General features: G+C 44.2%; 2 protein-coding genes and 2 pseudogenes across 8 annotated transcripts; 3 read left to right on the top strand and 1 right to left on the bottom strand.

Annotated features, from left to right (window-relative positions):
- Positions 1 to 6,385: 6,385 nt before the first annotated feature.
- LOC136477645 (protein phosphatase inhibitor 2-like) lies at positions 6,386 to 9,163 on the top strand. 4 transcript variants are annotated; one of them, XM_066475876.1, is made up of 5 exons: positions 6,386 to 6,735; positions 7,509 to 7,608; positions 7,684 to 7,799; positions 7,908 to 8,069; positions 8,726 to 9,163. In XM_066475876.1, the coding sequence occupies exons 2-5, from the start codon at positions 7,580 to 7,582 to the stop codon at positions 8,848 to 8,850; spliced, it is 432 nt and encodes a 143-aa protein (XP_066331973.1). In that variant the 5' UTR covers positions 6,386 to 6,735; positions 7,509 to 7,579; the 3' UTR covers positions 8,851 to 9,163. The 4 variants fall into 4 exon arrangements, with proteins under 4 accessions (XP_066331973.1, XP_066331974.1, XP_066331971.1 ...); XM_066475877.1 differs by having other exon boundaries at positions 7,534 to 7,608; XM_066475878.1 differs by lacking the exon at positions 6,386 to 6,735 and adding an exon at positions 6,859 to 6,877 and having other exon boundaries at positions 7,534 to 7,608.
- Positions 9,164 to 9,979: 816 nt separating this feature from the next.
- Positions 9,980 to 12,979, top strand: LOC136474175 (transcription termination factor MTERF5, chloroplastic-like). 4 transcript variants are annotated; one of them, XM_066471768.1, is made up of 4 exons: positions 9,980 to 10,565; positions 10,997 to 11,087; positions 11,173 to 11,419; positions 11,503 to 12,979. In XM_066471768.1, exons 1-4 carry the CDS (start codon positions 10,450 to 10,452, stop codon positions 12,573 to 12,575), a joined length of 1,527 nt encoding a protein of 508 aa, XP_066327865.1. In that variant the 5' UTR covers positions 9,980 to 10,449; the 3' UTR covers positions 12,576 to 12,979. The 4 variants fall into 4 exon arrangements, with proteins under 4 accessions (XP_066327865.1, XP_066327866.1, XP_066327867.1 ...); XM_066471769.1 differs by having other exon boundaries at positions 9,981 to 10,565; positions 10,997 to 11,100; positions 11,198 to 11,419; XM_066471770.1 differs by having other exon boundaries at positions 9,983 to 10,565; positions 10,997 to 11,046; positions 11,198 to 11,419.
- A 1,489-nt stretch (positions 12,980 to 14,468) lies between these two features.
- On the bottom strand, positions 14,469 to 16,619 carry LOC136474176 (uncharacterized; annotated as a pseudogene).
- A 13,383-nt stretch (positions 16,620 to 30,002) lies between these two features.
- Positions 30,003 to 32,668, top strand: LOC136470258 (probable inactive receptor kinase RLK902; annotated as a pseudogene).
- Positions 32,669 to 72,089: the final 39,421 nt, after the last annotated feature.

Raw genomic sequence — 72,089 nt, forward strand, 5'->3', positions numbered from 1 at the left:
GAAAATTAAATGAAGTCCAAGTGCTACAACATACAAGTGTCATATTTAAGTTGTGGTGATTTATTGAAATATTTGATGACTTGTAAATAATTGAGTTGAAGCTTGCTAGTTGGATGATCATGAGCTAACCAAGGTATATCTCTTGTTGATCATTTCATTTGGGTACATATGAGTTGATTGAATTGGATAAATATGCAATGTTGCTTGCTATGAGATGTTTGAATGGATAATTGCTTAGTAATTAAGTTTGGATTGATTTGTGTTGGATAAATTCATGAGATAACTTTTAGTAAGTGGTTTAAATGGATATATGTCTTATGGAAGTATTCAAATAAGTTAGTATTAAGTTTGCTTCATATTTGATGAAGTATAGCTTAATTGTTGAAATCTATCCTATATTGCAAAATCTGAGCTAGCTGTGAACTTAGCCATGTTTGAGAAATCAAAACTTATTGGATTGGCATGAAAATTGGTGTACATGCTCTGACTTATGGTATAAGATGCTATAAAATTTTCATGAGAATTAGATAAGAAATGCTTCAGTTTTAGAGTGGATCTTGTCAGCTATAGTGCAGCAGTTTTCAGCATATAGCAGTGGTGGAAGAATTAAAATATGGCAGCAATATAGAAGTCAAATGGAGCTCAAATTTTTATAGCTGCTAAGATAACTTAGTATTGCACACCTCCACCAAATTTCGTGGTATTTGGATTTGTACTTTGGGAGATATGCTTATTTCTTTGAAGGGTACAAAATTTGTCAGAAAAGTGACAAATATTGGATTGATCAAGAGTCATCTTGATTGAAAGGTCCTCAAGTTGGAAATATGTTTACAAGTGTTTGAGGTACCTAAGTTTGGTTTTGAGATGATCTAGAAGCATGACAAGATATGAGTACAAGGCCATTTGATTGTGAAGTGTACTTTGCACACATTCGATACTCAAATTGAAAGATCAAGATCAAACTCAAGATGAAGTTGAAAGGTTAAGTTCTAATAACTATTGGAAATCATTTGGTAGAAAGAAAAGGACTTAAAGAAGGAATCAAGTTCACTCATCAAGTTAAGTCCATCACTTGGATCAATCAATCAAGTTATTTCAAGTGAGTATCAACAATGGTTCTTGGAAAGAGGTCACTTCTCCCTAGTGTAGGGGCTTGTCGCCTATGTGTAGGTAAACCAAGTGTGGTACTTGGAAGGCTAACATGGAAGTGGTGATCCGAGGAACATTTAAGATGTTTAGTTGAAGCAATCAAAAGGGTTGATCAAGAAAAGCAAGCAATACCCAAAAGAAAGCTAATCATGATATTTCAAGTGGTATTCTTAAATTGATACTCTCATGCAAGCAAAGATCAAAAGATAAAGCAAGTCAACCACAACAAGAAAGTGCACTTGATCATAAGTGGTATTCATTTCATATGGGTGAAGAATGAAATTCAACATGGTATCAATTGGTCTTCACCAAGCTTATAATTGAACTTCATATTGCTATTGGAGTAATGAATTGGAATTTATGTGACTATCCTCTACTCCAACATAGCAAAGGTATCATTGTAATGTGCATGATCATTTCATCCCTTACTAGTATACGGTTAGTGCATATAGTACATGCTTCATAGTATCATGCATAACAAATGAAATGTTTAAATTCATAGCCTACCACTATTGTTTAAATGATTACTTGATCTAGTAGTTAGTACATGAATTTATTCATGAGCTAGTGAACCCAAGTACTTGACTTAATTTGGATTGCTAACAAGTGACAAGTACAACATTGGCAAGATAACCCTTGCAAGAGGTGTGAAGAAGCTTATCATTGGTTCAAACCAAACTTGGAAGCTTAGGCAAATCATTTTAGTTTAAGTCAATCATAGAAGCTCATGACAGTGATAAGAGTACAAGCACAAGACAACAATGCAAATGGATATCTAGTTTGTTTTAAATAGTATTTAGACTCAAGTATTTTATCAAGAATCTACAAATAATGTCTAGATCAACTCACAAGTGATATCCTATAAGTGGTACTCATGAAGATAGCAAATGTTTAAGAAATGGTCTTTATTGATAAATCAAACAAGTGGTTCCATACTAGAAGATTCTTTCAAATAGTATTCACTTCCTACAAGTGATATCTATACATAGTATCAACCATGAAAGACAATGGTTCCACAAGTGATCCTCAACTTTAAGTGATCATCAAATGAAGAATACATCCCTCACCTACAAGAGCTCAAGTGTATCAAATAGATGACCCATGCTATCACATAGGGGGAGGTGTCCCATAAATTGATCACAAGATCAAAAATCTTATGTGTGGTATCTCAAAAAGCCCTACATAAGATACAAGTGGTACAAGCTACAAGTGGTATTTACAAATGGTGTCATTCCAACAATCAAGTGATGTCCATCAAAAATGCAAGATTCAAGCCTCAACCATCTACCCCAAATGCATACCTTTGCATCAATGAGAAGCACACCTTTTATGGAAATTGATGACAAAGGGGGAGAGATTGTACAAAGATATGAAAGCTTAATTGAATGGGGGAGAGATTGTACAAAGATATGAAAGCTTGATTGAATGGGGGAAAGATTGTACAATGGGAGAGATGAGATATAAAAGAAATAGAGGTTGGACATGGACAAAGAGGGAGCAACATTGAAGAAAAGAGATGGATCAAAATTCTTGGACAAGAGAAGTACACAAGTAGGGGGAGCAAGCTCATGAACTTTGATTGATTGCATTTGATATGTGCATATTCATGTGCTTGCTTGCATTGCATAAGTTTTCAAATTCAAATATGCATGCATGTGTGGTGTATGCTAGTTGTAGAACTTGAACGATGATTTGATAACTAGCATGTATAGGATGATAGCTAGACACTTGGTATGCTTTACAAGTAATGCTAGTACCTTGTTTTTAATGTTGATCTCACGAGGTATCTAGTGATTTAATTTCCAAGTGACATCTAGCTAACCATGGTGCTAAGGATGAAGTTAAAGGTGCAACTCCGATTGGTATCACACTTTAAAGGTTTATTCTATACACCTTAGCATCATTCGGTAGTAATTACTCTCCCACAATTTCAATCTATGCATATGTGCAAGCTTCAAATTAAATACTCTAGCACATATGTAGGGGGAGCTAATACTACCATTTCGAGTTTGTGGTACTTGTCCAAAATCATTTTCACATAGTAAAATTGCTTGGGCAAGCAACATGAATCCAAAAGAGCTTAATTTCTATATCTTTGTAGAGTTGTCATCAATTATCAAAAAGGGGAGATTGAAAGGTCCTTGTTTGGTTTTGATAATTGAGTGACAACCCTAGGTGGACTAATTGTGTTTATGTGAGATACACAGGTGATTAGTCCACAGGTACATATGTGTGAGCAACATATGCCATAAAGGTGAAAATGGCTTGGAGATGTTGCAAAGCTCACACATGTGATGATGAAGGAGCTTAAATGCACATGAGACATGACATTGAGTCATGTGATCAAGGTGGAGAAGATCAAGACAAGACTTGGCTTGATGGACCGGTTGCAAGCGTGAAGGGCAAGTCAAAGGCTTTGGAGTGATGGACCGTGTGGCGGTGAAGCTTGAACAAGACTTGGCGCCGATGGACGATGGCAATGGTGAAGAGCAAGTGAAGTCAAGATCGATGAACTAATATGATCACATGATGATATGAAGTGGATCATATCATTGTTGATTGTGTTGGTGCATGTATTGCATCGACATTGAAGGAGATGGAATGGAATGCGCAAGGCAAAGGTATAACCTAGGGCATTTCATTTCACTGGTCATAGGTGTGTAGAGAAGTTTATGATCGGGTTTAGGATAGATGGCCGTACTATCAAGAGGGGCAAACTTATTTGTATATCGGTCATCTAGTGCCACTCGAGTAATCTAACTTTGCATCGTCGCTAGGATCGAGTGGCGTGGCAAGTTGAGTGGCTAATCCTTTGGAAAATGATTGTGAAAATACTAACACACATACACATGGTGGTGTACATTTGGTGGTGTTGGCACATTTGCAAAGGAGAAGAAGTTAGAGTTGTTGTGAATCAACTTAGAGAAGAGAAAAAAGGTTTTTTGGTGTATTCCAAACTATAGGATGGTCCTTGGATTAGAATACTGCTTTGATCCATTGTGATTTGGATCAAGTATGCATGTGGGATGTGTAGCCCTCTGAGTAATCTTTCCAAAATATCCAAGATCATCGAAATCGGAGTTCGGAGCTAAGAGTTATAGCCGTTTTAGCGCTATAAGGTCTGTGACCGGACGCTGGCGCGAAAACGACCAGACGCTGGGTTCCAGCGTCCGGTCCCAGCGTCCGGTCAGTGTTTTTAGCGTGTCTAGAAGCGATCGGATGCTGAGAGAGTTCGGTCAGTGATGACCGGACGCGTCCGGTCACTGAAAAACATCGCTGGAACCTCTCTGTAAGTGACCGGACGCTGGGTTTCAGCGTCCGGTCGTTATGACCTGCGCGTCCGGTCGTCCTGAATCTTGCCCAGTGAAAGGGTAACGGCTAGTTTAGCCCATGGGGCTATATATAGAAGTGGTGGCCGGCCTTGGGCTATTTGCTTAGCACCCTCACGCCTATGTGGCTTGTGTAGGAGTGCTTGGATGCCCTCTAACTCACTTGTGCTTGCAAGAGTGTGAATCGATTGCGAGTGAGTGTGATTCTAGTGCGTTGCATTATGAGATTACATCGAGTGGTACTAGGTGATCGAGTTGGAAGCCGGTGGTGCTTGTTACTCTTGGAGGTTGCCACCTCCTAGGCGGCTTGGTGGTGGTCTCCATCGAAGCCCGCGAGAAGCTTGTGCGGCACTCTGGAGAAGTGCTTGTAAGGGGCACTGTGCTCGCCCCGTGGGAGTCGCGAAGAGCAACTTTAGTAAAGCGTGTCATTGAGCTACCCTCACTTCCGGGGTAGGTTCTTGTGGCGCCCGACGTGTGGACTTAGCGGGTGATGCTAATTAGCCGTCGAACCACCAAGTGAGCGGTCGACACAACGGGGACTAGCGTGTTGGCAAACACGTGAACCTCGGGAGAAAAATCATCGTGTCAACATTGTTCTTCCTGTTGGTTTGCATCCCCGTTACATAAGCTTGCTATTACTTTCATATACATTAAGCTTGTGTTGTTGCTCTTATAATTAGTTAGCTTGTGTAGCTTACTAGTTACCTTCTTGCTTGTGTAGCATAGAAGTAGCTCCCTTGCGTGGCTAATTTGGTTTGTGTAACCTTGTTAGTCACATTGCTTAGTTTGTGTAGCTAAGTAATTGTGCTCTCTAATTTAGCATTGGTTGCCTTGTTATTGAGCATTGCTAGTGAGCTTAGGTGGCTTTGTGCTTTTGCTTACTAGCATATGTAGGAGCTCTCTTGTAGCTTAAAGTACTAGTGGTATAGGTTTGTGTGACCTTGCTTCTAGAATTGGTTAGGTAAGCTCTAGCTAGCCGGGCACCTTTGTTGATTAATTAGTATCTTTGAAAGGTGCTAGTGAACATAGATAGAAGGGTGTAGTCTTGGCTAGACCGATCATCTTAATTCCGCACTTGTTTCGGTTAGTCGACGTGATTAATTTTAGAAAAGACTATTCACCCCCCTCTAGTCGCCATCTCGACCTTACACCGTGGCGCTGTCCGCGGTCAACAGGGAGGCTAAGCAGGTCAAGGCGTGGCTCTGCGATGCGCGGGACGAGCTGGAGGCGGCCCACGCCGAGCGCGACCGGCTCCGAGGCCTCCTCCAGGGCACCGAGGCGGAGCTGTGGTCGGCGACCGAGCGCGTCGACGCGTTCACCGCCGACTGGAAGGACACCACGGACGGGTGGCGCGCTAGGGAGAACGCGCTGCTGGAGCGCACGCGTGGCGCGGAGGAGGAGGCCGCCGCCGCGCGGGCAGAGAGCGCCGCCGAGATCGACGTGGCGCGACGGGCGCTCGCCGACGACAACGCCGCGGGCTGGAGTAGGCGGTCGAGGAGGCTAACGTGGCCGTCGAGGAGCTCGAGGCTGCGACCGGCGACAACGTCGGACTGCAAGAGGCCGTCGCGGAGAAAGAGCGCGCCCTGGAGGCTCTGTGGCGGGAGAACGAGGGACTTAGGGCCAGCGAGACCGTGGCCAGGGAGCGTGCCGAGGAGCTCCAGGGCCAGCTCGTGCGCAGCAAGGAAAGAGCGGGAGATCCTGCTGGTGGAGAAGTGGAAGCAGGAAGACGCGCAGGGCAAGCTGGGCGTTGGAATGTTCCTGGACTTTGGGAGGAAGAGGAGAGGGAGGGAGGAAGAGGAAGGAAGGGACGTGCTGCTTATACGGGCGCGGACAGGAGGGAGAAAGGGAGGAGAGGAGGGAGAAGGGTGGTGGGGCTTACAGGGGCAAAATTGTCTTTTCACGTGGCAGTTAATGGTTCACGGATGGAGAATCCAACCGAATGTCATATAAGGAATAAAAAATGAAGTCGGTGTCAAATAGAGAACAGAAATTGTCTTTTCACGTGGTAGTTAACAGTTTACGGATGAAGAATCCAACGGAATGTCATATAAGGAATGAAAGATGAAGTCGATGTTAAATAGAGAATAGAAATTTTTTAAGGACCCAGAACGGAACGGCTCATTTAATCGGTGTGAAATTCTCTCTTTTACGTTTCCTGAAACAGCCCGGCGACCGTCCTCTCCAGGCCAGGTTCCGCGCTTCCTCTCGCTCTCGCTCCTCCGCTCATTCCTCCACAGACCACCGGGGGGCTCACAAGGTAATCTTCCGCCTCCTTCGCTCTCTTCCCCTCACGGCCGTGCCTCTCCCCAGTTGTCTCAATCAGGAAGCGCGCACATATCTTTCGCCTGTGCGGCCCAATCCCTAGGTTCTGCGGTCGTCGTCGTCTGCCGAACGAATTTGTGAGCGTTTCGTATCGTTGTTGATGCTCGTCTGCTTGGCATCGGGCACGACCATGTGTGTCATGTGGCAGTGTTCTGTTTCCCAGTCCGTCTCGGCATTGATCCCCATCCGCGTTTCAGTGGGTTCAGGGTTGGTCTGGTTTGATTAGTCATTTCTGCAAGCGGGGCGAATGGGGTGCGATTCTGGTGGGCGTCCTTTATTTATCTGTGGTGTGTTGAAAGATTAGTGACATTTTTCTTCCTTCGTGCTGTTTTCTCTTATTATTATTGTTATATTCTTTTAGTTTGTGTTGGTTCTACCCATAGTTTGATTGATTGGTGAGTAATTGTTGATTTCATGTTTTATCGGTGGTGCTAATTCCTATGGAATCGGATGCGCCCTTGGCTGTACTGTGTTTTACACGTTTAATGTTTTGTTCCGATTGAATAGTGACTGCTTCAGCTAAGAGTTCACAGTTCCACCCTCATATTCTGTTCTATTTTGTGATTTTATTATCTGTTGGTAGATGTGGACTTGTGGAGTTATGTAGGTTTCAGTAAATACTAAATAGTGATGTTCAGGATGATGTCTTATTAGATCCTTGATCATCCCAAGGTGCCTGGGATACATTATATTGACTTCCCTTTGCAGATGTTTACCTGGTAACCTATTGCAGATTCTGAGGTTGTTTTCTTGAACTGCCGTGCATTTGTCAGAACACAATGAAAGCTAGAGAACCCAAGAAGGCAAGGTTAGTGGTGCTGTCTCGACTTCTTTTCTGACATAATGGTTTGCCCAGCAAAATACCACAATTGATGTGTTCCAGGGGTCGTGTCAAATGGGATGAGGAGAACTTGAATGACATTGAGTCAAACAAACCAGAAAGAGAGAAGATCACCGAGCCTAAGACACCTTACCACCCTATGATCGATGAAGATGAAGGTACTGAATCTGGGGTTTGCAAACTGAATCCAGATTGCTGCTTTTCCATAATGCATCCACTATCCATTCTCAAAGCGCATGAATATGATGACCCACTCTGATGAGCAGGGCCTGTTTCACCGTTACGTCTCAGTGAAGATTCAGTGGATAAATCTGCTCATGCTGATGCCATAAAGACTGCTTTAGCTGAAGCTGTTTCAAGTGGGAAGATTTTTGACGGAAGTGGTTGGGATAGGTGTGACAGTGAAGAAGACATAAAACAAGGGAAAGGTTATCAATTTGACATCTTTCTTCAATTATATCCTATTATGCATTTCAATGCTCAAGTTGGAGTACTAATAGCTCTTCTTGCCAGCATCGGTTGCTTGTGCAAATTCTTTATCATCCTGTTGCCATGTCACAATTTTTCTTCTACCCTCCTTTTATTTTTGCCATAAATCCAATGAAGCGACATATGAAAGGAGATAGCATAAGTTTTTAAGTCTCAAATGATCTGATTTTATGATATGCTAATGTAAATTTTACAGATACCTTTAGCACACTCTTCAACTGATTTACATTTCTGGATTCAGAAGATATTAGGACATAGAAACAACACCTCAATAATATAATGATCTACTCCTGTGTACAGTAATATCAAGTTCCTTTCAGCTCAGCCTGCTCGGTTTTGTCTTCACTTTAGTCAGGACTTTTTCTAATGCACCGTTTTAACTATTAACCGCATGGTGATAATAGACCAGAATTTCTCTACTGCAATGAAAAGATGTGAAAGCAACTTGGTTTAATACAGTAATTAGCTGCTTTTATAGTTAATAAACAATGCTTCATATGAGATCATATATGGAGAAAGTTTGCCCCGTGTCTTTTTTTCCTATCAACTGTTTCGTGATCGGAGCAAGGAAAAACTAACACATTCCCTTGTGTAGCTTTTGAAGAGCACCGGAAGGTTCACTATGATGAATACCATAAGATGAAGGAACTGCTTCAGAAGGGAACCAGGAATGATGACTCAGATGAAGATGAGAGGGAAGTAGGCAACAGGAAGGCTTGAAGGTTCTGTCCCGGTCTGAACTCGGGATTATGACTTAGAAAATCCACGGTATCATGAGAAGTGTGTTGAGTACTTAAGGACTACTAGACGTACTTGCTATGCATAACTGCTTGTCATTTTCTGCATAAAACTTGCCAGTTCCCTCCCTTAGCGTAGTACGGAAGTTTATGGCTTGAGTAAGGCATCTTTGTAAATTGCAACGGAGAGTGTTCCTGTACCCAGTCTTGCCCAACCAGAATGCAAGCTCGAAATTGTAAGTACGTACGAACTATGCTATCCATGAATGGACCGTATCCTTGCTGGACGAGCATCAGGGCCTTCATTGAGCCGTATGATCTCTTGGCGTGTGCGTGTATACTTGAGCAGGTTGGTTACCTGGGTGTAAATTTGGCGTACACACTCGCTGACCGTTCATGGATCTGCTATACTCCCTCCATCCTAAAATAGACATTCTCAGAGTAACTTCACAAGCTTGGCTATTCTTGTTTTGGAGGCTATTTTAGAATTTGTATAGTAAAAAGTAGACTCCAACATATGCTATGTGGCTTTGTAAACTAGAAAGTTAGCTATCTCTTGGTTTTCGGTTGCCATATAAAACCAACCATGAGCGCTAGCTATCTGAAGATGAGAAATAACAAGGTAGTCTGTTGTAAATCTCTTCTTTTTTTAAGAAGCCTTTTATTTTATAAAATGACTAAACTATATAATTTAGCTACTAATAATTTTAGCCAAGCTGTTAGAGTGGCTCTCACTTCTCGAGAAATTAAATGCTTTTAACTTTGACTAAAGGTATACAAAAAAATATTAATATTTATGATGTATAATTAATATCATTAGATAAGTCACTGAATATATTTTTATAATAAAAGTGTTTAAAGATATAAATGCTCTTAGTATTTTCTACAAATCTAATCAAAGTTGAGAAATGTTACCAGCATGTATCCCATAGTGACTACTATTTTGAGATAGAAGGAGTATGTAACATTTGCAAGGCACCTTTGGAGTGTGCGAACTTTGTAGGGACTAGGATTTCTATGGGATTTGTGAGGATTCAAGCGGGAATTCTACAAGTCGGTCTTATACTCTTACTCCCTCTGATTTTCTAAAGGATATCGTTTTGGACAGCGACACGGTCTCTAAAAAACAACATTGACCGTTACTTTTTGCTAAAAATATTTATAAAATATAGTCAATATATACTTTTTTAAAAATAAAAGGCAGAAGCTCTGCCGCTCAATTAACGGTCAATATATACTTTTATGAAACTACATTTCAAGATGAATATACTTATATTATTTTTATATTTTCAAACTCAACTAAAAAAATATTTATAGTTAAAGTTAAAAATGTTTGAACATCCTCGAAACGACGTCCTTTATGAAATCGGTGGGAGTATTAAAAATTCAGCCGCATTAATGAACCGCCCAGAGGGGGGCCAAATATTGAATTGGCAGTAGCTGAGGGGTCTATCTGGGAAAACAACAAGATAGAACAGAGGCGGAAGCACAGACATTACCCTCGCCTCGCCTCAGCCTCATCGACTGTCGCTTCGCTCCCCGGCTCCCCGCTGTTGCGGTGCTTCGTCGTCCCCTCCCGGCAATGACCTGCTCGGAGGTGCCCCCGCGCCTCGAACTCCTCCTGGTCACATGCCAGCCCCGCGGCCTGCAGCTGCCTCCATGGAGGCTCAGCCTGTCGAGGTCCTCCTCTTCATGCAGGTAATCCCGTTTCCTTCCCCTTCGAAGTGTGTCCTCTCTCCTCTGTAGAGCGAGGGTGAGAGGTAGGGCGGTTGCCCCGGGTGGGTCTCCTTCAGTCCTTCCTCTAGGATAAGCTAGGTACCCGTCGGCGTACGTGTCTCTCCTGAATTCCTAGCTATACTCCACTGTGGTACTGTGCATTCTAGTTTTGCTGTTTTGGGGACTGGGTTTGTTGGAGCTGTGGTAACCAGCTTAAATTACCTCAAGAAAGCTTCAGTGAAATCAAAATTAGCTGGGACAAACCCCTTGGCATAGTTTGCTTAGTTGATTGTAAACGTACTACCTGTTTGCTGGCCCTGTTCTCCTCAATGATTTTCGTAAACTTTATCCACACACCACACTCACTAATTGTTGGTTCCTGTGCACTAATTTGTTGTCCTCTGTTCATGCAGATCTTGCACTCTTGTGTCCCGCCAGCTTCCAATTTGCAATGCACAGTCATGTGAGATCACCTGTTCATCCCAATGTTTTTTCTCCATAAAAGTACGCCGGACAGGCAATTTATCTTCCTAGACCCCAATGTTTTTTCTCCATAAAAGTACGCCGGACAGGCAATTTATCTTCCTAGCGTACGGAATTCCTCTATGATGCAGATGCTGATGATTTATGGGTGCCTGCGCCTCAGAGCCCTGCATCTGTTCGGTCAAGATTGCTTGCAGCAGAAAGAGAGGAAGCAAAAGCTGTTCTGTCCCTGTTTTTGAGACAGAAAGGTTTGCGAAGCACGCTAGCTGCACGGATTGTGAATAAATCAGATGGATTCATTGAGCACCTGGTCTCAAAGCTCCAGATTGCTTACAGATCTCGATATGCTGAAGGTTTTGTGGCTTTTACTATGGTTTTCTGTATATGTATGCCTTCTTATTGGTTCTGGACTTTTGACAACCTATTTATTTTTCAGGAAGGGAGCTGAGCACACCTGAGATCAGAGATGCTCTCATTCCCTATCTAGAAGCTCTTTCTAAAGAACATGGCGATAGTTTGGTCGAGGTGGTGGAAAATTTCCCTGATCCTTTCTCTATGGAAAGGGAAGCCTTGTCTTCATCAATGCCATTTACACCCACAAGCTCAAATAAGCAAAAGGCAATTGCTCGAATAACCACGGCAACCTCAGGGGGTGCCCTCCCTGAGCTAGTCCGCTACCTACTAGACCTCGGCATGGATCATGAGGAGATCAAGACCATCGTGCGCAAGTTCCCAGCATTTGCATACTACAGTGTGGATCGTAAGATCAAACCCCTGGTGGAGCTACTACTTGAGCTTGGGGTGTCAAAGTCCAGCATACCAGGAATCATAAAGAAAAGGCCTCAGCTGTGTGGCATCAGCATGTCAGATAATCTTAAACCGATGATGGCTTATTTGGAGAACATTGGTGTCAACAAAGCTCAGTGGAGCAAGGTGATTACCCGGTTCCCTGCACTTCTCACGTATAGTAGGAACAAGGTGGAGACGACTGTGAGCTTCCTTACTGAGCTAGGAGTTTCCAAGAAAAACATTGGCAAGATCCTGACGAGATGCCCTCATCTCATGAGCTACAGCGTCGATGACAATCTCAGGCCAACAGCTGAGTACTTCTGGTCGATCGGTGCAGATGCTGCATCTCTTATTCAGAAGAGCCCACAGGCCTTTGGTCTGAATGTCGAGGCAAAGCTGAAGCCGATCACAGAATTCTTCCTGGCAAGGGAATTTAGCATCGAGGAAATTGGCCTTATGACAAACAGATTTGGAATTATTCACACACTAAGCTTGGAAGAAAACTTACTTCCGAAATACGAGTTCTTCCTGACGATGGAGTACCCAAGGTGCGAGCTCGTAAAATTTCCACAGTACTTTGGGTACAGCTTGTATCAGCGGATAAAACCACGGTATGCTCGGATGACTGGCTGTGGGGTGAGGTTGATTTTGAATCAGATGCTTTCAGTCTCAGATGACAGGTTTGAGAAAATTTTAGAAAAGAAGAAGACTGGGCTTTGAAAAGACAATAATTTCAGATTAGCACAACGTTGGACTTCATTTGAGAAGAATCACTAAAACCATCAAATTTTCAGAGCACGTAGCTTCTTATTGTGGGCTTGATGGATCTGCAAAATTCAGAGGCGATTTGATGTACAAGTGTAGTCTGTAGTTAACTTTTGTGAGGTATTAAAATGCAACTTTGGCAAGTACCCCAACCAGAACTGCCAGTTGCAGTGGGCGAGATTGCTTGGTTCTCATTTAGAGCAACCACAATGTGGTTTAGAAGTGGTCCATAGGCATTTAAATATTCACTACAGTCTGGCTGAAACATTGCGTGAGTAATCCATAGAGTAGTCTATAGCTAAAGCTACCCATATACTTATGGACTGCCCATAATACAATAGAAAAATAATTCTTTCTTCCTCTCTCTTCTCTTTCCCTGTCATCTTGCTGGCTTGCTGCCCCCTAGGAAGGGATGATTGATTTCTTTAACATTCTTTTATACCAAGTGGGACCCACCTCTATGGACTCCACGTTGTAGCAAAATACATAACTATGGTCAGCTGACACCGGACCCATCTTTATGGACCATGTACGTTGCCCTTGCTCGTACTACCAGTTAGTTAGAGTACTCATCATGGTTCATGACAGTAATACCCATCATGGCTCATGGTATTTGTAGCCTGTTCAGTTAACATATAAATTTGTTGAACAAAACAGCATAAATTGGTCCTGATTTTTTTTCGTATGGCCCGTTAGGCCAGTCTCAATGGGGTTTCATGGGGGATTCATGCACAATTAATAAGGTGTCACGTCAGTTTTTTTGCATGAAACTGGGAGGAGAGAGAAGGGATTCGTTTCATGGCCACGAAACTTACCCGCACTGTTTCCAAAACTTTGAAAACGCCGTGAAACCTACACTGAGGCCCTTCCTTCGTTTCATCGCGACTTTTCTTCTCCGGGACCGTGCGTTCTTCATCGTGACTCCGCAGGGCGCGGTCGCCAGACCGTCGCGGGCGAGGCCGCCCGACGCGCTCGCTCGTCCGCCGGTCGCGGGAGATCCGCCTGCGTGGGCGGGAGCTCCGCAGGGCGCGGCCGCCGGACCACCGCGGGCGAGGTCGCCGGCCGCGGGCGCTCGTCCGCTAGTCGCAGGAGATCCACCGGCGCCGTTCGTCGTGAGCCGTCCGTCGCGAGCTGCCCCGTCGCGACTCCGCCCGCCACACGTCCTCTGCCGGTCGCGGGCGCCGCGAGCGTGAGGGCTCCGCCCGCCCGCCGCCATGCTCGGCCTCCACTCCATGCTCGACCTCCAGGCGGTGACGAGAAGGATGCGGGGAAGAGAGGGAAGATAGGGATAGGTGGGACCCGTGAATAGTAAAATAAGGGACGAAATCATGCCATGAAACTTTGCACCGTGGGAGAGACCCGTTTCATATCAAAGTTTCACGTGTTGGAAACTGAGAGATGAAACTCTCCATTGAGACTGCCCTTAGCATTCAAGCTCATCTCCCATAATACAGTTTCACGAGCTGTACTAGCACATAATGGGCTATGCGTGGAAGTTTGAGCTGATACACCAGAGACGAGGCCGGGATTTATGAGAGTGTTTGGTTCAGTTAGTGGTAACGCAAAGGGAAATGGATAACACTGTCATCAGAGCTGGGATGCTTGATTGCAATCTTTGTTTGAAAATGAAAATGGAATCAGATAACACTGATTACAAACGGTAGTAAGCAAGCTGATGTAACGGTAACTGCATACCATATGCAATGGGGTTGCGATACATTTTAGTGAACCAAACAGTATGTATACAGTTAACATCAGATTCTCCAGAATAAATGACATTCTATGTAGGTCCCACAGAAAGCATATGCATATGGCGAACAACTGTACATAACAGGGCAAAGTCATCACTGAAATCATAAGATTCGCTATATCACTGAAATTATAAGGGATCAATAATCAGTGCACTGCAGCCAATGGTTGTACATGATACGAGTTACAGTGCACACAGGCACACTAATACCACAAGTTTAGCCTTCGTCAATTTGTCAACAGGTACCGGTATCACTCGCCAAGGTTGATTAAACACAGAAACACAATTTCAGACAAACCTGTTTCCTTTTACATCAATAATGTCTTCAGTTCCCCCGATGCCAGCACTTCAAAAGATGTTCCTTCCTGTACCTCGGTGCTCGTCTTCAGATCACAACGAAAGCATCAATGCATCAATTGGCCAGCCTGATCCAAAGGAAGCAGGTTAACAAGGAAGCAGGTTAACATATACATACTTATGTTGAAGTTCAGACCTTAATTGCTTAATTAGTCAACAGTATATGATATGACTAAAGGGTTCGACTTTGTTACAGAAAAAACTTCAGTTTGTGTATATTTTATGCTAAAGTAATAGTAGCTCCAAGGAGACCTGATACCAAATTTCAACAGGTCTCAGTTTTGTGAACACAACTAATTAGGTGCAGCTTCACAGACTGAGCAGCACAGACAGCAATGACTAAAACAGTACATCGATTCTACTCTAAAGCAGTAAAGGTTGAGGGTTCCCCATATCTATATTTCATCAATGTTGCACACAGCTTTTAACATCCAGAACCACAATATTACTAATGCAACACAAACAATGGATTAAGAATTGTAAAAGGAGGCATTGCATTGTCATCTGAATTCTAGAAGACGGCACTGACAGTAATGGCAGAAATAATTTCGAATGCAACAAAAACAAGAACTGTGCTTAACTCTACAGTACTTTAAGTCAGGGGCACTACATCAGTTAATAACCTTCATTTGAGACATGGAAATTGAGAAGAGACCGTCTTCTAGCGTCGGACATTGAGCATCTCCTTGGCCTCCTCCTGCTCAACCAGCAGGGAATCGCTGGCATACTTGCTAAGCAGCTCCTTCTTCTTCCTCTCTAAGACCATGCGCTCAATTTCCTTTTCATCAGGTAGCGGCACATGTGCAACAAATTCCCTCCCAGCCTCCTCGCCTTTCTCCCTCTCCCTCTTCTCTTCTTCACGCTTCCTCTCCTCTTCGACCTCCTCCTCCACCCCCTCAAACAGCACCTCTCTGGCAGCCTCCCCGCTGCGCCCTCCAGCCGCAGCCACCTCACCGCTCACCACCCCCTTCATGGCCTCCCGCCGCACCCGCTCCACGCGGTGCCACTCTGAAACGATCTCCTCCCGCATGCGCTTCTCGGCAGGGGCCTCAAGGCGCTCTAGCACGCCGTCCTCGTCGTCGTAGTATCCGTAGTACCCGGCGTTGATGCGCTTGTGGATCTCGTAGCGGGTGCGGCGCTTCCTCATCTCGGGCGGCTTATCGAAGAGCTCCCGCACGCCAGGGAGCTTCCTGGCCGCGCCAAAGTATCGGTACCCCGGTCCGCGGCCCGAGGGGTTGGGGACGGCGACTATGTTGCCGTCGAGGTCGGTCATAAGCGGCGCGTTGGAGCTGCGGGAGTAGTCGCGGCCGCCGAGCTCGACAATGCGGCGCTCCCAGTGGCCGCGCTCGCGGAGGAGCTTGTTGATCTCGTCGTTGAGGTCGCGGAGGCGGTGCTCGCCGAGGCCCTCGTTCTGGATCTCGGCGACCTTGGCGCCGATCTCGCGGAGGATCTCAGAGCGCCAGCGCTCGGCGTCGGTGAGGTCGCGGCACTCGGAGGCGAGGTAGGGCCGGCGCTCCCGGGGCTTGCGCTTCTCCTCCTGCTTCATCGTGATGAAGCGGTTCAGCATTGACTGCGCCTTCTCCTCGTTGCGAGCCATGGCGGCGGTCGGGCGGAGACGGCGGCCGGCGACCGGCGGCGGCGGCGAGGTCCTCGAGCTGGGCGAGGGTTTGGGGCGAGAGGCGGGCGGGTTCAATTGGGGATTTTGGGGATTGGATTTGAGTTGGGTCCGGACTCCGGAACCGTCTTCCTCCCTAGTCGGTTAGCGGCGTCTTTTATCCAACGGTCCAGATTGATGGAGACACAGATATGCAGCGGAGCTCATAAATTTCAGCTCTCCACGAAACCACGATCGTGTGTGGTAAACTAGTAATCGTGTGCCTATGGCAGCAACAAATGTTTCAGAATCACTAATTATTAATTATTGGTTCCGTTTGACTTACCTATATTCGACTTGTTCGACTTATTTTTTTAGTCGGAACAGTATTTTTCTCTCACAACAATTCAGCCAGAACAGTGTTTTCAGCCAGTTTCAGTCAAAATTTTGCCAGCCGAACAGGGCCATTACGACCGAATTGTCATAAGGAGAAATGTTTCTCATTTTTTCTGTTAGTCTAGAAAACAACTAAAAACATGTTTTCTTCTAATTTTAGTTTTAGTTTTAGTTAAAGAATTCAGAGAGCTAGCCAACTAATTTCACAAAGCGGTTATATTCATGAGAGACGTTTTCAAAGGAAATATAAACCTGAAACGTTCATATAAAAATCTAGAACGCCACCAAACACGCTCATGTGATTTCTTAACTCTTGTCGACTTCTTCATCCTTAGGCAACATCGAGCTAATAAATTTGAGTATCGTACACCTAAACCATACTCAAACTTTGTTAAACCCACTGGATATTTGATTGTGCCAATGACTACAGCACACTCATGATGAATAAATGTATTTAGATGCCACCAACACTGACTATGCATCACCCATTTGTTACCATTGAACCTCATCCTCACTCATAAGATTCTCTGCTTACCTACGTTGAAGTTAGGGTTTATAGTCAAGCTCGAAAAAAGGTTGTTGGTGCCAAATTGACGCATTGGTAGTAACAGGTGTGGGAGCGAGTAACGAGGTAGCATAAGATAGTTTGGGGCAAAAACAAGGTGTCAACTATAGCAATGTAGCGTTGCGGCTATAAGAACCTGCCACCAACACTACATGGGAAAACCGGATCTATCTCCTACAACTAAAAAAAACAAAGTGTAGATATTTTTTAGTGTGATATTTATTTTGGTTCATCCGTCTGTCCACGCCTGCGATCCCACGATAATTATGCATGGAAGAAAACAATAATTATGCATGGAAGGAAACAAAAATCATGCATGAAACAATAATTATGCATGGAAGGAAACAATAATCATGCATGGAAGGAAACATCAGTGGTGCCAAATAAAAGATGTGCAGGTTATACATGGTGAGACTGGTGAACCTTCAATTTCCTAAACGAATATTCCCACCATTAGTATATAGGTCCATTCCCCTACGTTTCTTCGTGCTCCCATTAGCATATAATATGAAAGTATTGCTGTGTTCATCACCACTTTCAGTTGACTACTCCCATTAGCATATACTTCCTCTACCCAAAAATATAAGTCGCTATGGGATGCGTGCAGGTCAAACTTTCTCAACTTTGACTAGGTTTATAAAAAATACGTGCAACATTTATATCTCCAAATAAGTTTATTATGAAAATATATTCAATGTTTTATGTAATGATACTAATTATGTATTATAAATATTAATATTATTTTATATATAATTGGTCGAAATTAAAAAAAAGTTAACTTCTCGGGAAGCGAGAATGGATTCTATTTTGGGACAGAAGGAGTATATGAAAGCAGTGTTGAAAATATTTTAACAATCAAGTTCGTCTCTGTCTGATTGGTAAGCTTAGACATCATAATGGTATCAAAATTTTTGACTCTCATGGATACCCTCATGGATCAGTGCAAAGCATCCCAATCCTACAGCATACACAAATGACAACCTTAAAGTTATGATATTTTCAAAGGGTGGACAATAAAGATCATCTTAGACGTTCTGGTATTAGAGTATATACATACAGACACATAGGCATCGTGGTGTTTGGATCCAGGACTAAACTTTAGTCCCTGCCACATTGAATTTTTAGATATTAATTAGGAGGACTAAATATGAGCTATTATAAAACTAATTACATAAGTTGTGGCTAATTTGCTTACCAGCGCCGTGTAAAGGATGGTATGAAGATGTGGTGGAACTTATTCGTGAATTTATTGGCGCACGAAAAAAATGGATATCAGAAATCTCTTCCTGTCGGTATAAAAATGATCTTAGCTGCATCACGGAAAGATCTACACAGTAGAGTTTGTGAGCCATGACGCCACGCTCTCTGTGACTGTGTAAATTTTATGAACTTAGCTTTTTGGATTAAATATCACTTTAACGTCGGTCATATACTTTTACAATATTATTATCTTATCGTGCGATCCGTGTGTTTTTAGTACAAAAGCTTAGTTGTCCTGTAGCAACGCACGGGCACGAACATATTTACATATATACTCAAACCTGTGTGTACATGATTATATGAAGATGCAACAGAACTTATTCATAGATTTATTGGCGCATGAAATAAATGGATATCATAGAATTCTTTTTGCTGATATAAAATATTATCTTAGCCGTATCACGAAAAAGTCTATACAGTAGAGTTTGTGAGCCTGCGACGTCGCGCTCTCTGTGACTGTGTTAATTTCACGAACTTTGCTTTTTGAATTAAATGTCACTTTGACATCGGTATTTAATTTAACCGTATTGTTATCTTATCGTGCGATCCGTATGTTTTTAGTACAAAATATTTAGTTGTCCCGTAGCAATGCACGGGCACGATCTAGTACAATTAAAAGACTCGAAGTTTAATTTCGATGCTATTTTTTTAAAACTTTGGATCCTTTAATGATATAGATCCAATTTTCTCACACTATAGTATGCCATCATCGATTTGTTGAGATTGAACTTCATGCTCGCTCATAAACTTCTCTACTTACCTCTGGCAAAGTTAAGGTTCATTGTCAAGCTTGAAAAAGATTACCGATAGCAAATTGACCAACTGGTGATAACGGGTACGAGGGTAGCAAAAGATGGTTTTAGGGCAGAAACAAGGTTCCAACTGCCAACCATGAGAATAGAGCGTTGCATCTATAAGAACCTGCCACATTCACGAGAGAAATGACTCCTCATCTAGATGGCACCAACGACTCACTTTCTCCGTCCTTAAATATAGTGCATTCTGGCCATTTTCAGACAAAATAAGAGAAAGTGCAATAGACGCATGTACCCTTCACTTACACCTAATGTATTGAAATTTGATTCTTTTTTGCATGATTAAAGGTGGACTCTTAGTCTCCTTTATACAAGATATGGCAAGTACATGAATTACTTTCCTTATACAAAATAACCACGCATTTTATTTAAGTAGTATCTTCTTGTTCCCCGAATACACTATGTTTGAGGACAAATTTCAAATGCCAGAATGCACTAAATTTCAGGACGGGGGAGTAGAACGCCATTTCACTGCGGAAACAAGTTTTAACAACATGAGGAAAGAAGAGGACCTCCAGACCATTTCAAGGCCCACATAATTACTTCAAAACTACCCATGATTCATGTAAACTTTCTTTAATTCAAGAATAACTAAAATTACTATCAAGAATTTATTGTGAAATTTATTGTTATTGATCCTGATATAGTTTGCACTCCCCGTTTTAAATTATACTCAACTTTTGTTTTAACCTAAGTCAAATTATCTCAACTTTGATTGACCAAGCGCGTGGACGGCCCTGAAAATGCAGCTAATCCTGTCGTAGGTTTTGGTGAATTAATAACAATTATACAAATGTGGAGCTCAAAATCCCCCAAAAGCATGAAGAAAATGTGAAAGGAGGGTGAGGTGCTACGCTCACATGTACCTTTCTAGCAGCACGAACCCGTTTCGAGGTTACTAAACTGATGGCAAGTCCACGACGATTGGACTTGGAGACCATGTCAGTCCATGATTGGATTTGGCGTTGCCTCCGCTCACTCCGTAGTAAGACTGTCTCCGATAACACAACCCATCCCCAAAAATGCGTTGTGCACAGTGGATAAGTGGAAAAAAATAGCCTCCAACTGAGTATGCAAACACAGCACGCATTTTAGGTCGGAGGCGACGCGGAAGGCAAATAAGCGTCATCGAGGAAAGACGACGCAAAAATCTTGCGCCCGTAGTGGTGGGCCCGCGGACGAGATGATGGCGAGGACCGCGGCGGGGCGCTTGCCTAGGGCCGCCGCCAGGGGGCGCACTCGCCGTAGCGCCGCCGGCCGAGGAAGGGGCTCCCGCGCCTGTGCAGGGGGGCGGGCACCGCGGAGGCCCGGTCACGGCTGCGGACACCGCCGAGGCCTGGCCGCATCGGAGCGCCGGCGGGCGAGCACCGCGGGGGGGGGGGGGGGGGGGGGGGGGGGGGGGGGAGGGAGAGAGAGAGAGAGGCGCACGACTAGAGGAGGAGAGGGAGCGCCTCCTACTGGTCGGATCCGAGCGCGGCGGCCGTCCTCCTCGCTAGATCTGGGCGCCAGGAGATGGAGAGGAGCTGGTGGTGGTGCGCGGACGGAGAGGTGCTGGTGGTGGCACCAGGAGACGGAGTGGTGCCGGTGGTGGCGGGCAGCCGGCCTCCTCGCCGGATCTGGGAGCCGGGAGAGGGAGCGGTGGCGAGCGCAGGTGGAGAGAGGGAGAGGGAGAGAGTGCGCGCGCACGAGAGAGGGGGGGGGGGAGAGGGGGAGATATTTTGTTCCTGTAGACGAGGCTGTTGGAGAAAGAATTTTTTGGGTGGGTGGCCCAGTAACTATTCGTGACCCAATTCTTAGAATAGGTCTTGTATTTAGGTTTGTGCTGTTGGAGATAGTCTAAGTATGCAAGAGGTCAGTGGAATAGGGCTTGGATGGAGCCAAACCATAGCGGACCAGGTGGCAGTGGCGACATAGGAGGAATTGAGTGGAGCTGAGAGATGAGCCGGGTGTAACGACGATCTTACTCCCATCCTTTGTGACCTTGCTAGCTCTCCCTGTTGCATGGCTGCACCGGTGCAAATTCCATTATGAACAATTTTCACTTCTAACCCATGTGAATTGTGATGGATTAATTGGTGTGCAGTCAAACTAGTCCTTATGCAATGTTTGAATCTTGCATATAGAAATACAGAATAGGTAAGTTAGTCACACGTTCATTTATTGAACATTTTGCATGAGCATGTGGCACGTGTTGTGGCCAGGGTTAGTTTGTGTATCAGTGCGTGAATGTGTGAGTCACATGCACGTACAGTTTGCTTATTTAGTTGGTGTTAGTGCTACTCGTCAGGAATAAGTGGAGTACAACGAAAAGAGCTAGTAGGTAGGAATTGCATGGGCACAACGTAGAGGTGGCGTGGCTTGTGTTCAGGCTGGCCCTGGTGGGAGTGCACGCAAGTCTCTAAGCGCGGATCGTACGTGTGAGTGCACGCAAGTCTCTAAGCGCGGATCGTACGTGTGAGTTCACGCAAGTCTCTAAGCGCATGAGTCTGCAACCAGAGGTATGTGCTGAGTCTGCAACCAGAGGTATGTGCGTGCAACCTTGGTTACTTCAGTGCATCTCATGATTTTTCAATTAGCCTGATTCAGTGTTTAATACCATGGTCCATAGGATAGGCGATTGTGATACACCTCCTACGAGTAGTTAGGAAGGAAATGCAATGCTGTAAATAGTTTAGGATGCAAAGCAAACTCATGATCTGTAAGAACGTTAACTGAATGCATCCTTGCTGAAACAGGGAAGAACCACCTTGACTAGTTTATCACTATATCTCGCATCCTAGAATTACTCTGGTTCTATTATCTCTACCTGAAAGTTGTTCTGAATACAAGAGGACTAATGATTCATAATGTTGTAATCCCTCAAAAGCAAAACTCAAGGTTTAATTGTGATCTGTGGATGCTTGGCCTGAGAGGCTGGGAACGATCATGAGCGGCGTGTAGGAGCTGTCGGAGTAGTCTGGTGTCGCCGAGCTCGACGATGCTATCCAGTTTATTGATCTAGCTGTTGAGGTCGCGGAGGCCTCCTTCGTTGATCTAGCTGCTGAGGTCGCGGAGGCGGAGGCCCGATGCTCGCCGAGGTCCTCCTCGATCTGGAAACCGGCGATTTGCCGAGTGCCGAGGCTTTGCCGAGTGTATTTTATCGGGCACTCGGCAAATACCGTGTTTGCCGAGTGCCAAATAAAATACACTCGGCAAACAAAAACACACGGCAAAATACGTCTTTGCCGAGTGTTTTTTTCTGGCACTCGGCAAAGAAGCTTTTTGCCGTGTGCATTTTTTTTGCCCTCGGCAAATCATTTTTTCGAAGCAATTTTTGAGGCCCTAAATGAATTCAAATGAAAAACTTTTCAACTACAAAGTTGTATAACTTCTCAAGATCTACAAAGTTTATTTTGGTCATTTCTTCATTTGACAAAGCGACAATAACGTTGTTCATAAAATCTACATATCTCATATCTCTCATATTAATTTCATGAAAGTAGAAGATACATATATAAGATCTGTGAACAATGTTACTACCACTACGTCGGATGAACAAATGACCAAAATAAACTTTATAGATCTTGATAAGTTATGAAATTTTGTAGTTGGCAACATTTTGATTTGAAATCATCTGGTCATGCAAAAACGACGTTTGAATTTGAAAATTTTAAAATTTGAATTTTTCAAACGACCTCGGATGAAAAAACTTCCTAAATGAAAATTGTAGATCTCCAAAAGTTATGAAACTATGTAGTTGACAACTTTTTGATTTGAAATCATCTTATCATGCAAAACTATGTTTGAATCTCTCAAATTTAAAATTCAAATTTTTCAAACGACCTCGGATGGAAAAACTTACTAAATGAAAATTGTAGATCTCAAAAAGTTATGAAACTTTGTAGTTGACCACTTTTTGATTTGAATTCATTTAGGGCCTCAAACAAGCAATTTACTCTCAGTTTGCCGAGTGCCTTTTTTCTAGCACTCGGCAAAGCCGTATTTTGCCGAGTGCCTATGTTTTGGCACTCGGCAAAGAGGTATTTTGCCGTGTGCATTTTTTTGGCCCTCGGCAAATCAGTTTTTCGAATCAATTTTTGAGGCCCTAAATGAATTCAAATGAAAAACTTTTCAACTACAAAGTTGTATAACTTCTCAAGATCTACAAAGTTTATTTTGGTCATTTCTTCATTTGACAAAGCGACAATAACGTTGTTCATAAAATATACATCTCTCATTAATTTCATGAAAATAGAAGAGAGATATATATGATTTGTGAACAATGTTACTACCACTATGTCGGATGAACAAATGACCAAAATAAACTTTGTAGATCTTGAGAAGTTATGAAATTTTGTAGTTGGCAACATTTTGATTTGAAATCATTTTTCATGCAAAAACGACGTTTGAATTTGAAAATTTTAAAATTTGAATTTTTCAAACGACCTCGGATGAAAAAACTTCCTAAATGAAAATTGTAGATCTCCAAAAGTTATGAAACTATGTAGTTGACAACTTTTTGATTTGAAATCATCTTATCATGCAAAACTACGTTTGAATCTCTCAAATTTAAAATTCAAATTTTTCAAACGACCTCGGATGGAAAAACTTACTAAATGAAAATTGTAGATCTCAAAAAGTTATGAAACTTTGTAGTTGACCACTTTTTGATTTGAATTCATTTAGGGTCTCAAATAAGCAATTTACACTCGGTTTAGTATAATATATTGGGAACTAAAACGGAATCTAGACACAAGTGATAGTGTGGTGTAGTGGTAGAGGAGGTTTGTGCGCAGCGGGAGGTCTTGGGTTCGAATCCCGTCGGCCGCGTAGCCGTGAAATTTACGCGAAAAAAGCCGGAGATGGATGGGCGCTGGCCGGTGGGGGCCTCCCCCAATTAAAAAAAAAATTTCATTTTTTTTGGGTAAAAATTCCCATTTTTTTCGGCTTTTTTTTCGGTTCCAACTTTGCCGAGTGTCGGCACTCGGCAAAGGCTTTGCCGAGTGCCCGACAAAAGACACTCGGCAAAGACGTCTTTGCCGACTCTTTTTTTGCCGAGTGCTCTTTGCCGAGTGCAGCACTCGGCAAAGCCTTTGCCGAGTGCAAATTGGGCTTTGCCGAGTGCCCCTGGCACTCGGCAAATTCACTGAGTCCAGTAGTGCTGACGCCGATCTCGCGGAGGGCCTGCTCCTCCCGCTTCATCCTGATGAAGTGGTTCAGCATCCACTGCGCCTTCGCCTCGTTGCGAGCCATGGCAGCTGGTCGGGTGTTGACGGCAGCCAGCGACGGCGACGGCGGCGGCGAGGTCCTCGAGCTGAGCGGGTTTGGGAAGAGAGGTGTCTAGTTTCAATTGGGATCGGGTGGATTCGCTCATTGGCTTGACGGCAAGTTTAATATAAACCAGGTTCGTGCCCGCACATGGCTATGGGACAGTTAAACTTTTATACTAAAAATACATGGATCACACGATAAAATAATAATACTGTAAAATTAAATACCGACATTAAAGTTATATTTAATCAAAAAGCAAAGTTCATAAAATTAACACAGTCATGAAGAGCGCGACGTCCTTGACGGTACCGTCCTTCAACTGTAAGCCCATTGCATCCTTCCATTCGTTCTTGGCGGTATCTTTCACCATGCTCTCATCTTCCTTATACTCTGCATGGAGCATTGTATATTGCAAAAACAATTGTGTCACGTGTAATACAATTCTTTATGATTGTAACCTCCAAACGCAAGGACTTGAAAAAAAAATCCCTATTTTACCTATATAGACAAGAGCTTCTTCTCATAGTGTGTCTGATCGTCCCGGTCGCCACACTCTTTGTGCTCCATATTTGTTGTACATAGTAGAAGTTGTAATAAGGTTGCACATTTGTTAGCTCGTCAGGTTTCTAGTTCACATTGCTCGGAGGTGTGGCGTGTTACTCCAGCATGTGTGTATGACTTGATCATGGTTGAGGCTTCGGCCGGCTGATATATGAAAGGCAAGCAATTCACACAAAAAAAGCCTCTATCACCATTTGGATGGCAGAGATATATGTGGCATGTTTTCAAATATACTGGAGGCAAAATAGCCAGCCTGTTTTAGACTCCTCTTCTTTTTAGGACTTTTCTATTTTACATAATGACTAAAATAAGGAATTTAGCTAGTAGTTTTACACAAACTCTTAGAGTTGCTCTAACATCTCCATATCATAGTTTGGCTCCTTACCAGGTGACTCATCCCTATCATTACTTTGTCCGGTGGGGACATGTTCTTCCATGGTTTCCTGCACACAGTAAATGGAGATAACATAAAGTCATCAACCTAGATCCTAGCTGATAACATAAATTACCAGTTCTTGAGTAGCAGATCACATAAATTACCAGTTCTTGAGTAGCAAATTTGTTATGTCAGTGAATAAAAAAACTATGCCTATTCGTTCTCGAGTTGCCAAAATCAGTTTATCTGATCACACAAACGCAAGATAGGACAAGTAGTACATATACGTGCCTAAATCATTTTCTCTGATCCACACTACAAGCTGATGTTCACTGCCAGGTATTGGATAAGCTGAAAATTTCTAAGGACACAAAAGGATCACGTTACAGAGAGTCTATTGGGAATAATTAAAGTGACCTTGTTGAAAAACCATTGCAGAGACCATTGAAACTATATTTGGTATTTTTTTTTTAAAAAAGGATGGATGTTCTCAATGACCTGGACAGACAACTCACTGAGGATGTTCTCAATGAGTTGGCAGCAGAAGATGCACTGCATGAGGAATTTTGTCAGCTATCCTTGAATGCAATTTCAACAAGCGATAAGACTGATTGCATCAAACTCAAAACTACAGTCAAAGATAAGACACTGTTGATCCTAGTTGATAGTGGCAGTACACATAGCTTCATAAGTTCTCAGTTTGTCTTGATGGCCAATCTGCAAACCATCCCTATAGCACCCAGGCAAGTGCAACTACCAAATGGTGCTAACATAGTTACTAATCAGCTAGTTTCCAATTTGCAATGCTATTGTCAAGGACAAAGCTTCAGAACAGATATGGTGGTCTTGGATATGCAGTCATATGATGCTATACTAGGGTGTGACTGGCTCAAGTCACATAGCCCTCTGGAATTCGATTGGCAGCTCAAAACAATGAATTTTGCTGAACAAGGCAAGTCTATCACTCTGCAAGGCATCAGGAAACCTGACTTGCAGTTGTCATCGATGTTAGCTACTCAACTGTACAATGCATCCAAAGGCAATGACATCTGGACTTTTGCTTTGGTTCATCAAGAGGCCCACAAAGCTGACCACATCACTCAGAAACAGCAAGCCCACCCAGAGGCTTTACAACACCTATTGGCACTGTACAAGGATATCTTCACTGATCCACAGTGCCTCCCACCTAGAAGGGCCTATGATCATGCCATCTCATTACTGCCTGGCTCCACACCAATCAATGCCAAACCCTATCATTACTCTCCACTACACAAGATAGAGATTGAAAACCAAGTGCAGCAACTATTACAAGCTGGCCTGATTACACAAAGTCATAGTCCTTTTGCTTCCCCTGTTCTCCTAGTTAAGAAAAAGGATGGTACTTGGAGATTCTGTATCGACTATAGAAGACTTAATGACATGACAATCAAAAACAGATTTCCAATGCCAATCATTGAAGAAATCTTGGATGAGCTTGCAGGAGCCAAAGTATTCACTAAACTAGATATGAAGGCTGGCTATCATCAGATCAGGATGCTGCCAGAGGATGAATTCAAAACAGCATTTAAAACCCATCAAGGGCACTACCAATTCAAAGTTATGACTTTTGGATTAACAAATGCACCAGCAACATTTCAGTGCATCATGAATGAAATCCTTAAACCATTCTTGAGAAAATTTGTTCTAGTTTTCCTAGATGACATCCTCATCTTCAGTCCCTCCATGGAAGCTCATGTGGACCATCTTGAGCAAGTCTTTGCAACTTTGAGAAAGCACCAGTTGTATCTCAAGGAATCTAAATGCACTTTTGCCAAGGATAGTCTAGAATATTTAGGGCATATTATAGGAGCCCAAGGAGTCTCAACTGATCCCAGCAAGATTAAGGATATGCTCAAATGGCCATGTCCCATAGACAATGACTGAACTCAGGGCATTCTTAGGCCTCACAGGATATTACAGAAAATTTGTCAAAGATTATGGCAGACTGTCCAAACCTCTTACATAAATACTCAGACTCAAGGACATTTGTTTGGAACCAGCATACTCAGGCAGCATTTGAGGCACTGAAAATAGCAATGACTCACACACCAGTATTGGCTCTGCCAAATTTCAATGAGACCTTTACAGTAGAAACTGATGCTTGTGCTGATGGTATTGGTGCAGTACTGATGCAAAAAGGGCAACCTGTTGCTTATTTGAGTAAAGCACTTGGAGAAAAACACAAAGGACTGTCCATTTATGAAAAAGAATTTCTAGCATTGATCATGGCAGTAGACAAGTGGAGGCATTACCTAGAAAGGGGTGAATTCTGCATACAAACTGATCATAGATCCTTAGCTTACTTGAGTCAACAAAACCTTCACTCTGACATGCAGAGAAAGGCTATGACCAGGATGATGGGCCTCCATTTCACAATCAAGTACAAGAAGGGCAAAGAGAACATGGCAGCTGATGCCCTATCAAGGGTAGGTCATTTGATGGCACTACAAGCAGTATCCACAGTTCAGCCTGCCTTGGGTCCAGGAAGTCAAAAACTCCTATGTTACTGACTCTCAAGCACAGGAGATGCTCAGAACTCTAGCCATAACCAGTCCTGACCACCAGGGATACACTTTAGACAAGGGCATCATTTGGTTTCAAGGCAAAGTCTGGATTGGCAGTAATTCAGCACTTCAAACTAAACTCATTGCAGTCTGCCACTCCAGTGCATTAGGGGGCCACTCAGGGGTACAACAACAACCTATCACAGACTCAAAAGGCACTTTGCTTGGAAAGGAATGAAAAATGATATTGATAATTTCATCAAGCAATGCAACACTTGCCAGCAAGCCAAGCACTCACTTCAGCATCCCATGGGCCTCCTGCAACCCCTCCCTATTCCCTACAGGTATATGGCAAGATATCACTATGGACTTCATAGAAGGATTACCAAAGTCTGAAGGATACAGTGTCATCCTAGTGGTAGTCGATAGACTGACTAAATATGCCCACTTTATAGCTATCAAACATCCATACACAGCTGCCACCATAGCTAAAACATTCATGGAAAATGTGGTCAAATTGCATGGCATGCCTAAATCCATAGTGACAGATAGAGATACCATATTTGTCAGTCAATTTTGGAAAGAATTCTTCAAAGCATACAAGGTAAACCTCAAATTTAGCACTGCTTACCATCCACAAATAGATGGCCAGTCAGAAAGGGTGAACCGGTGTTTAGAAATGTATCTTAGATGTGCTGTTCATGATGCCCCTCACACCTGGAAATCATGGTTGTCACTTGCTGAACTCTGGTACAATACATCCCTCCACTCTTCCTTGGGATCTACTCCATTCAAGGTCCTCTTTGGTTATGAACCTGACCTGGGTCTGTCACCTATTGTCCCTCCGACAGCCTCAGCTTCAGTGAATGAACAGATTGAGCATAGAGAACAGCACATCTAGGCTCTCAGGGAACATCTTGCAAGGGCACAAAACAAATTCAAAGTACAGGCAGATAAGCACAGGAGAGATCATCAGTTTGCTATTGGTGACAAAGTGCTCTTGAAGCTGCAACCATATACACAATCCACAGTGGCCAATAGACCATACCCAAAATTATCATACAAATATTATGGACCCTTCACTATACTACAGAGGATTGGTCAAGTGGCATACAAGCTGGAACTACCTCCAGACACTCAAATACACCCAGTTTTCCACATATCACAGTTGAAACCATACACACCAGATTACACACCTGTATATGATACACTACCAATTTTGACAGATCTTGAAGCTGCAGATACTGTACCGAAGGCCATCGTCGAGCATCGCATGGTGAAGAAGGGCAATGCGGCAATCCCTCAAGTGAAGCTCCAGTGGGTTGGCTTACCAGAATCGGCCACCACCTGGGAGGATTACTACGTCGTCAAGAAACGCTTCCCTACAGCGCTAGCTTGGGGGCAAGCGGCAAGTCAAGGTGGGGGAGGTGTCAGCCTGGGAGCACTGGCTGCCACGGAGTGAGCGCCGAAGGCGTCTGCTGTAGTAGAATACATATTGGTCCAGTTATGTTTCCCATTTGTGTATGATGACGTGGGCCCACGAGCCAGAACCTGTAAGGCACATAAGTGCCCGCGACTCTGTAAGAGAGGGGGATATGATATGAGATAAGTAACAGTATGCCAAGGCTGAGGGGCAACCTCGCCGGCGTCAGGGTTTCTCTGGCCGAATCCCCTTTGTCGTGCTCACGTTGCGGTGACCCGCCGCTATCAAGGGCTGACAATTTACCACTAAAATCTATAGTAAAGAACATCCTACATAGAGCACCTAGAACGCTGAAAAGAAAACTACAATCAGAAAGGCAGATCAATGTACACAATGCCAATCACATGAGAGTCGTGGAAGCGCACGCCGGAGAACACCGCCGTGGCCAACGACAGGCCCCGCCCACGCCGCTGCATCGCTGCACTAGGGAGCATGCTCGCTCCACAGTCGTGCCGACCGCCAGGACCTGCCCACGCCGGGCGCGTCTCAAACGCCGGCGACCCGTGCCCGCCCAGGCCGCGCCTGATGGAGAAGGGAGAAAAGCGCAACGGAGGAGAGGAAGAGAGAGAAAGAGAGCATGAGAGGAGAGGTAGGCATGACAGAGAAGAAGCCTAGCATAGCCGTAATCCGATAAACAACGCAACGACGTGGGTGTGCGAGGAGCATACCGGCGCATATCAAAACAGTAGCACGGCGGAGCGTGGAGGAGGAGCTCGGTGTAGGCCCATCAAAGCTGGAGCGCCCATCTTCCCGCGCCACCCATGACTCTGGCATAGATCCAACGCAGGTTGGAGTTCGGCACAGCACCACCATAGGCCGCTGTAGGTCCATCGCCAGCCAGCCGGTCTCGCCCGCGATTCCGCCGTAGATCCAGCATAGGTACCCCAAAACCCTAAATCCTGTGATCCCCTCGAGCACCTAGAGAACACAACCTCCATAAAAAATCCACCACGCACAGGCAAAGAAAGGAAGACGAAGCGAGGAAACCACCTAGCGCAGCCGACGAAGAGAGCGAAGCGAACCAAGAAGCTCTCCCCCACCCTTTTTTATCGACGCTTTTACTCGTGAGCCATAAAAAAAGTTTACGATTGCGCACGAGTTATTAACTTCCGCCAGGGCTTCTCCACCGGCTCGTTAAGGTCTCATTTGGTAGGGTTTCTCCATCAGTTTTGGAAGTCGTTTGGAGCCGTTTTCTACCAAACGGGATAAAGTAAAATAGCTTCACTTGTGAAACCCCTAAAAACATGCTATCACAGTAATTTAGGGTGGGATGAAGCCAAAAAAAAGTGGTTTCTCCCGGCTCCTCCTCTAGACCCCTAAAAACATGCTCTCACATGAAAGCCATTTTGCCAAATGGTTTACCAAAACCGCTTCAGCTCCACCGGTGGAACTGTTCATAGAGCTGAAGCAAAAAAATGGCTTCACTGGTGAAGTGAAGCCCTGCCAAACGGGACCTAAAATAGCTTCACTTGTGAAGCCCCTAAAAACATACTCTCATAGTGATTTGGGGTGGGATAGAGCCAAAAAAGTGGTTTCTCCCGGCTCCTCCTTCAGGCCCCTAAAAACATGTTCTCACAGGGAAGCCATTTTACCAAACGGTTTACCAAAACCGCTTCAGCTCCACCGGTGGAACTGTTCGTGGAGCTGAAGCAAAAAAATGGCTTCATTGGTGAAGTGAAGCCCTGCCAAACGAGGCCTAAAAAGGTTGAGCTTCTCAACTTCTTTGCTCTAAGTTATTCCATTTGTTTTTCTATTTAATGGTGTCTAATAAATATGTGAAATGACTATTTTATTTACAGTGGGATCCGTTTGTCAGCCACCCAAACTTTCTCTTGCTCTCTCTTGCGCCTATATTTCATGCTCCCTGTGCTCCTGCTCGTCGTCGCGGCGCTGGCGGCATAGGTGGGGGCCGACGACCTCGCGAGCGATGTGTGGGCGCTCCTAGCGTTTCGTGACGCCGTGGGGCAACGACTAGCGTGGAACACCTTGGACGCCACGGGCGAGTGCTTGTGGATGGGGTCTCTTGCAAGAACGGCCGCATGGCGGTGCTGTGGCTCCTCAGGGCGATGCTCTCGGGTGCGGTCCCTGTGGGGACGCTAGGGAACTTGTGTGCGCTCCACACGCTCAGCCTCCGCCTCAACGGGCTCTCCGGCGTGCTCAAGGTCGACCTCACCTCCATCGTCATGCTTTGGAGCGTCTTCCTCAATGGGAACAGGCTGTCGGGCAGGTTCGTGTAGGCGATTCTCATGCTCCCGAGGCTTGTCAGGCTCTCGCTCAGCGAGGAACGACCTGTCGGGGCCCATCCGGTGAGATTTCAGATGTGAAGCTACCACAACTGTAGCAGTTTAATGTTTCATTCAACCAGCTAAACGAGTCCATCCTGATCTCACTTCAGTCACAACCGTGCTCTGCGTTCCTAGGGATGGGCTTGTGCGGTGGGCCCTTGGGGCCTTGCCCCAATGAGGTTTCCCCTTCCCCTGCTCCAGTGGGGCAGACGCCGTCGCCGATGCCTGTTCCTAGTGGCGGTGGCAGTGGCAATGGCGATAGTAGTAGCGGTGGCACCAATGGTGGAAGTGGGGGGAGAAAGTGGCCATAAGAGGAAGAAGCTCTCCGGTGGCGCCATTGCTGGAATCGCTGTAGGCTCCACCTTGGGCACCGCACTTCTCTTCCTCCTTGTCTGCCTCTATCGTTGGTCGGGGGGCACCAGGACACGGTCTCTGGAGATGCCCTCACCTGCTCCAGCTCCTGTTGCTGCTGCTAGTGATAGGAAAGCTCCTGAGATGACCAGCGGCGCTGCTGTAGCGCCGTTGACCACAATAGGCCACTCCAGTGACCTATCGACCAGTCAACTTCTGATAAGAAGCTGGTCTTCTTTGGGTCAGAGGCCGATGTGGCACCTTTCGACCTGGAGGATCCACTACGCGCGTCGGCTAAGGTGCTCAGAAAAAGGAGCGTTCGGGATGACATATGTGGCACCTTTTGCCGGTGTGGGCGCGGGGGCGGGCGAGCGAGCTCCACCCCGGCATCGGCGCAACGTGAGGCTAGCACGTGGCAAGGAGGTAGGTGGAGCCGGGTCGCTGACAGTTTGGCCCCACTAGATAGAGAGAGAGAAGCAAGAGGATAGGACAAGATAAGGATATTTTGGATGTTTATACTGACCGGGCCCATATGTAAAGGCTGCCAAATGGTAAAAAACAAACAGAACACAGACGAAATGGCTTCGAGAGCAAAAAAGTTTAGAACGATGGCACTCATGGGAGCTCAACTTTTTAATGGCTTGTGCGTAATTGCAAACTTTTTTAATGGCACATAGGTAAAAGCCTCTTTTTATCTCCCTTTTTTCCTCTCTATTAGCCGAGCGACTGGGAACAGGGTGGGGAGTGGAGACGAAGCAACGTGGTCACCCCAATCCAGCACAGGTGCGTGTTCACAGCTAGGATGGAGACGCTTGACGCACTCAACCCATCTCACCACGAGCTGTCGACGCGTGGACCCAAGAGCACTGACCCAGCGGGACTCGTGCTCAAAGGAAAACGGGCTAGCAGCGCGGCGCGCGCGTATAGCCCCGGTCCATGGGGGCACCTCTCGTTGGCACCCCTATTCTAGCCCATAGTAAAGCCATTTGTCCTAGAGCTTGAGGCCTTTGCCCAGGCCCACCACGATCGATCCCGCCAACCAACAATCGATAATGGCTCGCCAGAGCTAGCACGGTTTGTCGGTGTTTTGGATCACCGGCTAGTAAATTTGTATCTACATGTCTGGGCCAGATGGTGTGCTTGGAGGACACAAGGATTTATACTATTTCGAGCAGAATATCCTTATGTCTAGTGTGCTACTATGGACCCGTAGTGGTTGGAGACAGCATGGGTCCCTGCTGAACAAGACGGGGCTTATGTCCTCAGGGTTGGGTGAGACAGCTCCCATACCCTTAGGGTCAGGTGACACAGGGCCTATGCCCATGGGGTCAGGCAAGATGAAGCCCGTACCCTCAGGGTCGAGCAAGATGGCTCCCGTACCCTTGGGGTCGAGCAACACAGGGCTCGTGCCCTTAGGGTCGAGCGACACGGGGCTCGTGCCCTCAGGGTCGAGCGAGATGGCTCCCATACCCTCGGGGTCGGTCGAGACTAAAATACGTCCTTGATTATCTAGGTGAGTTATCATCCATGGTCCTTAGATCCCTTCTTCGGGTATCCCTAATACTGATACTCGACAGTAGCCCTGAGCCTATGGAGGAGTAGGATACTCCTTCGTAGGTTTTTTTCGAATGGAGGGACTTCGAGGGCTTCAATCTTCTACTGCCCATGGGACACCTTGGTGGGCTGCGATTCCCTTCTATCATGATCGGACTCCTTGGGAACGTGTAGGTACGGATTTGGGGGCGAAAAAGATTTCTCTTGATTCTGATCCCTCCATAGGACCCGATCGATCTACCATCGTCATATGACCATGTATTCAGTCTCCTTGTGTCGGGTTCATAAACCCAGGGTCCCTCGGGGACTAGCTTCTATGCCAAGGCTCGGCCCAAGAGTCTAAAAATAACAAGACAAAGGAACGGTCTAGCAACCGATCGGAAGGCCAGGCCCAAAAAGAGCAACGCCCGCTCATCAGCTACTTCAACCACCTCTCCGACCGGAGCACCCAATTCGGACTTCAGCCGCCTCCGGACGACCTCTCCGATCGGAGGGCCTGCCCTGAGCCCTACTTCTAACTTCGACCCTATGTCCCTCCGACTGGGGCTTATAGGAACCCTGCTCACCACTCTTCTCTGACCGGCGCACTCAGAGCCGACTAGAGCCATCTGACCGAGGACACCCGCTCAGAAGGAACTAGAAGGCATGAGGGGAAAGGCAAGGCAAGGCTCACAAGTCAAAACTACTATACCAGGGACCATACCCTACATGAAATAGCACTCTACGGCCACCCTAACACAAACAATATTGTAGGCGCCAACGTCTCCCACTACAGTATTGTAGGGGCCGCTAAAACTCCCATACGGTAAAAAACCGCCGCGTGTCCTTAGACATCGATAGCGGTATGGGCACCTGGATTTACCGTACCGGGTGAACATAGCGAGGCTCCTCACATACCTCTAGGCATCAAATAGTTTTTTATAGGCACTGACATCAACCCTTCCTAAAGAAGACAGCGCCATCTCCCACGTGCACCTGACATCCTACAGTGACATCAACAGCGTTGTGGGGGCCTACCACTATCCGATCCTCATCAGCGTGGGCAACAAGGCTTAAAACATCCGTACCCTCTCTCTCTCTCTCACCTGTAAAACCATCCCCTTCATCTATAGGCTAGAGTTCCTCAGATCGATAGCTCATAACCACAGAACCACCAAGTTCCGATCGCAAGTACTCGCTTGAACACCTAGCTCATAGCAAAGTTCTTGTCACTCTTGGCCCTTCTGGTCGAAACCGACCGGACCTCTTGTACACCCCATCTTCCTCCTTCTCGTTTGTAACCCCACTATAAACTTTGAGCACCTGGGCTTAGGAATAAAGTCATCGACCGACCCCGACTGGACATAGGAAACATTGCCTGAACCAGTATAAATCCTGTGTCATTGAGTGTTAGGCCACCTTCGATCACAACGTACAACAAAACTACAAATATTCACTAGTTGGTCACATTCTACACCGACAGTTGGCGCCGTCCATGGGGAAGACGTTGTACGTTCAACACCTTTTTGGTCATCGGATGGCCCATACTTCTGCCACCCCCGTCATGGTGGGCTCGGGCGATATGATTCGCTTTGGCTCGTTGGAGTTCCCCGCACTCTCGCCCACCGAGATGTGGGTTACACCCATCTTCGAGCCATCCTAGACCTTCCTCTCCGGAAGCCTAAACTTCGTCGTCGACCGGCTCGGCGTACTACACCTCGACGAGGAGGCTCGTGTCTCGGCACCCATCGGAGGGACGTCCCCCATCAACTCTAGGACGCGCGACTTCGATGACATGGCATCTGCGCTTCATTCCGAGCAAACTCTCTACTCAAACCTCATTGTAAGTAATATGAGTACTACTACTCGCTCTTTTTTTACCATCTCTCACCAATCACCCAGAGGGAATGTACCGCCCATGCCACAAACACCGTACAATCAGTTCCCCTGCAGCCTCGCATCCTCTGTGGACGCATACGCTCGGGGGCTCCGAAGGATGCTGGCACTATCCCCCCCTCACGTCTGAGTTTGTGGGAATGGCAGGCTACGTTCCTACCATTTCCCACAAACTTCCGGATGGTGAGGGCAAGAGCAATGGTTCCAGTATCAGTGACGTGGCACCCCACCACTGTCTATCCTGGGAGTGCACTATGGTGGACGCTCTAGGACAACCGTTGATGGTCACGGGGTCTGCGCAAACTCACACCCCTCCAGACTTGTGTGTGGGGGTCCTCGTGTCTATGCAAGCACACACTGAGGAATTACGACAACGATGGCAGAACCAGCCGCTGCCTGCACTGGCACCGTTAGTATAGCCCGTTGTGCCCCATGCGTATGGCCCAGCGGGCAGCGCCTAGGGTCACGCCCATTAGGTCCAACACAACATCATGAATGAGGGGAACGATCTCCCTCAATTCGCCTGGGCTGGCCAGAACATCGCCGCTGCGGCGATGCTTCTGCACAGTGTTCCCAAGCCCACCGACCCCCAGGAGCGGGCAGTCTACTAAAATCTCCGGGTTCTAGTAGAAGCCGTCGCCATCCAACAGGTGGAAAGCTCAAGGTCACAACTCTGACCCGCACCCTCTCTCCCCACTAGGGGGACAAGGACACACCAGATGGATCGCTCCATCCACTCGCCGCCACAGCCATTAGGCCCGGCTCGGGGTACGGCAATAGTGCCATGCTCCGACCTAGCGCCTGCTCCACGCCAACCACTGGTATACGAGTGGCCTGATCCACACCAGGATGCCCGCAACATCATCGACAACTGGCATCAGGCTCGACGTGATAGCGACATCCACCATGCGGTAGCAGGCGACACGGACCCCGGCCAAACCATCGAGGGAAGTGGTGAAACGTGCCCTAGGCATGGCCGCCGGCCAGACGACCGGAGCCCCAGCCTTGAGGGCTCAGGGCCACGGGCCTTTAGCTGGCGTATCCGGAGAGCACCGTTCCCATAGCATTTCTGGCCGCCCACCAACATCACCAAATACACTGGGGAGACCAACCTAGGCATTTGGCTCGAAGACTTCCGGCTCACCTGTCGGGCTGGAGGAGTGGATGATGACTATTTCATCATCCAATACCTTCCCATTTGCGTGGGGGAACATGTTCGGGCATGGCTCGAATTCCTTCCGCACGACAGCATCCACAACTAGATGGACCTCAAGAGGGTCTTCGTCGGGAATTTCTAGGGGACGTACGTCTGCCCAGGAAACTCCTAGGACCTCAAGAGCTGTCACCAGGAGCCCAACAAGTCCCTACGGGATTACATCCATAGGTTCTCCCAATGATGCAACTCCCTTCCTAATGTCATCGATGCAGACGTCATCAGCGTGTTCCTCTCTGGGACAAACTGCGAGTCCCTAATCTACAAGCTTGGCTGCTTGAAACCCCGTACCACCCACGACCTGCTCGATGTCGCCACCAACCATGCCTCTAGTGAGGAGGCGGTCGGAGCGGTCTTCGGCGAAGGCCAGGACAAGCTCAAAGCCAAGCGCACAGACCTAGACGAAGGCCCCTCTATGTAGAGGGGCAAGAAAAACAAAAAAGATCAACGCCGGTCAGACAGCCCCACGCTGGTCGCCGCGGCTGATTGCGTGGCCAAGCAGCCCTAGCAGGGACTGCCTGACCACTTCCACAAGCTCATGGATGGCCCGTACCCCAACCATGCCTACCCCATCAAACATCTCTACAAGGAGTGCTAGCTCCTCAAACGTTTCCTCCGATAGGCCGGCGGGTCAAAGGAGGGAGACGGCAAGGAGCCAGCAGCCAAGAGGGGAGGCACGGCAAGCAAGGATGGAGATGGCTTCCCTAAACCTGAAGAGTGCATCATGATCTTCGGTGGGTCCGACGCCATCTGGACTAAATGCCAGCATAAGGTACACTACAGGGAGGCATGCGCTGCCAAGACGGCCGTCCCCTCCTTCCTCAGCTGGTTGGAATCCTCGATCACTTTTGATCAGAGGGACCATCCCTCTTATGTCGCAAGACCAGGACACTACCCGCCCGTTGTCGACCCCATCGTCCATAAGAAGCGCCTCACCAAGGTGCTGATAGACGGGGATAGCGGCCTCAACATCCTGTACATCGACACCCTCGATGCCATGTGCATCCCCCGATCGGAGCTCCACCTGATAGGCTCCCCCTTCCATGGGGTAATCCTAAGAGCACAGGCATACCTGCTCATACAAATCGATCTGCCCGTCACGTTCGGCAGCCAGGCCAACTTCCACTCAGAGGTCCTCACCTTCGAAGTGGTGGACTTTCTAGGGTCCTACCATGCCATCTTGGGGCGGCCATGCTACGCAAGATTCATGGCAATCCCCAACTACACCTACCTCAAGCTGAAGATGCCAGGACCAAACGACGTCATCACCATGAGTAGCGCCTTCTCGCACGCTTATAAATAGACCCCCCAACTGGCCATTTAAGAGGGTGGAGCTAAGGAAACATACCAAGGGTGTTGATACACCATTTTAGTGATCTCCACTTGCATAGTGTTTAGTGATTCATTAGGTGATTAGCGTAGGTGCTTTGCGAAGTGCTTAGGTTGACTAGACCAGCGCTTATGCACTTACTCTGGGTTTAGGCCTAGTGTTTAGTGAGATTTGCATACCTCTTACCACTCAGTGCTTGCGCGCACCATTGTTGTATATCGAAGGGCTTGTAGTCTTGTGAGATCACACCAATCGCGTTTGTGGTGTGGCCGCCACCATGTACCAGGAGGGAATAAGGCCCGCGATGTTTTGGCTAGGAAGCTTAATAGTGAAGACGACGGGAGAGCAGTCCAAGAGAGGCTTGTCGGAAGGCACACCAGAGATCCCACTTGCGCAGTGGGAAAGGCTCAGGGGCTATCCATGGAGTTATCCGACCGAGAGCTTGGCCCTTGCGAGGGGCTCCAATGAGGACTAGGGGAAAGCTTGCTCGCTTCTCGATACCTCGGTAAAAATATCGAAGTCGTTGACAGGAGTTTCATATCTCTACCTTACTCTTTAGCTTCCGTATTTACATTATTTGCATAACTCCTTTTGCGATAGAAATAGCAACACACTAGAAAAACCATAGTTGCATATTTAGATAGTTTATCTTTTTGCATAGGTTTTGCTAAGGTTAGAATAAGAGGCCAAAGTTTAGAGTTAGATTTTTAAGTTGCCTAATTCCCCCTCCCTCTCTTAGGTGTCACGGTCCCTTTCAATTGGTATCAGAGCCGGTTGGCTCAATTTAGATCTTTGGCTTCACTGTCGTTGAGCCGACGCTATTTAGTGTGGTTGGGATGGATACCTCTAGGCCTCTGTCGGCACTAACTTCCCCTACTATAAAGCTAGAATGGCTTGTCACCTTGAGGCGGTTGATTTGGGTGTTTGGAGAGTCACTTGTGACAGGATGAAATCCATTAAGAATCCCGATAAACCCACAAAGAGTGAAGAAAAAGATATTCATTTCAATGCTAGAGCCAAAAATTGCTTGTTTGATTCTTTTAGCATGGATGTATTTAACCAAGTGTTCACTTTAAATATGGCATATGAAATTTGGTTAAAACTTCAAGAGCTCCATGATGGCATAATTAATGTCCATGAGCAAAAACATTGTCTAGCTAAATAAAATTTTGATTCCTTTAAAATGAATGATGACGAGCTTATTCGTGATACGTATTCTCATTTGAATCTAATTATCAATGAGCTCCATTCAATAGGATTAACAAAGCTAGATGATGCGGACATCTTAAGGAAGATCATCTCCATGCTACCACAAAAGGAATATACAAGCATCATCACCATCCTTCACAATATGGAGGACTTGAGCACCATGACTCCGGCCATAGCCATTAGCAAGATAGTGGCATTTGAAATTTCACGTAAGATGGGTCAAGAAGAAGCCTCTTTCATCAAGCAAAGGCAAAGCTCTCACTATGTAGTGAGAAAAAGAAGATGAAGGGCAAGCAAGTTAAGACAAGCTCAAGCTCAAGCTCCTCAAGTGAAGATGAAGAAGAAGAGATGATGATGATCAATCTTCCTCCTCTACCTCTGACCTTGATGAAGAATCAATCAAACTTATCAACAAGGTAGAGAATATGATCCAAAGGCTCAATGTCAAGGGTGTGCCCATCCAAATTCAAGATTTCACCTTAACCAATCAAAGAAACTGAGCAAAGAAAGAAAGGATGCTATGGATACGGTGAGTTGGGGCACTTTGTGAAAGTTTATCCAAACAAGCCCACACCCAAGATAAAGAAGAAGGCATGCAAGGACAAAGCCCTCACATCAATAAGGCCATGTGATGATTCTTCAAGTGAAGAAGAAAACCATCACAATGAGGTGAGGGCACAAGCACTCATCATCAAGCACCTCATGTGTGCGCCTTATGGCACGAGGTAACAAAAACTCTATCCTTAGTGATAGTGACAATGATAGTGATGATGAGCTATCTTCTTATGATGAAATTGTGCAAGAAAATCTACCGTCCCATACTTCTCATTGAGATAAATCCAAATCTCATGGGCGGTCTTCATGTTTATGATCTCACCAAATATGCTATCATCTAAAGATCTATTCATGATGTCAATAGCTTGGGTGTCGAGATCTAGGCATTTCTCTTATGCTTAAGTTAGATCATTTTCATCCAACATGTGAGAAAAGCCTACATCTACCATCCACCACATTTGAGGGCAAATAAACTTAAAATTGTATATCATCCAATATTTCCATTGTATAAAGTGTGTGCCTTCAAAAATATGTGGACACTCAACATCTAGCCCATAAGTCGCCATCCTCTTAGATTAGTGAAGACCACAAATAAGAGACCTAGCTCCGATACCACTTGTAGGGTCTAGATGTCAGACTAGAGGGGGGTAAATAGTCCTTTCTTAAACTTAATCATGCCAGCTAACCGAAATAAATAAGAAATTAAAACTATCGGTCTAGTCAAGACTACACCCCTCTATCAAAGTTTATAAGCACCTTATAAAGATCCTAATTAGACAACAAAGGTGACGGGCTAGCTAGAGCTCACCTATCCAATTCTAGGAGTAAGGTCACACAAACCTATGCCACTAGTATTTTGCACACTAGGGAGCTCCTACACAATTCTAGTAAGTAAAAGCACAAAGCTCCTAAGCTCACTAGCAATGCTCAATAAGAAGGCAACCAATACCAAAATAGACAGCGCAAATACTTGGCTATACAAACTAAGAAATATGACTAACAAGGTTACACAAACCAAATTAGCCACGTAAGGGAGCTACTTCTATGCTACACAAGCAAGAAGATAACTAGTGAGCTACACAAGCTAACTAATTACAAGAGCAACTACACAAGCACAATGTATATGAAAGTAATTACAAGCTTGTGTAAGGGGATTATTGCAAACCAACGGGAAGAAAAATGTTGACACGGTGATTTTCCTCTCGAGGTTCACGTGCTTGCCGACATGCTATGTTCCCGTTGAGACAAGCTCCAAGGTTGCCACCGGTCCCCTTGCTAGTGGTAACTCGCAAGTCACACTCTCCCATGTGGAGTGCTTACCACAAGCTCTAGCACTTGACCCAACCGAACCACTTGCCACCCTTCGTGTCTCGCTCTACTAGGGTTGCTCTTCGTGGCTCCCACGGGGGCAAGCATAATGCCCCTCACAAAGCTCTTCTCTAGAGCACCTCACAAGCCATTTAGGAGGTGGCAACCTCCAAGAGTAACAAGCACCACCGGCTTGCAAGTTGACCACCTAGTGCCACTCGATGCACTCTTATGATGCAATCGCACTAGAATTGCCCACTCACTCGATCGGATGAACACTATCAAGCATATGTGAGATGGAGGGCTCCTAAGCACTCTCAAGCATAGACACAAAGTCCCCCAAGGTGCACTCTCACATCCATGGCTGAGACCCCCTTCTATTTATAGCCCTATGGGTTAAACTAGCCATTACCCCTTCATTAGGCAAAACTCATGGTGACCGGACACGCTGGTCAGATCGACCGGACTCACTCGGCCAGCATCCGGTCAACGGATGCACTACACATGTTGCCTCCATTCAACCTTAGTCACTTGATCTCAATGGTCAGCTGCCATGCGCCAATGGTCAAGTGATGACCGGATGCAGCTCCGTGCCAATACCGGACATGCCACCACCTGAGTCCGGTTGTTTCTAGAGAGCTCTCCGAGCCTTTGTTTTGCGACAAGACACGTCCGCTCTTGCATGACCGAACGCAGACCAGCCAGAGTCCGATCATTTCCAGAGAGCTCCCTAAGCCTCTGTTTTGCATCTGGACGTGTCAGGTTGGTCCCAATCAGACATAGCACCTAAGTCCGGTCCTTCACTGCCTGCCACATGTCACTGCTGCTCCTCACGCTAAGATGTCAGCGTACTGTCACGACCGATCGAACGCAACCTCAGTGTGTTAGGTCACCTTTTCGCACTAGCATCCGACCACATGACCAAGACCGCGCACTCAACAAATTTGCCCCTCTTGATAGTACGGCCATCTATCCTAAACCCGGTCATCAACTTCTCTACACACCTATGACCGGTGAAATAAAATGCCCTAGGTTATACCTTTGCCTTACGCATTCCATTCCATCTTCTCCAATGTTGTTGCAACACATGCACCAACATGATCAGCAATAATATGATCCACTTCATATCATCATGTGATCATATTGGTTCATCGATCTTGACTTCACTTGCTTTTCACCATTGCCTTCGTCCATCGGTGCCAAGTCTTGCTCAAGCTTCATCGCCACATGGTCCATCACTCCAAAGCCTCTGACTTGCCCTTCACGCTTGCAACCGGTCCATTAAACCAAGTCATGTCTTGATCTTCTCCACCTTGATCACATGACTCCATGTCATGTCTCATGTGCAATAAGCTCCTTTATCATCACATGTGTGAGGTTTGCAACATCTTTGAGCCATCATCACCGTCATGGCATATATTGCTCACACACATATACCTGTGGACTAATCACATGTGTATCTCACTTCAACACATTAGTCCATCTAAGGTTATCACTGAAAGGTCCTAATGGCTAGAGGGGGTGAATAGCCTATTAAAATTTTTACAACAATACTTAGCAAACCTGGTTAGATTAATATGAGGTGAAGCGAGTGTTGCGCTAGCCAACTAAAGATGCAAGCCACATACCACAATTCTAGTCTCTATAGTCTCTATCCACACAATGGCTATGTCACTACATTAAGTTAGTGTGCTCTCAAAGGCTAAATAAAGAGCCACACTAACCAAACTAATAAGCCCTCATGACTAGGTACACTAAAGAGCTTGACAACTAGTTTGCAGTAATGTAAAGAGAGACAGCAAGATGGTTATACCGCCTAGTCAAGGAATGAACCAATCAATCACAAGAATGAATACCAATGAAAACCAATCACCATAGAATCAAATGATGACACAATAATTTTTTTATCGAGGTTCACTTGCTTGCCGGCAAGCTAGTCCTCGTTGTGGTGATTCACTCACTTGGAGGTTCACACGCTAATTGACATCACACGCCAAACCCTCAATAGGGTGCTACACAACCAACACAAGATGAGAATCATACAAGCCATGAGCCATTTACTAAAGTACCTTTTGGCTCTCCACTGGGGAAAGGTCAAAAACCCCTCACAATCACCACGATCGGAGTCAGAGACAATCATTAACCTCCGCTCAATGATCCTTGCTGCTCCAAGCTATCTAGGTGGTGGCAACCACCACGAGTAACAAGAGAATCTCGTAGCAAAACACGAACACCAAGTGCCTCTAGATGCAAACACTCAAGCAATGCACTTGGATTCACTCCCAATCTCACAAAGATGATGAATCAATGATGGAGATGAGTGGGAGGGCTTTGGCTAAGCTCACAAGGTTGCTATGTCAATGCAAATAGCTAAGAGAGTGAGCTAGAGCTGGCCAAATGATATTTATAGACACCCCCAAACAATAGGGTCGTTGGCTCAATTATTAGGTTGACTATGGGACGACCGGAACGCACCAGTCGTGTGCACCGGACGCGTTCGGTGGGTGACCAGACGCGTCTGGTCATAGCGTTCGATCGCAGCTAGACCACCATGTGTCCCTTTCAAATTGTTTAGCCATTCACGCCTAATGGCTATCACTGCGCATAGTAATACAGGTGATTGGAATGCGCTATTAGAAAATGACTGAACACAGGAGACGTAGTGTCCGGTCGAGTCCAGACAGCTCCCAGAGCCGCTCTAGGCCAACCAGACACAGGAGATGCAACATCCGGTTGAGTCTAGAGAGCTCCAAGAGCAGCTCTAGGCCGACCGGACGCGTCCAGTCATACCAGACCGGACGCTGCCCGTGTTCGATCAATTATAGCGCTGAAAACCTGAGACTAGCAGGTTCACACCGGATGCGTCCGGTGTGGCGACTAGACATGTCCGGTTGCTGCGTCCAGTCACTGTCAGCAATCCTACTTCAGGCTATATCACTTTGACCTGATGCTAAATAGTAACACGCTAGCGTCCAATCACTCCACTGAGCTAGAGTCCGGTCACTATCACTTAGCCGCTCACCTCGGGTCCAAATATCGGACGCGTCTGGTCCTAATTCTGGACGTGTCCAGTCACTTCCATCTGACTACCCAAAGTCTAGATAAAATACTAGACGCGTTCGGTAGCAATATCGGACGCGTTCGGTCACTCTGTGACCAGCGCGACTAACTCCTTTTCAACTCTATTCTCCTTTACCCTTGCTCAAATGTGCCAACCACCAAGTGTATCACCTTGTGCACATGTGTTAGCATATTTTCACAAATATTTTCAAGGGTGTTATGACTCCACTAGATCCTAAATGCATATGCAATGAGTTAGAGCATCTAGTGGCACTTTGATAACCGCATTTTAATACGAGTTTAACCCATCTTAATAGTATGGCTATTGATCCTAAATATGATCACACTCACTAAGTGTCTCGATCACCAAAATGAAAAAGCTCCTATCAAGTTTCACCTTTGCCTTGAGCTTTTTGTTTTTCTCTTACTTCTTTTCCAAGTCCAAGCACTTTATCATCACCATGGCATCACCATCATCAAGTCATGATCTTCATTTGCTTCACCACTTGGAGTAGTGCTACCTATCTCATAATCACTTTGATAAACTAGGTTAGCACTTAGGGTTTCATTAATGCACCAAAACCAAATTAGACCTTTCAATCTCCCCCTTTTTGGTAATTGATGACAACCCTTACATAAAGATACAAATTGAAATTAAATTGAATCCATGTTGCTTGCCCAAGCATATTTACCATGTGTAAAAGAATATGAACAAGTTTCATGAACCCCAAATGGTAGCAATTGCTCCCCCTACATATGTGCTAAGAGTTTGAATTGTAGCTTGCACATATGCTTAGTTGGCAAATATAGGAAACAATGTCTACCAAATGATGCTAAGGTATAAAAGATGGACCTTTCAAGCGTGATACCAATCAGAGCACACTAATATACCATCCTTAGCACCATTAGTAACTAGACATACACAAAAACTAGAATACCCCATAAGATCAACATTAGAAGTAAGGGTCTAGTTTTCATAATGTGAGCATGAGTCTAGTTACTTAACCTATGCATGCTAGTTTTTCATTTCATCATTCAAACCTACAACTAGCATACACCACACAAGCATGGACATTGAAATTTAAAACTTGTGCAATGCAAGAAAACATATGAAATGCACATTCAAATGTATCCACTAAGTTTATGAGCTTGCTCCCCCTACTTGTGTGCTCAAAATTTTAATTGATCCCCTTCCTTTGTCATATCCCTCCTATATCAAATTCTCCTCCTATCACTTATATCTTTGTTTCTCTCCCTCCTTTGTTGTCTTTTCACTATCTTTATATACTATTTCTCCTCCTTTGTCATCAATGACCACAAAGGTTAAAATGTAGATAGGTTGAGATTATCAATGTCAATCAATGGGGTGAGGATCATTTTCCCAAATTTGGTTCAATCTATAATACTTACCAAAGATATTTAACTCGGTTTGATCCAAGGACAAGCTTCTTCACACCTTTAGATAAGGGTTATCTTGTACCATGTTGAGTTAAACACTTATAGCTCATTTTCTAGATCAAACACTAGGTTTACAAGCCCACAAACATGTCATATGCTACCACTAGACCAATTTAAGCATAGAAGCAATAGTGGTACCATACAAACATCAAAATAATTTGATTTTCATGAATGAGTCTATCAAATGTGAAAGATGTCTAGATGCACTAAACATGTCCTTAGCAAGGATGTATGCCATGCCAATCATCTTTTACCTTGGATTGCTTGAAGGAGAGGCATGTTAAATAAGTGGGGGTGCATCAACACATATTTGAGAAATCCAATATGTTCAACTCATTCCTTAGCTTGTAAAACATTTACTTGTCTAATGGCTTGGTGAATATATCGGCAAGTTGATCTTTGGTGCCCACACTCTCAATGCAAATGTCCTCTTTTTGTTGGTGATCTCTTCTAAAATGATGGCAGACATCAATGTGCTTTGTTCTTGCATGTTGAACTGGATTGTTGGTTAACTTGATTGCACTCTCATTATCACATAGCAATGGCACTTTCTTGAATTTGATTCCAAAGTCATTTAAGGTGGACTTCATCCAAAGTATTTGTGCACAACAACTACTAGCAGATATGTATTTGGCTTCGGCGGTTGATAATACAACACTATTTTGCTTCTTTGATGACCATAAAATAAGTGATCTTCCCAATAATTGATATGTGCCTGAGGTGCTCTTCCTTTCAACCTTGCATCTTGCATAATCCGAGTTAGAGTAACCAACTAGCTCAAACTTTGCTCCTTTGGGATACCACAAACTAACATTTTGTGTATGCTTTAAGTACTTCAATATTCTCTTTGTGGCCTTCAAATGACTTTGTCGATGCGGGACCCACGGGATACCCCACAAGGAAGAGAGAAGACCTAGTCTAATTATGATTCTTCTCCTGTAATCTTAGTAGTAGTATTACTCTGTAATCCTACTAGGAACTCTCATTGTAAACCGACTAGGACTCTGGTCTCCTGACTATATAAAGACAACAATTGTACAACACTTTATGATCAATCCAACGCAAAGGCTAACACCGACTGGACGTAGGGCTATTACTCGATCAAAGATCAAGGGTCCGAACTAGGATAAATCGACTGTCTCTTGTGTTAACCATCAAGTTCTGCATACGTTGAAGCCCGAACATACTGCCTTAGGTACCCCTGTGGTAGGCTATCGGTGGTCAAACATCGATAGCTAGCGTGCCAGGTAGGGGCTTTCAGCGACTTTGCATCCGAGAGCTCGATGGACCTCGACAATATGATCTTCTCAAAGGGATCAACCTTCATCTTCGGTTTATGGATCTACAAGGCAAGCGACGATGGCAAGCTCCAAGGCCGTCTCCTCAAAGATTCAAATCATCATCAGGACTTTTCCACTTCGGCGACAACAACAGATCAGCTAACCAGAAGATTCACACAACTCATAATGTCCAACCCAACTCAGATTCCACGACTTCACGCATCTGATCCAAACTCAAGTTTCGCTTCCAAAACGAAGTCTTATCCGAGTTCTTTCGGAAAACCGAGTTCTTTTCTGACAAAACTCTAAAACTTGACGTCAACCTGTCAAGAATACTACTCGGAGTACACCCAGAGTACTTCAAAGAAGTTGGGTTCTTTTCTGTTCGGATTCCACAACATGGCAACATCTTATCAGACATGGCCCGAAGGATCCACTTATCCCATGCTTAGAATGCCGCTGAAGGGAGCCCAGGAAGGTCTCGTTTTAACCATAACATCTCAAGACTGTATCATTCACTGGCCAGGTACCGTTCCTGAGAATGACGGCACCCAACTAGTCGACGATACAACAACAACAACAATTCTACCCTACCAAGAAAAAGATTCGATCTATGACTTTGAGACCTCTACTAAAGTTATCAACAGCTCTAGCAGTACAAAAATCAACGATGATGACAGAACAACTCACGCTAGAGAAGTATTCATGATTTGTCGCCCTCGATCACCATTGATCCCCCAGAAGCGCCCAACGTAAGATCTTTAGATGAGTCTGAATCCAACATATCACCATTTATCTAGGGGCACGATGGTGAGACTGAGAGTCAGAGGCAAGCGAGAGAAAGAAAGAACAAATTGAAACAAGGACGTCAACGCCATGCTAAACAATGAAAGGACACTTGGATCAAATATGAATCAGACCTAGACGAGTATAATAGAAGGAAATTCGAACAAGAGGTCAAAGAAGGACGAGCAATGAATACACCCTACGATAAGATCCGAGAAGCACTAGAAGAACTCAGGGCGACCTCATATCCCAATGAAAAATAAGAACAGCTCCAAGATTTTCTCTGGACAATAGTCTTTAGGACAAACGATAGAAGGGCAACATCTCATGAATAGGAAGATCAAAATTAAAGGAAGTCCGCTTTCAAAAGACTTGGACCAAGTGGAAGTCACAACGGAGAGAGTCGAAGAAATATCAGTCAAAACAACAGAGTTGAGCAACCAAGAAAGGCTAGAAGTAGAGCACCTACTCGGACAGCCACACAGAAGTACTCTCACCAAGACAACAGTTGGCAAGAAGAGGGTGTAGAATCAGAATATACAGAAGCTAGAACGCATGATAGATTCCCCTGTTTTACAAACAGACTTGCTTCAATACGACCACCTCACAAGTTTAAGCCATCCAACCACTCCAAGTACGATGGCAAGACCGAACCAAAGCAATGGCTCAGGATTTACTCACAATCGATTGAATTGGCCGGAGGAGACAATGACATCAAAACCTTGTTCTTTCCCATGGCCCTAGAAATCATGCCACTCCAATGGTTTGACAAATTGAATCCAGGCTCAATCAGAAATTGGAAAGACTTGCAAAGAGCTTTTTGTGAAAATTTTGTGGGTATTATTACACATCCAATCACCCACGCAGAGTTAAAAGGACTCAAGCAGAAAGGAGGTGAAAGTCTCAGAAATTACTATCGATGATTTGGCGAACTATGAGCTCAAGTACATGACATCACACAACGAGAAGTAATCAAAGCCTTCTCTCACGGAATCATGGCTAGGTGGCAATTTCAAGACTTCTGCAAAGAAAACCCAAGAAATAATGAAGAATTCAGAAGAACAGTGGAAAAAATGATTACTACAGAGGAGAAGACACGAGAAAGATTCCTAGATAGAAACAACAGAGACAACCTAGACAGGCAAATTCCTCGAAACAGTAGACATCAGGAGAGAAAGCGTGGTCTAGACAACACAGTAGCAATGGCTGACAAATCAAAGAAATTCACCAAGCCCAGAAGATATGACAACATTGAGAACATACGTTGTCCCTTGCACCCCAATGGAAAGCACACCATCGGAAATTGCTATACCTTCAACGAAAGATACACTAGAAAAGATAGCAAGGGAAATAATAAAGAAGACAATCAAAAAAAATGAAGGAAACAACCTTGAAGATAAGGGATTTCAAAAATCTAGGGGAACAGTGGCAGTAATCTTTGCTGGGGTTCCAGATTCCAGAAGTAAACATCAAGAAAAACTAGCATTACAAACCATCATGGCAGCAGAACCTGCTACACCAAGATATCTCAACTGGTCAGAGTATCCAATCCAATTTTCAAGAGAATACCAATGGACCAGTATAGAAAACGTAGGCCATTACCCATTGGTTCTAGATCCAACCATTGCTAGTATGACTGTTACAAAAGTACTAATCGACGGAGGAGCCGGACTCAACATCATTTTTTCATAAACTCTAAGGAAGATGGGACTACAACTCGCTGGGATGATCACACCAACAAGCACACCTTTTTATGGCATAGTACCTGGCAAGGCAGCAATGCCACTTGGACAAATCACTCTACCGGTTACTTTTGGGACTCCCTCAAACTACCGCACAGAGTTCATCAAGTTTGAAGTCGCAGATTTCGATTCATCATATCACGCAATCCTCAGGCGCCCAGCACTAGCGAAATTCATGGCAATCCCACATTATCCGTACCTGTTGCTTAAGATGCTAGGGCCTAATGGTGTTCTTTCTCTTCGGAGTGATTTAAAGCGCGCATTTGACTGTGACGTACAGGCAATCTAAATTGCAGCAAAGGCATAGGCAAACGATGGAAGAAAAGAAATAGCCACTATCGCCGTAGAAATAAGCCAAGAAGAACTAGAGATACCGGCTAAAATACCAAGCATCCTAGCACCACCAAAAGAAGCTGACGTCAAGCAAATCGACCTAGGCACTGGTGATCCCTCAAAAACGGCAACCATTAGTGCCCACCTATCAGCAAAATAGAAACTCGCGCTCACCAACTTTCTTCAGGACAACAAGGATATCTTCGCTTGGAAGCCGACCGACATGCTAGGGGTCCCAAGAGAGTTGGCTGAGCACGGAATTGATGTCAATGAAGGCTCCAAGCCTATGAAGCAATGACTACGACAATTCTCTCCCGACAAGAAGGCAGCAATTAAAAAGGAAATTACAAAACTAATGGCAGCTAGATTCATCAGGGAAATTCTCCATCTAGATTTGCTAGCAAATCTAGTTTTGGTTCAGAAAAAGAACACGGACGAGTGGTGCATGTGTGTTGATTACACAGATCTCAACAAACACTACCCAAAGGATCTGTTTGGGCTACCATATATTGATCAGATAGTTGATTCAACAGCGGGATCTGCCCTATTATCCTTTCTTGACTGCTATTCTGGATATCACCAGATCACATTAAAAGAACAGGACCAAAGCAAGACATCTTTCATCACTCCGTTTGGCACCTACTGCTATAGGACCATGTCGTTTGGACTTAAGAATGTTGGAGCCACATACCAAAGAGCCATCCAAACATGCCTTGGTGATCAGATCGGCGAAAACATAGAAGCGTATGTGGATGACGTGGTTGTAAAAACAAAGAACCCGGATACACTGATTGAAGACTTAAAACAAACCTTTGAGAATCTAAAAAGGTGGAGGTGGAAATTGAACCCAAACAAGTGTGTATTCGGGGTTCCTTCAGGACAACTACTCAGATTCTTGGTCAGTCATCACAGAATAGAAGCAAGCGCCAAGCAAATTCAAGCCATAACAGAGATGGGCCCTCCTCGAAGCATCAAAGATGTACAAAAACTAACAGGCTGCATGGTAGCACTCAACCGTTTCATATCAAGACTCGGCGAAAAAGGGTTGCCTTTCTTTAAACTACTAAAGAAGACAGACAAGTTCAAGTGGACGGAAGAAGCCAATGAAGCTTTCAAGAAACTTAAGGCATACCTCACTTCCTCACCAGTCCTCACACCTCCAAAGAAAGACAAAGATATGATGCTATACATTGCAGTAACTTCTACTATAGTCAGCACGGCGATAGTAGTGGAAAGGGAAGAAGAGGGGCACGTGTATAAAGTACAATGCCCAGTATACTACATCAGCGAAGTGCTGTCAGAATAAAAAATCCGGTACTCGCATGTGCAAAAACTACTCTACGCCCTATTGATCACTTCACGCAAGCTTTGTCACTATTTTGAAAGCCACAAGATTACCATGGTGATAGATTTCCCACTAGGAGACATCTTACACAACAAAGACGCAACAGAACGCATATCTAAGTGGGCGGTTGAACTCGGTGCTCTCAACATCGATTTCACCCCGCGAAAAGCAATTAAATCTCAAGCCTTTGCTGATTTTGTTGCCAAATGGATGGAAATTCAACAACCCATGTCAAGCGCCATCCTTGATTATTGGAAGATGTACTTTGATGGATCACTCAAGCTAGGCAGAGCCGGTGCAGGCGTCCTCCTAATCTCTCCAAACAGAAAACAACTAAAGTATGTCCTTTAGATATTATGGCAAGCTACCAACAATGAAGCAGAATATGAAGCTCTCATACATGGGCTAAGAGTGGCTATTACCCTCAGAATCAAGCGATTACTCGTATACGGTGACTCAGCAGTAGTCATCAACCAAGTCAACAAAGATTGGGATTGCACCAAAGAAAACATGGGTGCTTACTGTGCTGAAATCCAAAAACTCAAAAAACATTTCCAAGGATTAGAAATTCTACATATCTTGCGGGATTCCAACATTGCAGCAGATGTCCTTGCCAAGCTTGGATCAGACAAGGCATAGGTACCACCTAGTGTTTTCATAGAGGAGTTATCAGCCCCCTCTATCAAACAACCCAGAGAAATAACCCCTCAAATCTCAGCAAAAGGCACCCAGATCTTGGTAATCACCACTTCATGGACCCAGGTTTTTATTGATTACATCAAAGAGAATAAGTTGCCAGCGGAAAAACAGAAAGCCACATGAGTCATTCGTAGAAGCAAGAATTACATTCTAGTAGGAGACAAGCTATACAGAAGAGTAGCATCATCAGGAGTACTCCTAAAATACGTCTCATTTGAAGAAGGCAAACAAATCCTAGACAAAATACACTCAGGTTGCTGTGGAAATCACGTCGCCTCAAGAACACTAGTCGGCAAAGTATTTCACACTGGTTTCTACTGGCCAACCGCTTTGAAAGATGCAGAAGAACTCATCAGAAGATGCAAAAGTTGTCAGATATTCGCAAGACAGGCTCATGTGCCAGCCCACAACCTCATCTGCATACCACCTGCTTGGCCATTCTCCTACTGGGGGCTGGATCAAGTAGGACCTCTCAAGAAAGCAAAGGGCGGTTTCGAGTACATCTTTGTAGCAATTAACAAGTTCACCAAGTGGATCGAGTACAAACCACTCGCAAAATACAGCGCAGCCAAAGCAGTCGAGTTCATCTAAGACATTATGCACCGCTTTGGCATGCCCAATCGAATCATCACAGATTTGGGTTCTTCCTTCATAGCTACAGAATTCAAAAGTTGGGCACATGATTGTGGCTTCAGCATAGATTATGCATCAGTCGCACATCCAGAAGCCAACGGACAGGTAGAAAGGGCTAATGGACTCATACTAGCCGGATTGAAACTAAGATTGTATGAAGAACTGGTAGACTATGGGTCAAAATGGATTGAAGAATTACCCAAGGTTGTATGAGGGCTACAGACTCAAATAAGCAGAGCCACCGGATACTCACCTTTCTTCCTGGTGTATGGATCAGAAGCCGTATTACCTGCAGACTTGATCTGGACATCACTAAGGATAGAGCAATATAACGAAGGAGAAGGAGAACACACCCGAAGATTAGAACTCGATAGTACAGAAGAAGTCAGAGTAAACGCTACCCTGCAATCAGCAAGATACCTCCAAGGACTAAGGCGCCACTACAACAAGAATAACCAGTCTCGATCATTACAAGTCAGAGACCTAGTACTAAGAAGAATACAAAAAACCGACGGACACCACAAACTACTCAGTCCATGGGAAGGTCCTTTTATAGTCACAAAAGTCATCGGACCAGGCACATACAAGCTCATAACTGAAGATGAAAAAGAAGTCAACAATACATGGCACATCAGTCAGCTACAAAGATTCTACGCATAAAAACAACTCAAGGGAAAATATGTATACAAGACACAAGACATTAACGTTCATGATCAACAAAGATAGCACTATGTATCATTATAACACATCAATATTCATGATCAATAAAGATGATTATCTCTCGACAAACATATGTCTCATGGCTCTCTCTAAGTTATTTCTTAAATGCAAAATGGCTGAAAAGACGCCTGAGCATCCCGGTCGAGAGCAAAATAGCTGAAAAGATGCTTGAGCCTGCCGATGAGGGTAGCTAACAAGCTAACACCTGAAATAAAATGCAAAATGGCTGAAAAGATGTCTGAGCATCCCGACCGAGAGCAAAATAGCTGAAAAGATGCTTGAGCCCACCGATGAGGGTAGTTAACAAGCCAACACCCAAAATAAAATGCAAAATGGCTGAAAAGACGCTTGAGCATCCCGGCCGAGAGCAAAATAGCTGAAAAGATGCTTGAGCCCGCCGATGAGGGTAGCTAACAAGCTAACACCTGAAATAAAACGCAAAATGGCTGAAAAGACGCCTGAGCATTCTGGCCTTGAGCAAAATAGCTGAAAAGATGCTTGAGCCCGCCGATGAGGGTAGCTAACAAGCTAACACCCAAAATAAAATGCAAAATGGCTGAAAAGACGCCTGAGCATCCCAACCGAGAGCAAAATAGCTGAAAAGATGCTTGAGCCCGCCGATGAGGGTAGCTAATAAGCTAACACCCGAAACAAAAAAGAAAAATGACTAAAACTAAGCCTGGGCATAGACCAGAGCAATTCCAAGACAAGACCCTCCAACTACTTGTCCCAAATAGCAAGAGGCTCGGGGGCTACACTGGAAATACCCAAGAACACAAAGACCTACATATAATGAGTTGTTTACATGGCACAGAAGAAGGCCAGGCAAGCACTCGACAGATCAGGAAAGGTTGTCAACAAAAAGACCTACATATAACGAGTCATTTACATGGCGTGGAAGAAGGCAAGACAAGCACTCGATAGATCAAGAAAGGTTGTCAGCACAAAGATCTATATATATAACGAGTTGTTTACATGGGACAGAAAAGTACTCGTCAAATCAAGAAAGTTTGTAAAAATAGTGCACAGAGTTGTTTACAAGGCAAAGACGAAAGCAAGACAAAGTACTCGGCAAGTCAAGTAACTCTGACCAATTGGACAAATCATCCAAGGAATAAACAAGGAATCCTGGCAGAGAAGACATCAACAAAAATCTTCATTCAAAAGAAGCATAATGTCATATTACAAGGCACGGGCGTAAAGGTCAAATACATCAAGCCTCATCATCAGGAGGAGAGAGAACAATATTAAGATTATCTACTATTCTACTAGCTAAGTCTTCAACCTCAGGCTCCATCCTCTCAACGGCATCAATGTATTCTTGACTATCAGCTTCCTCTGCTATCTTGGACAAAGGAGCCGCTGGAGCAAGAACCTAGACCTAGGCCAGGACATTCTTGGTACACAGTTGAGCGCACCTCTTCACAAACGCTTGGAAACGAGTCGGAATTCGAGGAATCAACTGAGCCCAAGATTGCCCATCATTTGTAGGAGTTCGAAGAACGTCGGCTACTGAATGAAAGGATTTCCACAAAGCCTTCCAGTTTTCAGTAGCCATCGCCAACTTGCCAGACAAGTCTTCAATAGTCTTTTGGGCCTGCACAAGATCTCTATCAGCTCCATGCCTAATCAACTTAGCAAGCGTGAGTTCCTTCTTAGCATGAGTAATTACCTCCTCAGCCTTGTTGTGACTTGTACGAACAAGAGTCTTCATTTCTTCAACGCCCTTCGAGAGCTTTTGCTTTTCAACCCGGAGAGCTGGACAAGACAGCAAACAACAAGTCAGTAGAAAGGAGAATTTAAATGCAGAAAGAAACAAAAAGAACCCTCAATACCGTTGCACTCCTTCTTCACGGCCTCTAAGTTCTTCACGGCCTCCGAGTTCTTTTGAGCCTCCTGAAAAGCGGCATCCCTCTGCTTCTCAGTATCAACAACCTAGGCACGAAGAGATTTTTCCTCATCCTGATGTGTTTGACGCTCAACCTCCATCTCGGCCCGGAGGAGGTCAAGATCAGCTTTCAGGGCGCTCACTTCGGAAGATAACTTTTTCTCGTTTTCGGACAAGAAAAAGAAGCTGGTATGATCGTGAGAAAAGGACTGAGCAGAAAGAGACAAAGAAAAACAAAGCATAAGGACAGAAGAAAAGCGAACATCCAAAGAAGGAACGACAGAAAAACTTACCTAGAGCTTTTCTCCAAAAGAAGTCGCAAGGGACGATAAGCTTCCCTAGGCAGCAGTTAACTCCGATAGCCAATGAGTAGCATCAAACTGCTACACCACATCATCGGCAAAAGGCGGACCACCAGAGGCAAGAGAAGGAGAAGGAGAAGCCAACCGAGGCGAAGAAGGCACGACCAGAGCAATCTCCCAGGAAGCCAAGGCCAATCCTTCAGAAGGACCTACCGCAATGGCCACGGTCACCTCCGGGGCAACCAAGTCAGCAGCGGCATCACCGCCAGAAAGCCTTGTCGCCCCCCACAACCACTTCACCAATAGTGTGCTGCGAGTCCTGAGGCTCAGTACTCGATGGCACAACGGAGGGCTGAGAAGAAGTCAACAGGGGGATGAGAGAAGACGAAGACCTGAAAGTGGATAAAAGAACCCGCCAATGAGAACAAGAGAAAAGGAAAATAGAAGCAAAGAGATGAAATCAGAATCCACTCACCCAGCTATCTTCTTCTTCACAAAACAAAAAGAGGACCTCGCAGGGGGACCATGGTGGCAAAAACGTCCCCACCACTTGGCGGCAGCAGCGGTATAGCCGGTACCTGAGCCCCAGAAGAAGCTAGTACCAGAGCCCTAGAAGAACTCGGCACCGGAGCTCCGGAAGAACTCGGTACCAGAGCTACCAAAGAACTCAACACCGGAGGCAACCAAAGAAACCGGCGTAGGAGCCTCTGAAGAACCCATACCCGATGCCCGATTACTACAAAAAGATCAAGACTAAAGTCAAAACAAAGAGGAGGAATTCAATGGTAGGAGAATATGAAAACAACTCATCGCTGCATGATAAGGGGTACTTCATCATCCTCTTCCTCCTCGGTCTCGACCAAGGCCACCAGGGCACCCGCTGAAAAAAGAACAAAAGTACTCAGTTCAAGATAAAAACAAGAAAACAAAGGGACAGAGAGTATTAATATGCTCACGTAAGAGCATGCTAGCTACAACTAGAGTACCTAGACGAGTACTTGGTTTGTGAGACTTCTTGGAAGCAAGCAGACCAAATGAAGAGCCATCTGTTTGCCCTCTCTTCGAGACACTACGAGGACCTCAAGGGACTGGACGAGGAACATATTCTTCATATACATCAACAACTCTGAAAGAAACTCCAGGAAATGATGTGGTGATTTGAAACTTACTAATTACAGAAGCCCCAGTAGGATCCTCCCTAGTATTCACCACGACAGGGAGGACATCAAGGGGGATTGGGTCAACAAAGTTGTGCCCCAATTCCTACAAAGAAGAGTAAAACAACCAGATGAGAAAGATTAAACAAAGGTGGAGACCACAAAGCAAATTCAAAAAGTAGTTGAATAAAGAAAAACAACTCACAACAGGAGGAGGGTTCTTAGCGCAATACTCAACAACAGCATAAGGAATGACGTTCACCCCTTTCAGCATCTTCCGAAGATGCTCGAGCACCTCCTCGTTGGTCAACTCAAGGGCAAGAACCATACAAGAAGGATCCTCTGCCCCAGAGTACTCAAAACCAAAGTTTTCTCGCTCCTTAAGAGGTTGGACTCGACAGTGAAGAAAACTAGAAATAATACCAAGGCTGGTCAAACCTTGCTGTTTTAGAGTACTTATCCTCTCAACAAGTGGCTTGATCGCTTGGTTCTCATAATCTATCAAGAGTTTCTTTTCCCATCGATCGTTAACCGTGGGACCAGAAGAAGAATGAACAAAAAGAGGAGGAATCATGTTGGCGGAATAAAACCACTCGGAACATGAATCCTTCACAGAGCCAACTAAGTCATAATCAAAAAATTTAATTTTGAGACCCTAACAGTTTTGAATCCCACACCCACCAAGAACAGAAGTGTCATCACGGCGGGGTTGTGGTTTCAGACGAAAGAAGAAACAAAAGAGGGAAAGAGAAGGAGGAATTCCAAGAAAGGTTTCGCAAAGATGAACAAAGACAGAAAGATGGAGGACAGCACTAGGGGTAAGATGGTTCAAAGTAACTCCAAAATAATTAAGGAATCGATGGAGGAAGGCAGAAGCGGGAAGGCAGAGTCCAGCATGGACAAAGGAGACAAAGAGAATGATCTCACCAGGACCAGGAGCAGGGACCCGATGCTCGCCTGGAGCTCTCCATTCAGCAAAGTCCTTGCTCTGGATCAAGCCGTCGCTGACAAGCTCACGAAGCTGCTCTTTGGTTGTTGTCAGAGCTGGCCAAACCTTCTAAGCAGCCCTCATGGCCACAAACTCTTGGTTCAAGATCAAAGAAAGTGATGATTCCTCATCCATGAAGTCAGACTAGGACTTGCTCACACTTTTCTTCTTACCCATGTACTAATGGAGGCAAAAAAGTAACTAGGGGAAGAGAAAGTTTGGACGGCGGCACTAAGACGGCGGTGGCAATGGCGATGGCGGATTTCTGAGAGCTAGGGTTTTCAAGGTAAGAGAAGGGCAGTAAAGAAAAAGAAGGTGAAGGGTCTTTAAATAGATTTTACAGCGATAAAAATGGCCCACCAGGACTGTTAAAGCGCCATGTGAAAACACAACGGTCCATTTTCTGACATAGCTAAAATGACGGAGGGCACACATCCACACAACGGTATAATTCAACGGGCAGATTTCAGACTTATCCATCCAGCACTAGGACAGAGTTATCATATTGCTACAAAAAAACAACCCATCAGCCATGAAGAAAAGAAGGGCTACCTCACAAATAACATAAGAACTCGGTTCTTATAGAAAGAACTCAGAAATCTGATGAACAACCAAGACCACAGCAGAAAAATAAATGACAACTCAGAAGACAAGACTCTCTCCATTACAAGCAACTTCAAAAATAGAAGATTACAAATCTTACAAGACCCAACGAACTCGGTACCACGAAAAGCAAAGTAGCAAAGAGGAACCCAGACATGGCTAGGCTCTGGAATGACTACGTGTCCCAAATTGCTACTCAGAAGGACAAACCACCATCAGCTACACTGTTTTCTTCAAAGGACGGACACAGTGCATCCAAGGCAGAAATCAGCAGCATGGTAGGACAACATGGAGTAGAGAAGGCTGGCAGGCATATATCTACCCAAGACCGATGTGATGCTGGATATGGTGTTGATTTGCACCGGACAGTCTTAGGATAGGCGACGAGGATCAACCTAGAACTGCTAGATGAAGGAACGAAGCCCACATCACAAGACTTCCTCCAACTACCGCCACGTACATCCTGGTACAATGCTGCTGCGGGATTAGCCAACCTCTAATCCCTATCACAAGACTTCCTCCAGCTATGACAAGACGCATAGGAACTACAAAACACGCTCGGGGGCTGCTCTACTTCACAAACTACCATGTTCATGACCACGAAGGTTTCAACAGAATGTTCAATGGATGAAAACAAGCACTTTGAGAGGGTATTTATAGATCAAAGGAGCGGTGCACATGGACTAGGAGTACCAACGAAATAAGCCTAACAAAGGAAATCGTGAAAAGACAGGACTCAATAATGGAAGACTCAGGCGAGAGGGAACAGTACTCGAAAACGAGCATATTTGGAAGAATATACCAACACAGTACAACCCGTGAACAAAAGGCATTTACAATCAACCACCACCATACAACTACATCTGACAACAGCAGACTACTAGAGAATATGCCAAGATTCTACATCCGAGTTCTTCCTGAACAAAACAACCCGGATATACGCTTGGGGGCTGCAAAAGGAAAGGTATACAGTTTTTTCGAACAACTCAAATTTAAGACCCTCCAACTTTTTGTTCCAAATAGCAAGAGGCTAGGGGGCTACACTCAGTGAGTGTACTTTTTTCAAAAAAAGCGCACGTCACTCAAAAGACTTCTTCAGGACAGACGACTTCAAGGCCACAAGATAAAAAGAACTCGAACATAGCTAAATCTGAACTCTTCTCAACAAAGAAAACGGGTATATGCTCGGGAACCTTTCGATAAAGAGTCAAAGAGATTTCAATAAAAGACCCTCAAAGCTCCTTGTGCCAAACAGCAAGAGGCTCAGGGGCTACATACAAAAGGGAGTACTTTTTTCTTCAAAAAGGTACACACCATGCAAAGATCTCATGAAGCGCTACATGGTTTCATTCAAGAAAGCACTCGGACGACGCTTGTTCCTACTCGACGAGACTTGAAGGAACAAGATGAGGCTTCCAGAACTCAACCATGAAGTGCTCAGGGGCTTGTTGATGCGGGACCCACGAGATACCCCACAAGGAAGAGAGAAGACCTAGTCTAATTAGGATTCTTCTCCTGTAATCTTAGTAGTAGTATTACTCTGTAATCCTATTGGAAACTCATTGTAAACCAACTAGAACTCTGGTCTCCTGACTATATAAAGGAGGGTAGGGCTCCTTAGATTGGGGGTTCAAGACAACAATTGTACAACACTTTACGATCAATCCAACGCAAAGGCTAACACCGACTGGACATATGGCTATTACTTGATCAAAGATCGAGGGTCCAAACCAGGATAAATCGACTGTCTCTTGTGTTAACCATCGAGTTCTGCATACGCTGAAGCCCGAACATACTGCCTCGGGTACCCTTGTGGCAGGCTATCGGTGGTCAAACATCGATAGACTTTCTCTTAGTGAGGCTTGAAATCTTGCACACATGCATACACTAAACATGACATCCAGCCTTGATGCGGCCACATTGAGTAGGCTTCCAATCATAGATCGATACAATTTTTGATCCACCATATTGCCACTTGCATCACTATCCAAGTTGCTATTTGTTCCCATTGGTGTACTAATGGTTTTGCTATCACTCATGCTAAACTTTTTGAGCATGTTTTTGATGTACTTGCCTTGACTCACAAATGTACCATTCTTCAATTGCTTGATTTGAAGACCAAGGAAGTAACTTAACTCTCCAATCATGGACATTTCAAACTCATTAGCCATCATTTTTCCAAACTTTTCACAAAGTCTTGATTGGTTGATCCAAATATGATGTCATCAACATAGATTTACAACACAAATAAGTCTTTGCCAATCTTTTTAATGAAAAGAGTGGTGTCAACCTTGCCCATCATGAACCCTTTAGAGAGTAGGAAGTCTCTCAATCTCTCATGTCATGCTCTAGGTGCTTGCTTCAAGCCATACAATGTCTTCTTCAATTTGTACACATGGTCGGACTTCTTGTTATCTTCAAAACTAGGAGGTTGCTCAACATATACTTCTTCATTTATGTAACCATTGAGAAATGCACTCTTGACATCCATTTGATAGAGTTTGATGTTGTAGGCACAAGCATAGGCTAGCATGATTCTAATTGCTTTCAATCTTGCAACCGGAGCATATATTTCTCTAAAGTCAAGACCTTCAACTTGTGTATATCCTTGTGCTACCAATCTTGCTTTGTTCCTTACTACTATCCCATCTTGATCTTGCTTGTTTCTAAAGACCCATTTGATTCCAATCACATTATGTCCCTTTGGTCTCTCTACTAATTTCCATATTTGATTTCTTATGAAGTTATTCAATTCTTCATGCATAGCATTCACCCAATCAACATCCTTCAATGCTTCATCTATCTTCTTTGGTTCAATAGATCACACAAATGAGAAGTGCTCACAAAATGAAGCCAATCTTGATCTTGTTTGTACACCTCTAGAAATATCACCAATGATAGTGTCCAATGGATGATTCTTTGCAATATTGGTTGGTTAAAGGATTGGAACTTGATTGCTTGCACTCACTTGATCATTGGGTTGAGATGATGCACTAGCCACTTGATCTTGTTTATAATCATGAGAACCACTTGTACTAGCTTGATTTGTATCATCTTGCACATTTGAGTTAGAGAGCACTTGCACTTGATCATATTCATCATCATTCACTTTCCTAGGCCTCAATTCACCAACATCCATATTCTTCATGACATTTGGAAGTTGAATGCCTCTAACATCTTCCAAGTTCTCATTCTCTTCTTGTGAACCCTTGGTTTCATCAAATTCAACATCATAAACTTTTTCAAGAGTACCACTATTCAAATTCCAAACTCTATATGCTTTGCTAGTAGTTGAGTATCCAAGTAGGAATCCTTCATCATATTTCTTGTCAAACTTGCCCAATCTAGTGCCTTTCTTCAAGATATAGCATTTACAACCAAAGAACCAAAAATATGCAATGTTGGGCTTTCTACCATTCAAGAGCTCATATGGTGTCTTTTCTTTCAATGGGTGACAATAAAGGCAGTTTCTACAATAGCAAGCCGTGTTGATAACTTCGGCCCAAAAAGATTGATTCACATTGTACTCACTAAGCATAGACCTTGCCATATTAATGAGTGTTCTATTCTTCCTCTCAACAAGACTATTTGATTATGGAGTGTACTTGGCTGAGAATTGATGTCTAATTTCAAATTCATCACATAACTCATCAATTCTAGTATTCTTGAACTCACTACCATTGTCACTTCTAACTCTCTTGATGGTTGTTTCAAAATCATTATGAATGCCCTTGACAAATGATTTGAATGTTGCAAACACATCACTTTTGTCCACTAGAAAGAATACCCAAATGTATCTAGTATAATCATCCACTATTACAAAGCCATATTTGTTTCCACCAATGCTAGTGTATTATGTTGGCCCAAACAAATCCATGTGCAATAACTCAAATTCTTTACTAGTGCTCATCTTGCTTTTCTTAGAATAGGTATTTCCAATTTGTTTTCTGGCTTGATAAGAGCTACAAAGCTTATCCTTCTCAAACACAACATCTTTCAAGCATTTAACCAAGTCATGCTTGACCAATCTATTCAATTGTTTCATTCCAATATGACCAATCCTTCTATGCCATAACCAACCCATACTAGACTTAGTGAACAAACATGTAGATAGTTGAGCTTCACTTGCATTGAAATCAACCAAGTATAGATTCTCATATCTAAAGCCTTTGAAGATCAAGTTAGAGCCATCTACACTTATGATCTCTACATCATCTACCCCAAATATGCATTTGAATCCAAGATCACACAATTAAGCCATGGATAGCAAATTGAAGTTCAAGCTCTCTACAAGCAACACATTGGAAATGCTCATGTCATTGGATATTGCAATCTTACCAAGCCCTTTAACCTTACCTTTACCATTATCACCAAATGTGATACTATCATAACCACCATTGTCATTGGTGTTGATTGAGTTGAACATTCTTGCATCACTGGTCATATGTTGAGTGCACCCACTATCAAGAACCCAATGCCTTCCTCCAATTTTGTAAATGACCTACAAAAGAAGATCAATTCTTTTTAGCTACCCAAACTTGCTTGGGTCCTTGAAGGTTAGTGACCAAGCTCTTTGGCACTCAAATATCTTTCTTCTTAGAGCCCATCCATGGTGTACCGATGAACTTAGCTTTTACACCATTTGTACCCTTAGTAAGCACATAGAAAGAATTAATCTTAATTGAGGATACATTAGCATTTTTGCTCTTGTTCTTGCATTCATGCTCTTTATGACCAACTTGATTGCAACTAGTGCAAAACCGACTATTGTTCTTCACAAAACTAGTCTTGTGAGGAGCAAAGGCCATCTTGCCTTTCTTAGGGGTATAACTCAATCCCTCTTTATAGAGAGAAGCTCTTTGGCTACCCAAGTATATAAGCAAGCGGTCCTCACCACCATAGGCCTTAACCAAGGTGTGAGTGAGCTTATTGACCTCCTTCTTGAGGTTCTCATTCTCAACCATTAGTGAGGCATCACAAATGAAACCATCACTACTAGATGAGGTGAAAGTAGAAGTGCTACAAGAAGAGTTAGTGGGAGCAACAATGATAGACTTATGGAATGATTCATCAATTATATCACAAGTTAAGCCTACATTACATGTCTCAACATGCTTCTTCTTATTTTGCTCATCAAGCAAAGAGGAATGAGCTTTTTCAAGCTTCTTGTGAGCCTTACCAAGTTTCTCATGGGCTTCCTCTAGTTCTCATGAGATTCATTGAGCTCATCAAAGGCTTGCTTAAGGGATTTTATTTCCTTATGCAAGCTTTTTGCATTCTCTTCTCTTAATGTCAAAGTGTTCTTTAGCATCATCTAGCATGTCAAGTAGTTCATCATCATCACTATCACTTTCATTTTCATTTTCATTATCATGTTCCTCATTACTTCCATCATCACAAGTTTGTACCTTAGTGATCTTAGCCATGAAGCAAGATGGAGTGTCAAAAAGAGAAGGCTTCTCATTGATAGCAATACTTGCAAGTGCCTTCTTTTTGGTGGACTTGTCATCATCACTATCATCACCATCACTTGAGAAAGCATCACTATCCCAAGTGACCACATATGAATCACCCTTCTTCTTCTTCTTGAAGGTCATCTTGTTCTTCTTCTCTTTCTTTTCCTTCTTGTCCTTCTTGTTCTTCTTGTCATCATCTTTGTCACTATTGTATGGGCATTGAGCAACAAGATGATCCTTGCTTCCATAATTCAAGCACCTTCTTCACTTTTCCTTGTTCTTGGATGAAGATTTCTTTCTTCTAGCACAATATCCCTTCTTCATCATGAACTTGCCAAATCTCTTGACAAAGAGAGCCATCTTCTCATCATCCATCTCATCAAATCTCAAGTCTTTATCTTCACTTGATGATTCCTGCTTTGCCTTGCCCTTGGATGATGTGGCCTTGAATGCCACTCTTCTTTTTGTCATCCTTCTTGTCATCTTTCTTCTCTCTCTTTTCTTTCTTCTCATCATCATCTCTATAAGCATCATCGATCATGATATCTCCCAAGATTTGGTTTGGTGTCATTATGCCCAAACCGGTCCTCACTAGCAAGGTGACCAACAGGCCAAATCTTATGGGTAAGCATTTTAAAAACTTATGAGAGAAGTCCTTGTCCTCCACCTTCTCACCAAGTGCTTTGAGATCATTGACAAGCACTTCTATTCGATGGAACATGTCTGGCACACTCTCATCTTTCTTCATCTTGAAGCTAGCAAATTTCTCCTTGAGAATGTATGCCTTTGCACCCTTCATTGCCTTGGTGCCCTCAAATGATTCTTCCAACTTCTTCTAAGCCTCATGAGCCATCTCAATGTTCTTGATTTGTTCAAATGTTCTCTCATTAATTGCATCATGAATGGCACTTAGAGCAATATCATTGTTTTGCAGAAGCACTTCTTCAGTCGCGATGGGATTCTCCGGATTGTCAATCTCAATTTTGGTTTCTACCACCTTCCACACTCTTCTATTGATTGACTTGATATATGTGGTCATCTTTGACTTCCAATATGAATAATTTGTGCCATCAAATTGGGGTGGCTTCTTGGTGTTGTTGATTTGAGCCATTTTGACACCGAAGGTTGTTAAGCCTCAAATCACGATGACCTCGGCTCCGATACCACTTGAAATGTCCTAATGGCTAGAGGGGGGGTGAGTGGCCTATTAAAATTTCTACAACAACACTTAGCAAACCGGTTAGATAAATATGAGATGAAACGAGTGTTGTGCTAGCCTACTAAAGATGCAAGCCACCTATCACAATTCTAGTTTCTATAGTCTCTATCCACACAATGGCTATGTCACTACACTAAGTTAGTGTGCTCTTAAAGGCTAAATAAAGATCCACACTAACCAAACTAATAAGCTCTCATGACTAGATACACTAAAGAGCTTGACAACCAGTTTATGGTAATATAAAGAGAGAGAGAGCAAGATGGTTATACCGCCAAGTCGAGGAATGAACCAATCAATCACAAGAATGAAGACTAATTGTTGGCACAAAATTTTGTCCCATGCCAGGGCACACGAGCAAGCTGGAAGGGTCCGCTCGATGGAGCTAGAGATCCGCCTAGCTTCAACGCAGGGATTATCGATCCTGCGCACTCCTCCCGAGACATGATAGTCAATTTGACCCTGCAATTGATAAGGAGAGAAAGCTAATCAGTAATTTAATGTGGAACATACCGGTGTTGCCAGACAGTCCCGAATGCGTGGCTCTGAGAGCCGATGTGGAAGAAGATCGACTAAATAGCCAATTCCAGCATACTTATAATAAATCAGTTAAAGCTCATGGAATTATGGAAGAAAAATCGGTTATCATTCAAGATGAATATCGTTATTTAGACAAATATTAGTCAATGGCAATAGGATGTCAACACTAACTAGCTTAAGCTAAGCCAATGACTGCAAGTAACCGAATCCCTTTATTATATGAAAATTTAGCCCAACATCATTTAACCATTTAATAGAGATAAATCTATAAACATATTAGATCTCATCTATCACTATGACCAGTAGGGCATGAGGCAGAATCATGCAGGCCGTAGAAATAGTAATAAATTCGACGACCCTAACTTATTACTAATATCAGTGGGGCATGAGGTAGAATCATGCAGGTCATAATACAATAATAAGATCATGGGGCTAACACATCTTTCAACCTATCTTTACTTCAACGGTCTCGTGACGTGAACTGCATATGTGAAAACACTTGATATCGGCTAAAATAGACGATTCTGGCATAGCGCACAATTAAGGTCGTGCCCTATCAAGAATAGATCTACCAAATAACAATCCCCACTCCACGGGGCTAACAGTGGGGTGTGAGGTAGAATCACATAGGCTATGATAACGGACCATGGAACGGTTTTCGTTAGCCAATAGATCTACTCAAGACCAGATATGCCTTAACCGCACACTATGCACAATCAAGATTGACATAAAACAACCAATAAACATTACTCATTGTTTAAGATGCAGATTAGATCAATTTAGATTAATAAATGATGGGTTAAACAGAATATAAGGCCGATCTAGATCAATCTCAATCGGACGAAGTGATATTGTTGTAATTAAATAAATAATGAAAGCAATAAACAATATCGGTAACTTAATGAATCTATTTGAAGGACGCCACCCTTAGATAGAGCCGATAACTTGACCTTAATCTAGTTCGAGTAGTGGAGGTCGACCGGATCAATGCAGCCTTACTTGAACTAAATAAGAGTCGATAACTAGCTTATACCAGAGTCGCAGTGGAGGTCGACCAGATCGATGCAGCTGTACGAACAGAAGTATAAGCCATGATGGTACTTATAGATAAGCCAGAGGTCGGCCGGACCGATACATCCCTACTTGCTGAAGAACTCGCCTAGATCTACTCTACTCCTACTCCTAAGTGGTTGTCAGAACCAAAAAAAGTAACTTATATTTGATTGATTGTGTTACAAGCTGCCATGACCCTTTATTATTTATAGGGCTGCTGGACTTTGCGTACAAGAATAAGACTCTTTCATACATACACAAAGATTTCCTAATTAATCTGGCCATACGTAGCCCAACTCCATTACGTCTCCTATTTTTGTTTGTCCCAGGCCAAACCATGTACTGACCTAGTAACCACGCCGACGCATGTGTTTCTTTCCTATTTCCTTTTCTTTCCCTAAACCACGATGCGTGGATTGGAGTCTGAGGTCCAGTCAATCCCTGCATATATTGCACTTTGCTAAAAACTGACCGTCACATCATCCATCTTCAGCACCGGCTACAATGTCCTAGATCGATGAGGTTCCTCCATAATAGTATTTCATATGGCGATAGTTGCAAGGTATATATGGCGTGTTCGCTGGTTAGTTTCTAGGCTGGTTTGGGCTGGCTGGTGCTGGTTTGTTGTGAGAGGAAAACACTGTTGGCTGGTTGAATAAGCCCGGCTAAAACCAACAAGCGAACAGGGTGATAGGACATGCATGCCATGTATGCGTATGTATATTAATTCAACCATCTTGCTTGCTTGCTTATACCCAGTCACACGTACACCAATTTCCAATGATAATTAAATCGGTATACTTTCCTTTTAGATATCAATATATTGCTTCTAGACCGATTTGTATTGGAGATAGCCCGTATAACGTGATACATATGGAGTCTGGCTGGCTTCCTTTAATTTTCTTCACGTATATGCAAACTAACTCATGCTCCTAGCTATCTCTTATCCTTACGTCAAGAGATCTTGGACATCATGCTTTTCTCAAAATATTTTAAAGAATATTTCTCGGTCGGTTCATAAATATACCTCAATTAGGAGATCTTTCTTGTATTCGACATCATCGGCCGATCTCTTCCTTCATAGGGAAAGCTTACCAAATTTTGGTGTAAACACCAATGAAGACCAATCACCTCAGAATCAAATGATGACATAATGATTTTTTTACCGAGGTTCACTTGCTTGTCGGCAAGCTAGTCCTCGTTGTGGCGATTCACTCACTAAGAGGTTCATGCGCTAATTGGCATCACACGCCAAACCCTCAATAGGGTGCCACACAACCAACATGACTGCACGCTCAATAGGGTGCCACACAAACCCTTAATAGACCGTGCGCTCAACAAGTTTGCCCCTCTTGAAAGTATACCCATCTATCTTAAACCCGGTCATCAACTTCTCTACACACATATGACCGATGAAATGAAATACTCTAGGTTATACCTTTGCCTTACGCATTCCATTCCATCTTCTCCAATGTTGATGCAACACATGCACCAACATGATCAGCAATGATATGATCCACTTCATATCATCACGTGATCATATTGGTTCATCGACCTTGACTTCACTTGCTTTTCACGCTTGCAATCGGTCCATCAAACCAAGTCATGTCTTGATCTTCTCCACCTTGATCACATGACTCCATGTCATGTCTCATGTGCAATAAGCTCCTTCATCATCACATGTGTGAGCTTTGCAACATCTTTGAGCCATCATCACCGTCATGGCATATGTTGCTCACACACATGTACATGTGGACTAATCACCTGTATATCTCACTTAAACACATTAGTCCATCTAAGGTTGTCACTAAAAGGTTCTAATGGCTAGAGGGGGTGAATAGCCTATTAAAATTTCTACAACAACACTTAGCAAACCGGTTAGATTAATATGAGACAAAGCGAGTGTTGTGTTAGCCTACTAAAGATGCAAGCCACTTACCACAATTCTAGTTTCTATAGTCTCTATCCACACAATGGCTATGTCACTACACTAAGTTAGTGTGCTCTTAAAGGCTAAAGAAAGAGCCACACTAACCAAACTAATAAGCTCTCATGACTAGCTACACTAAAGAGCTTGACAACTAGTTTGTAGTAATGTAAAGAAAGAGAGAGCAAGATGGTTATACCGCCTAGTTAAGGAATGAACCAATCAATCACGAGATTGAATACTAATGAAGACCAATCACCATAGAATCAAATGATGACACAATAATTTTTTATCGAGGTTCACTTGCTTGCCGGCAAGGTAGTCCTCGTTATGGCAATTCACTCACTTGGAGGTTCACGCGCTAATTGGCATCACACGCCAAACCCTCAATAGGGTGCTGCACAACCAACACAAGATGAGGATCACACAAGCCACGAGCAATTTACTAAAGTACCTTTTGGCTCTCCACCGTGGAAAGGTCAAGAACCCCTCACAATCACCCGATCGGAGCCAGAGACAATCACCAACCTCTGATTGACCATCTGTGATGCTCCAAGCTATCTAGGTGGCGGCAACCACCAAGAGTAACAAGAGAATCCTATAGCAAAACATGAACACCAAGTGCCTCTAGACGCAAACACTCAAACAATGCACTTGGATTCACTCTCAATCTCATAAAGATGATGAATCAATGATGGAGATAAGTGGGAGGGCTTTGGCTAAGCTCACAAGGTTGCTATGTCAATGCAAATGGCTAAGAGAGTGAGCTAGAGCCGGCCAAACGATATTTATAGACACCCCCAAACAATAGAGCCGTTGGCTCAATTATTGGGCTGACTATGGGACGACTGAATGCACCAGTCGTGTGCGCTGGACATGTCCGGTTGCAGCGTTCGGTCGTAGCCAGACTACCACATGTCCCTTTCAAATTGTTTAGCCATTCCCGCCCAATGGCTATCACTATGCATAGCAATACAAGTGACCAGATGCGCTGTTAGAAAACGACCAGACGGGGGAGATGCAACGTCCGGTTGAGTCTAGAGAGCTCCTAGAGCCGCTCTGGGCCGACCGAACATGTCCGATCACACCGGATCGGACACAGGAGATGCAGTGTCTAGTCGAGTCTAGAGAGCTCCTAGAGCCACTCTGGGCTAACTGGACATGTCCGATTACACCAGACTAGACGCAGGAGACGTAGCGTCTAGTCGAGTCCAGAGAGCTCCCAGAGCCGCTCTACGCCGACCGGACACATCCGGTCACACCGGACCGGACACTCCCAGCGTCCGATCAATTATAGCGCTAAAAACCTGAGACTAGCAAGTTCACTCCAAATGTGTCCGGTGTGGCGACCGAACGTGTCTGGTCACTGAGTTTGGTCACTGTCACCAATCCTGCTTTGGGCTATATCACTTTGACTTGACGCTAAACAATAACACATAATTGTTCGGTCACTCCACTAAGCCAAAGTCCGGTCACTTTCACTTAGCCGCTCACCTTGGGTCCAAATATTAGATGTGTCCAGTCACTTCCGTCTGACTACCTAAAGTCTAGATAAAATACCGGACGTGTCTAGTAGCCATACCGAACGCGTTCGGTCACTCTGTGACCAGCACGACTAACTCCTTTTCAACTCTATTCTCTTTTACCCTTGCTCAAATGTGCCAACCACCAAGTGTATCACCTTGTGCACATGTGTTAGCATATTTTCACAAATGTTTTCAAGGGTGTTAGCACTCCACTAGATCCTAAATGCATATGCATTGAGTTAGAGCATCTAGTGGCACTTTGATAACCGTATTTCAATATGAGTTTAACCCCTCTTAATAGTATAGCTATCGATCCTAAATATGATCACACTCACTAAGTGTCTCGATTACCAAAACGAAAAAGCTCCTACCAAGTTTCACCTTTGCCTTGAGCTTTTTATTTTTCTCTTACTTCTTTTCCAAATCCAAGCACTTTATCATCACCATGGCATCACCATCATCAAGTCATGATCTTCATTTGCTTCACCACTTGGAGTAGTGCTACCTATCTCATAATCAATTTGATAAACTAGGTTAGCACTTAGGGTTTCATCAATTCACTAAAACCAAACTAGAGGTTTCAGTCACTCAATTACCAAAACCAAATAAGGACCTTTCACAAACACAAATAATTACACAATCAATGATGACCAACTTGTAAAGAAAAATGAAAAATTAAAGAAAAAGTTAGCTAGCTCACAAGATGCTTATAAAAGTTTGCTTACTAAAATGGAAACTATGTGCAAACATTATGATGAGCTAACTTATAAAGTTGCTAATCTTGAAGCCATCGGTACTACCCCCACCGAGATACCTAAAAAAGAAGGTTCTATTTTTGACATGCCTAAAAAGGATGTCTCTACTTCTTGTAATGATTTATGTTTATACTCACCCTTGTGCAACCAAGTTTGTGTTGAGAAAATTGTTGTAGAAACATGCACACAAGAGGTCACAAAGGAGAATGAGCAACTCAAGCAAGAAGTGGCTCACCTCACCAAGGACTTGACTCAAGTGAAAGGCAAGATAGAGCAAGCCCAACTTCATCAAGATACTGCCATCAAGGGAGTGAAGAAGCTTGATGAAGGACAAACCATGGTTTGCTACGTATGCCACAAGGAAGGCCACAAGTCCTATGAGTGCAAGGTGAAGAATGGGGGAGGAGCTAAGAAGAAAGAGAAAAACAAAAAGTAAACAAGCAAACTCTCCAACACCTACACCAACAAGATGGACAAAAAGGCCTCCACACCTTATCTCTTGAAGAAGAAGAAAAATGACAAGGTGGTGGCCATCAAGGTGAACAAGCAAGCCAATAATGGGGTCAAACGCTTTTGGGTGCTAAAGGAGATCATTTCTAACATGAAGAGCACCAAAAAGGTTTGGATCCCGAAAGGGAAGTGAGAAGTCCAATGGACATCAGGGAATTTGGAGACTTGGCAAAGTATGGGTGCATTTCATGGGGTGCATCACATTGGACCATGTCAATTGCCAAGTGGGTTAGTGAACACTATGGACTCAAATTCCCCTTCTCATATTAGGTAACTAGATTTAATTTCTAGCAATCTCAATTAGCATCTAGTTCCTTTTCATGCCTAGGTTTGCATTTGCATGCTTAAATATTTTGTCTTACATACACTAGGTATATCTTATGGTAGGCTTGCTCGGTTTCACTCTTAACCCTTGGAGCAAACCTATATGGTTTAAATTGTTTAGGAGCTTGGCACATAGCTTGTTTTACAATTGTTCATCTAATATGTGCCAAAGTCCAAACAGTAGATAATTTCTCACAAATATTACTTTTGAAAATGATTCTCACATTCATGTGATGTCATCTTTCAAGTGGTATTTTTTTATTCTAAAATCAATGCACATGTCTCCTACAAGTATTCTATACTTGTGTGCACAAATTTAGGGGGAGATTACTCTATAAGTTGGATGCTTTGAGACTAACACTTTTTCAAGCTTATCATATGTGTAGTAGTCTCATTACAAGGAAAATGGAGTCCTCGGAGTTAAGCATCATACTTTAAATATCCACCACCTATTGCAAGTGGTATTAATCAAATTGGTTTCCACATATGGTATTTCTAAACCGATATCATCATGTTGATTTCACTTTGGTATTTATAT

This window comes from Miscanthus floridulus, chromosome 8, assembly GCF_019320115.1.
Source record: "Miscanthus floridulus cultivar M001 chromosome 8, ASM1932011v1, whole genome shotgun sequence".
NCBI classification, from domain to species: domain Eukaryota; kingdom Viridiplantae; phylum Streptophyta; class Magnoliopsida; order Poales; family Poaceae; genus Miscanthus; species Miscanthus floridulus.

Excerpts from the sequence above, each read along its gene's own strand:
- LOC136477645 (XM_066475876.1), top strand. The coding sequence starts at position 7,580 with ATGAAAGCTAGAGAACCCAAGAAGGCAAG. Across the intron at positions 7,609-7,683 it reads AGAGAACCCAAGAAGGCAAG|GGGTCGTGTCAAATGGGATG; the intron begins GTTAGTGGTGCT and ends GATGTGTTCCAG. Across the intron at positions 8,070-8,725 it reads AGACATAAAACAAGGGAAAG|CTTTTGAAGAGCACCGGAAG; the intron begins GTTATCAATTTG and ends TCCCTTGTGTAG.
- LOC136474175 (XM_066471768.1), top strand. The coding sequence starts at position 10,450 with ATGACCTGCTCGGAGGTGCCCCCGCGCCTCGAACTCCTCCTGGTCACA. Across the intron at positions 10,566-10,996 it reads AGGTCCTCCTCTTCATGCAG|ATCTTGCACTCTTGTGTCCC; the intron begins GTAATCCCGTTT and ends CTGTTCATGCAG. Across the intron at positions 11,420-11,502 it reads CAGATCTCGATATGCTGAAG|GAAGGGAGCTGAGCACACCT; the intron begins GTTTTGTGGCTT and ends TTTATTTTTCAG.